This window comes from Rhipicephalus sanguineus, chromosome 2, assembly GCF_013339695.2.
Source record: "Rhipicephalus sanguineus isolate Rsan-2018 chromosome 2, BIME_Rsan_1.4, whole genome shotgun sequence".
NCBI classification, from domain to species: Eukaryota; Metazoa; Arthropoda; class Arachnida; order Ixodida; family Ixodidae; genus Rhipicephalus; species Rhipicephalus sanguineus.
In genome coordinates this window covers 225,283,129-225,355,217 of record NC_051177.1, presented here as the reverse complement: position 1 = coordinate 225,355,217, position 72,089 = coordinate 225,283,129, and the positions used below count along the sequence as shown (strand labels likewise).

General features: G+C 46.2%; 2 protein-coding genes and 1 long non-coding RNA gene across 3 annotated transcripts; 1 reads left to right on the top strand and 2 right to left on the bottom strand.

Annotated features, from left to right (window-relative positions):
- Window positions 1-33,097: 33,097 nt before the first annotated feature.
- On the bottom strand, window positions 33,098-34,875 carry LOC119381486 (uncharacterized). The gene is made up of 3 exons (XR_005181474.2): window positions 34,302-34,875; window positions 34,080-34,221; window positions 33,098-33,724 (listed from the first exon to the last, which is right to left on the bottom strand). It is a non-coding gene; the product is annotated as an uncharacterized LOC119381486 (long non-coding RNA).
- A 236-nt stretch (window positions 34,876-35,111) lies between these two features.
- On the top strand, window positions 35,112-41,628 carry LOC125757456 (uncharacterized). Its single transcript, XM_049413059.1, has 3 exons — window positions 35,112-35,245; window positions 36,986-38,715; window positions 41,586-41,628. Exons 2-3 carry the CDS (start codon window positions 37,796-37,798, stop codon window positions 41,626-41,628), a joined length of 963 nt encoding a protein of 320 aa, XP_049269016.1. The 5' UTR covers window positions 35,112-35,245; window positions 36,986-37,795.
- A 1,429-nt stretch (window positions 41,629-43,057) lies between these two features.
- LOC125757318 (uncharacterized) lies at window positions 43,058-54,303 on the bottom strand. The gene is made up of 3 exons (XM_049412779.1): window positions 54,033-54,303; window positions 53,780-53,964; window positions 43,058-44,017 (listed from the first exon to the last, which is right to left on the bottom strand). Exons 1-3 carry the CDS (start codon window positions 54,046-54,048, stop codon window positions 43,754-43,756), a joined length of 465 nt encoding a protein of 154 aa, XP_049268736.1. The 5' UTR covers window positions 54,049-54,303; the 3' UTR covers window positions 43,058-43,753.
- Between the last annotated feature and the right edge of the window lie 17,786 nt (window positions 54,304-72,089).

Sequence of the window (72,089 nt, the reverse complement as noted above, 5' to 3'; positions counted from 1 at the left end):
GGTGGACCCTTTCCGGGTCAAGAACTCCGAGGAAGTGACACAGTTCTTAATGAGTGCTGCTCCGCGGTCTCTGCCCGGGTTCAGCGTGGATGTGGAAGACCTTTTTTACTCCTTGCCGCGGGATGGGTTGTTGAAGCGAGTTAAGGATTGCATCCAGATACACAATGATGAACTAAAGTTCCAGGAAAAGTGCGGTGTGTCTGTGGGATCTTTTCTCGAGCTTTTATCTGTGTATTTGTCATCAACTATCATCGGGTGGAAGGGAGATGTGTATACCCAGAGGTCGGGGGTTTGTATTGGTTCGAGTGTCGCCCCTATATTAAGTGAAATTTTCTTAAGCTCGGTTGACCGCGACCTTGAATCGGCCCTCGATGGTATTGTTGTGAAAATGTTTCGCTATGTGGACGATTATCTAGTACTGGTAAATTCTAACTGTTGTGTCAACTCGCGCGTCAATGTACTCAAGATTTTCAAGGATGTTGGTGCAGGTCTGCGATTCACCTTTGAGCTCCCTGAAGACAACTGCATTCAGTTTTTGGATCTGAGGCTGTACTTCCAAGGGTGTCATACATGTTGGATGTATGCTCCAAGAAGCGAAAAACCAGTGCTTGATTTTCGGTCTGGGCACTCGAAAGTCGTCAAGAATGCTATCGCGATGTCGTGTTTGAAGGCCGCGCTCAAGAAATCTTGTCAGCACAGTATGGAAAAGAGCCTCGAGAGGCAACTTGACAGACTCAGGTCATCCAAGTTTCCTCAGAATCATTTGGCGAGGCTGGCGGAAAGGGTCCTGCAGGACTTGAAAGTGAAGGCAAGAAGTTCTGAGCACGGTATGGGTTCAAAGAAACTACCTGTCGCCAGCATCCCTTACCTACACGGCGTTTCACATCGTTTAAAGAAAGTGGGAGCAAGGTAGGGATGCAATGTTTTATTTTCGGCTGGCTACCGTTTAGGCAGCATTTGCGCGGCTGTAGACAGGAAGGTCGAGGGCGGGGAGCAAGACAGGGGTGTTTGCAAGGTAAAGCACCGGGCTAAAGAGGTTGAATGCGCCACGGGTGTGGTGTACGACATTCCGCTTTCGTGCGGGAAGCGTTATGTTGGACAGACCGGGCGGTGTATTAATAACAGGCTGATGGATCATAAAGCTTCACTAAAGGGACAGCCATGCTCTAACCTTTCCTTGCATTGCAGAGAATGCGGCTGCGCACCACAGTTCGCTGAGACGACGGTGGAATCGAGGTTCAAAGATAGGGTAGCGCGTGAAATTGAGGAAGCTTATCTGATCAACAAAGCTGGTGATGAATGTGTCGCGAAGCCCTCCGTCACACTACTTGCTGCGGAGATAAATTTTCTGGAAGCGCGTCAGTGAGACAATCGTTGTGTGTACACGTGCCTTTAACACGGGGTCATCTAACCACATATATATATGTTTGGTGTTTCAATAAATTTTCAGTTGATAGTTTGCGCCGTGTTTCGTTTGCCTTCCTTCGTGTTTCGTTCCTTTGCGCACCACAGCATTAAGACAAGTTACAACTGCCCCCATTCTTGCTGTAGAAGCTACCTGAACCGAAAATACGGTAAGAAATTGACAAATAGAAATGTAATATCTGAATCACTTCAGAAAATTGTTCACATGCAGAGATCCCTTATGTACCTAGCCTGAAAAATGCAACATGCGATAGTATATATATATATATATATATATATATGCATTGGATCGCTGAACGTTAGTATAGAACGTTCGCGCGAGATGCATGCGCATGCATCCCACCACCATACGAAATGACAACAGCTCCAAACAACTCATTCTCAACTTCCGATGTTTTCACGGTTCTCGGAGGTTAGCGTTCGCCCGGTTCAGAGACTTTACAAGAAGATGTGGACGAGTAGTTACATAAAATACGATTGTTTCCGCGGCAGTTGAGTGCGCGCCAACAGGGCACCCGACCGCAATTTCCCGCTTTTTCATGATGACCTCAATATAGCGTCCACGACAATTTCGTGCTGAAGCTCCGGAGTACTTAAATAGCGAGTCTGCTCATCTCTTGAATAAATATAAAGAGATGGCCAGACGGATAAAGCAAGCCTTTTTTGTCTCGCAGACGCGTGCAATCAGCTGCTCTGAACTGAGAATCACGTTTGTTTTCGGGCGATCGCTCGTAACATGAAGTGAGGCATACACGATGTTGCACTGTCATCGTTTCATTTTCTTTAGTTTGTCTTTATTTAAGGCCTTAGGTGCCTCATCAAACACGAAAATTGACCGTCGGTATCCCGCGTAGCCAACACGACTGATGCACAAGATCATCACGCGATGACGTCGACAGAACTTGTGATGTCACTATGACGTCATTCAACGTGACGTCATATGATGACGACATCACGTGACATGGTCGCTTTGCATTGCCTCCGTGATCGGGGGCGATCACGGAGGCGATGTAAAAGCAGGTGAGGTGCAGAAAGCTTGCAATGCCTTCGATCCCGTCGGCAGTCCGAAACCACGTTATGTGCAGAAAGCTTTCGGAGAGGGGCGAGGGAGGATCAATGCATCGACTGACAAAAAAGATGGCTTTCGTTTTCGAGCCATCTCAGGCGAATGCATAAGGGACCATGTTTTTTTTTCATGTAATTTTTTCGCATATATTTTACCTATGCGGTCAGTTCTTCAAAATGTATGGGTAAGTCTTACATGTTGACATCGATATCGGTGACCACCACGTTTTTCATAACCTGACGGAAACAAATCATCAGACCACGCATCGTCAGAATTATTTCTGGCAACAGAAAGCGGGTTTGCGCGCCACATACCATATTATTATTGTTAGTCGTTACGCAAACAGCAGGCATGTCAGGTTAGTGATGCCATGACCTATCGGTCGTGTTGGGCATACGTACATTCGTGCCCCTCCGTGCCAATTTTCTTGTATACCAAGTGAACGAGACGCGAGTTACGCGAGTAATTTTTTTACTTTTGGTACCGCGGCCACGCCGACTGACACATTCGGCTTCGCATGAAATGGCTTGAAACAGCAGAGCGCCGGAGGCAGCCTTGTAAAACAAATCGAATGCACGAAATAAAAGATAGGCTTTGAAGGGTGCAAACGCGTTAGCATGCATGAGCTAGTTACTACGTGTATATGTGCTACGTTCTTCTGGTTATCTCCAGTTTATTCTCTCCTGCAGCAAGTTTACGTTCGTCATTCCACAAGAAAGTAACTTAAGCGCCTTTTCTCACGATGAAGTGCGCGCAGGATGCGTTCTTCAAACAGCCAAGGAAGTGTGGACCAATGCGGTGACAAACCAGCTGAAAGGATATATACAAAATCCCCGTTTCACAACACACAAACTAACAAACGCGTTCACTGTGTGATGAGTCGCTGCAGCATTATGTTGCAGTGACGCAGTATTAAATATTGCCCAAATCTCCGCAATTTTAGCTAATAGCGGCCAAAATATCACGCGCGTAGCAGACGCTCGCCGCTTTGACGCGGCTTCCGCCGCGGAGAAAGCCCACGGGTCCGGCACGGCATCGCCGCGGCGCGGAAGTTCACCGCAAAAGGCCCTCGCTCCTCCCATGTATTCGCGCGGCGCTTTGGACACTCCCCCTATTCTAGGTCACTCTAGCTAGGGTGGGAGAGTATTTCGGCCGCGCGTTAAAAAAGTCACGTGGTACACAGAGCTGCTCCGCGCGCGGCGGTCGCGGTTGCCTAGACGACGAAGACGCGGCCGCGGCGGCACTCCGACCGTCGTTGGGTTCTGCGGCAGTGCCATGTTTCCTTTGGTATTACAAAGTATTCAGTGGGCATTGCGATCAAGCAGTGACTGCATGAGCTGCACGTCACAGCGCACAAATGCAACATTCAAGGGTAAAATTTAGCACAGCTTCACTGACTTGGCGTCGCGAAGACTGATGAAACTGCGGAGCTGGTGCCTTTTCCTTGGCTTTGGGGTGCGTTTTTTACTAAGTACTATTTTAGCTGTCGATACAGCGATGATAATATGACGCCGCTAAACGGTCCGTGAGCTCCTGCTTTGGCCACTCGCAAGTCAGGATCGAATTCCCTTCGTTGCTGGGCGGCCGACGTCTCTCTTCCCGACGAGTTTTGTCGTGCAGTTGCGGCGACACGCCTCTCTCACTCGAAACTCGGGGTCGGCCCGTCATCGTTGGGCCCATATGCTCTAGCGAATTCCCATCATATTTCCCGCCGCGCCGCTTCTTCTCCCGAAGACAGAACCTTGTTCGTACTCGCCATACTCGTCGCCGAACGTCGTAATGCTCTGCGCCGACAGTGCACGCTTTTGTACTGCTTTGTTCACTCAGAATTTATACTTGCAGCAACAACGAAATGAAACAATGTTAGTGCTGTTAAATCAAGGTGTGCGGCCTAGAGGTAGGGGACACTCTTGTAAGCTCAGTGCGAGCAGTCCGGCCGCATTAGAATTAACACCACAATTAAAGCACGATATGCAACACGTACGAACTGACGGTCGGATGTCAACAAGCATGCACGCTAGCAATAAACAAAGATAATGATGTGCGTCTATCCTGGCCTCTCCTAACTCCATCGCACAGTAGTCAGGGAACACCAAGCCCAGCTTTTTACTCTGCCGAAATAACATAACACTACCGCAGAAGGGCAGCGCATACTATCGATACGATGGCCGGAGCCACCGCGTCTCCGTCTCGCCCACGGAGGAATGGTCTCGCCGGTCTCGCTCGCCTAAACGGCCAGACCCCCGCCAGAGGGCCGCACCGGCCGCACTTTTTTAACGCGCGGCCGAAATACTCTCCCAGCTAGGGTGGCTAGAATGGGGAGGTGTGAAAAACGAGCCGTGTTTCCCTTGCCCGAAGGTGCCGCGTTGCGCGATCCCTCCGCTAGGTCGAGGTATAGCGCGTCAGTCGGAGGCGCTGCCTGCTCGCACGGGGGATGGGGGAGACGGCAGTGTAAGCCGCTTGCGGCGGAAGCTTGTCAGCTTCGTTGGCGTGCACGTGCTTTTACGAGTTCCTTGTGTTAGCGTTCCTAGAGAGGAATGACGTGTACAAGAAAAGAAGAAACTCAGCGACCATATTAACGGATTCGCGCAAACGCACGGAGACAAAGAAGATATACACAAGGACCGTGTTTTGTGCCAGGCGCTGCAATTTGGTGTACAGAACATGTGCGGAAAGCAGGCCCGTAGCCAGGTTGGGGGAGAGGGGGGAGGCGAGGGGCCCGCCTCCCCTTCCCGAAATTTTTGTGATACATGGTTTTTTATCGAAAATAAATATTGAAAATAGGCGTTTTGCTCAAATAGTCAAAGTTTTCAGCAAGTGGCCCCCCCTCGAAAAAAATTCCTGGCTACGGGCCGGGCGGAAAGTGTCACTTTTCCGTGCGCCGGCATGCAGACAGATTCACAGTTTGGAAGCGGGCAATCCCAAAGGCCGACAGAGCGATACACTGAAAATTCGGCCACCTGTGATAAAACATTTTGACAAAAGGTAAATGTACTGAACCCGTTCAAGTGCTACAAAGGTTTTTGCGTGCGTGTAGGTGACAAGCACGGGCAAGTGATAAATGAATTAATCTGAACGTTCTATTTTCTTCTTCTGTTTTATTTTATTTATTATACTTTCATCATCTATAAAGAGCACCGCAGCGATGCTCACCTTGTGTATTTAATCACGCGCTACGCAGTTACAAAGCGCATTCTGCTATCGGGCTGCACACACTGCAAAAATGCGTGTGTCGTGCCACGGCCGGTCTAGAGGCGCGCGCTCGCTAGGAAAGGAGCGAGCGCGCGCCTCCAGACCGGCCGTGGTCGTGCTAATAGAAAGCAGTGCATGAGAGCTGCAAAGTCAGATAACTAGAAAATGGGATATTTGAGGGCTGCTGTACCAATCAAAGTTACAATACAACTTGACACAGATATATGTAAAGCAGGCTGGCACAGTGCGCTTGCATTCAAAGATAGTAGGCAGCTTGTTGCAGCTCTGTAAGGAGCGTGCTGCAGAAATTGGCTACGTCGAACATGTGAAGAATTGACAAAATAAGTGGTCAAATTCTTTTGCATCACGATCGAGGGTTCATTTTCCTTTGAAGGGGCTCAACAAGGCATAAAGCGAGGACAAATAAAAAAAAATTGAATACATGCGCATAACCTACAAGAATATCCACATGTGTATTGCTCAGAAAATGATGCTAATTAAATTTTGTTAAAGCCATGAAACTAATTGCTGTCTCAATTTCTATTCGACTTTGAGCGTACTGGCTCCGTGACGGCGCGACCTCGAGTGTAATGCAAATTGAGCATTGAGTAAATGACAAGGAACAAATGGACAATGCAAGGCGCACTCTCGAGGTATATTTAGTAGTACGAGTAACTACAATGTATCAATAGTTATCGCGTGATAATGTTAGAAAACGTCGTCAAGGATATAACGCTCCGGCAGGAAGAAGTTTTCTTTTTACTCCGTAAATGTGTAGATAAATCTTATGAAGATTAAGATAGTTTAGCCTTCATCAAACATGTAAACGTTGGTTCATTCGAAATAACACTTCATCGACACACTGACAAAGAACATTACGGAGAAGCAGCTCACGGGATCGAAGATTGGTTTCATTATGGAGGCTCGAATTACGCCTGGCTGTTGGCTGCAGAAAGGTTCGCACTAATGCCGTGATCCTTGAGTGAGACATAAGTGTATTGGCAATTCGTAAAAATGTTTATGTTGATAAATTTTAAGTTCTTTCACTGGCGAAAATCTAGCAACGACCGACGCGAGTGCATGGTCATTGGCAGGGGGCGTAAAAAGGGCACTTCCCCCGCCTCCCTGAAGCCACACCAACGTTCCCCCGCTCCACCATACGCGATGCAGCACGGGTTTGCACCCCTGAAGACAAAATCCTGCCGACGCCCATGCGCGAGTGCATTATTACAGCGCAAGCTGGCAGCGCCTCCGACTACAGCGCCACCGCTGCGGGATCGCGAATGGAGGCCAACTTAGAGCGGCCGGTTTTCACACCTCCCAATTCTAGCCACCCTACCGGCGCACAACGTGTAGGGGTCAACTCCATCGCACATGCTGATCTTGGCTTCATAACGTGCACGCGTCGGACCCACCAGCTCGGCGAAATATGACGGGCAGAATTCCTTCCGCCTGACAGGCGCCATCATTCAAACACTCGATAGCTCGCAAGTAGCAAAATCAATGACTACCACGCCGACAGACTGCAGGAAGACAGCGATGAACACTCGTGCGCACGCTTGGGCATGCTCGCGCGCGTTTGTCGCTGTTCTCCAACATGGCGGACACCGCCAGCAGACGACGGTGTGACGTCACATGAAAACTATGTACATAAAACCAAAAACCAAAAAACAGATGCGTGCACCCGCATGCGGCGTGTCCTATAAGCTTAGGAAGAGTCTGACTTAGCTTGTCTGTAGACCTTCATTGCTGTCCACCTGCCATTCCCTTGAAATCCGTTTGATTTGCCGCGCCCGATTCAGCCCATGTGCTCGCGCCCGCCAGACTCGGGGGTGACAGACCGCACAGCGAAAACGAAAGTGCAGCTGCGATGGCCCCGATAAATGGTTCCAACACAACGGGACGGCCGCTATCTAATTCTTTGTCCGTTCTTGTGTTGTTTTGTGCTACTATTTTCCTACAGAAGTCTAGTCTAAGAAAACGTTTTGCAAAACCTATGTCTATGGGCACAAGTGCGTTATAGCATGGAGTTTCCTACAATACTTACTAGAGGGAACTCTGGCGCTAGTGTCTATGGGAGCTGCAACGCATGACGCTTCAGCCAGCATGGGAATGATGGGTAGTACACAAATTTGTCTAAACTTCGTACTTTCGGCTCCGTTTGGCTCCGCGTCGGCTGCATCCGCTTTGTCGAAAAACGAAGTTCAGCAAAAGTCAGCAGTTTCACTTCACCACTTTAACATCTTTAGGCTCAGCAATTCAAATCTGGTCACGAAGTTCACAACGATCCATTCTTTTATCCGAAAGAAAACCAAAACATAGCATTAAACAAAGCCACAAGTACGTTTGAAGCCGCAAGCACGAAGACTAGGCAAATTTGTGTACTACCCATATGGAGGAAGGAATGGCAGTGTCTCCTTCCACCGGGTGGAAGGAGACGTTAGGTGGGCAAAGCGTTCGGTTATAGTGCCTAGAATATACTAGGCACTATAGTTCGGTTCACCCATATAGCCGCTTAAAACCGGCGTGACTTGGCTTGAAGTGTATAAGTAGGTGGCGGCAGAGTAGCGTTCAGGCCCGTTTGTGTGGCTTGCGTGGTGAGTGTTGGCAGAGGAGGCACACTACTGTACTGGTGTTGATATAGACGTCAGACTCTGGAGTGGATGGATGGATGGATGGATGCTATGAGCGTCCCCTTTAAAACGGGGCGGTGACATGTCTGCCACCAGGCTCGAAAAAACAAAAAAAAACAAAAAAAAAAGCTTCCTTGTTTCATGTTGGCCTAATACCTTATCTACATTGATTAAATCTATGTTATTATACCAAAAAATATAAATTCACGGTCCATCTCTCTGCCTCTTAAGGCAGAATGACCTTATTTTTCCCCCATTATTTATTTTTGTTCTTTATCTCTATTTTTCTGCCACCAATACTCTAACCGTCTCTTACTTATTTCTATCGCGGACGTGTTCAGCTTTCCATTGTTGTCCCTAAAACCCAAGGCTTCATGTAGACTCGTGCCCACACGTATACCTGGGTGAATATCGCCACATTCAATCAGTACATGTTCCATCGTTTCCTTAGTTCCCCCGCAGCATGTACATTGTTCTTCTTCGTTACTAAATCTCGCTTTATAACTACGCGTTCTAAGGCAGCCCGACCTTGCTTCAAACAGTAAAGCGCTTCCCCTTGAATTATCATAAAACCTTTCCCTCCTTATTTCGTTTTTTCCTTTTCGGTAGTTACTCAGAGCCGGCTTCTTTTCCATCGCTGTCATCCAATAAGTCCTCTCCGCCTCTCTGACCTTCCGCTTAATGCTCCTTGTTGCCATATCGCCCGCACTGCCAGCCGTATATTTACTGGTGAGCCTCCTAGTTCTTTTTCTCCACTGCGTGTCAACGCTTTTTCTATACAAATACCTGAAAACCTTCTCTGCCCATCTACTCTCCTTCATTTTCCTCAGCCTCTCTTCGAATCTCATTTTGCTCTGCGCTTCCCTCACTTCAAAGCCTGTCCATCCCATATCACCCTTTACCGCCTCATTTGTCGTCTTCCCGTGAGCGCCCAACGCGAGGCGGCCCACCGTCCTTTGATTTACATCCATTCCTGATTGCACCTCTGACTTCATGCACACCACTGAGTTCCCAAATGTAAGCCCCGGAACCATCACACCCTTCCACAGCCCTCGAAGCACCTCGTACCTATTGTATCCCCATAAAGCTCTGTGCTTCATAATTGCAGCATTCCTCTTTCCCTTTGCTACCGATGCTTTCTCTTGTACCTCCATATATCTATCCCCCTCATTTACCCATACTCCGAGGTACTTGTACTCGCTTACCCTCGGTATTTTTTGGCCCTGTATTAATACCGTATGGTCTCCGTGATCATTGAATACCATCAATCCACATTTTGTTGCACTAAATCCTAGTCCTAGAGCCTCACACTCCCTTCCGCATATATCTGCCAGTCGCTGTATATCATCTTGACTGTCCGCAAATAAGACAATATCATCAGCATAAAATAGACCTGGAAGCTTCTGCTCAACCATCGCTCCGACCTGTTTGTGTGACAAATTAAATCCAATGTTGCTACCTTCTAGCGCTTTTTCCATCCTCGCCATGTACAGCATGAATAAAAGCGGGGACAAAGGGCATCCCTGTCTCAGCCCCTTGCTAATTTCAACGCTGTCCTTGCTACTTATTCCTTCCCATTCTATACAAACTGTATTTCCTCGGTATATTTCCCTCAAAAGCTGTACACAGTCGTCACCTATGCCCACTTCCTTCAATATATCCCACAAAATTTCCTGATTAACGTTGTCATACGCCCCGGTGATATCTAGATAAGCTACGTATAAGGGCCTGTTTTCTATTTTAGATATTTCTATACACTGGGTAAGAACAAACAGATTATCGTCTAACCGCCTGTCGATTCGAAATCCATTCTGAAGTTCTCCCAAAATATCATTTTGTTCTACCCACGCTTCTATTTTTAATTTTACTGCCTGCATCGCCAACCTGTATAGCACCGATGTAATTGTTAGCGGTCTATACGAGCGAATGTTATCCTTTTCTCCCTTGCCTTTATAGATTAAGTTCATTCTACTTTTTCTCCAACTGTCTGGTATTTCCCTCTCCTGTAAGCACTTTTCTACGGCTTTCAGCAGTGCTTCTTTAGTGTTATGTCCGAGTTCGTTAATGAGGCTGACGGGAACCCCATCTAAGCCCGGAGTAGTGCGCTTAGGAATTTTTCCTTCGGCCTTCTTCCAATTGAAATTCTCTAGTACTACATCTTCGTCGGTTGCACTCCTTTGCGTACTTTTACTCACCGGGGGAATCCCCTGGGGGACCTTTTTAAACGAATCGGCTGTTATCTTTCGGATGTAACCTAGCGCTTCATATCCTTCCAATTTATTTCCTCCTTCATCTACCATATGTTGTTGCATTGTGACAGACTTCCTACCCAGCGCTTTTAGGTGGCTCCAAAATATCCTAGGCGCGGCCTTCTTCTTTTCGCGAATCTCTGTCATCCAGCGTTCACTTTCACCTTTAATTTTTGCCTCGACTAATTTCTGCACAATGGATTTTTGCTCTAAATATATTTCCCATATTTGGTTGACTTCGTCCTGTGGCCGCTTCTCCTTTTTTGCCTGTCTGTGCTCCCGTGATGCCTGACGTCGCATCTCGATCGCTTCCCGGATTTCTTTGTTCCACCAACTTTTTGGCTTTTTCTTTCCTTTCCAACAAATAGTTTTCTTCTCTATTTCCATTTCTTTCGTGATTACATGTAGCAGCTCACTATACTTCCAGTCTTTGCCTGGTAGTTCGTCTACTTTTTCCTCGACTCTTGCGGCTATATTTGTTATTTGTTTGTCATTTAGATACGAGCTGCCAAACTTTGATTCTATGTTCTTATTTTCAGTTTTATATCCCATTTGTAATATTATGCGTTTATGATCACTACCCAAGCTGTTAATGCCTTCTTCGTCTATTCTCATCTCTCTAAGTTTGTCATATATTCCTTCTGTCATGAGACAGTAATCAATGCTCGATTGCCTGTTTCTGACTTCCCACGTGATCTGCCCCTCACACTTAGGCCCCACGTTAACTATCTCAAGACTATGTTGCTCGCAGAGATCTAGCAATAACTTGCCATTGGTGTCTGAATATCCGTCAAGGTCATGAATGTGAGCGTTCATGTCCCCTAGAAGGATTATCTCGGCATCATGACCAAATTCTTTAATATCGGTGCTTATGCATTTCACTATCTCCAGATTCTTTTCTCTGCAGTTATTGCCTGTCCACAAGTAAGCTACACCTAGCCACGTTTTCTTTCCACCTACTGTGCCCGAAACCCACATGTGCTCTGAACACGTTTGTTTCACTCTCTCCCATTTTGTTCTGCTATGAATTAGCATTCCAACCCCCCCACCTCTCCTTTCTGATGTGATCCTGTTACATCCTTCCCAAACATAATTTTCAATATGTGGTGGCTCTTCCAAGTCTCTAAGGTGTGTTTCTGTAACCGCATAAACACCTATCTGTTCCTTGTTTAACTGTCCCTCAATCTCTAACCATTTTGCCTTTTTTCTGCCACCCTGCATGTTAATGTAACTAATTGCAACACGCGCCTTCTCCCTTCTTTTACCTTTTCTCTGTTTTTTCGCTATACTACCTGTCAAAGAGTCCCCCTGGTTGTTTTCCTCATTACAAGCTACCATGGGCACCGAAGGGCCCGCGTGCCCCCCAAAAAAGCTACTGCGCGTCCTGCAAGACGCCAACCCACCTCATGGCCAAGCCTCCTATCGAAGTGTATTCCGTCTCTTCGAAAACCACCCCACCTGTGCACCTCTCTGTTTATTTCCACTACCTCGATGCCTTTCTCTCTACTCATCTGCCATATCTCTTTGTTTGCGTCGACAACCGCTCTTTGCAGGTTGCCGTCACGCACCGGTACCTCCGGTATTGTGCATACCACTATCTGCACCTGAGGGGAAATGGCGCGCATGTCATCGACCCCTTTCGCCAATGTGGTCGCTAGTTCGGCTGATTCGTTACTCAAGACGTCGTTTAGACCTCCCGCGATTATCACGAGGTTACGTCCATTAGACTTAGCTGCGAGTTTTGCGTTAGCTTGTCTCATCACTGATCCCAGCCTATGGCCCGGGAACTTTCCTATTAAAACTCGTTTGTCGCCTCTCACCCTTTCCTTGACTGCTTCTGCGCATGTAGCTAAATTCGAGTCCCCGGCGATTATCACGTGATCCGACTTTTCTGGTGGACTCTCCCGCACCTGGCCACTGCACCTGTTACTAGCGCGTGCTACTGCTGTTGTTTTGTCCCCTCCCGTTCCCAAGACTACTTCGCGGAAGTGGGTCCTGTGTCCCTTGCACCTGTCTTTTCCAAACCTGTTTCCCCCTTCGCGTCTACCACTGTGGGGGTCGATGCCCCATTTTTCCCGCTGTCGCCTGCTTCCCTGTTCCCCGTGGCTACATTTGCTGGCATGGCTACCTTTGCTGGCATGGCTACCTTTGCCAATCCCTCCTCGGCTGACTTAAGCCTTTCCGCCATAGCCATCGTTTTTTCCCGCTCTGTCGCTACCGCTTTCTCCAGCTCGGAGATTCTCACCTTGAGCTCATTCTGGGCGGCCATCATTATTTCCATCTTCGCCTCTAACTCGCATTGCTTACACTTGGCGTCAGCTCTCTCTGTCGTCTCATCCTCACAAACCTCTATTTTCCGCCCCATTCCGCATCCTGAACACTTTACGGTCTTTTTGACCATGGCTATAGAGCATTCACGCGGCAGATTAGATTAAAGCCAAATGATATCACAAAACTCCGCAAGTATGTTACACTTCAAAGCACCTGTGCACCTTTCAGCCACGTGGTGGCCAAAAAAACAAATATTAAAAAAAAAACACCCGAAGCGACTGTCACACCACTTTGTACCAACAGCACAAAGTTGTAAGCTCTATTAAGCTGCAATCTAGTGGCTTAACTAAACAAACAAGATCGAATCATGCAAAAAAAAAAAAAAGCACTTATCTGACGCTGTCATTCCGGAGCCCACGAAAAACACGTCCGTCCTCTAGCAGCACCACATCGCACAGGTGGCGCCAAGATGTGTGGCGCCACCTGTCGGAGAAGTATTGAGTAGTGCATAGACCGACTCTCTCGCACAGTTTGCTATGGGACCAGGTGCAACTAGCGAGTGCGAAACAACGATTGAGCTCAATATCGCGTGTGTTTGCGCATTTAGCACTTAGAACGAGAGCTGTGAATTGTTATCCGCTAGTCGGACGCGCCACCGAGCCGTCGTGAAGTGCTTGCTGGATCACTCGCCTGAACGACAGCGAAAACAGCAGCAGACGAGAGCCCTCCGCACGCTACGAAGAAACTCCGCAAAAGACGCACTGTTGCGTTGTGAATTGCCACGGACGTAAAAGAGGGAATAACAACGTTCAGTTTTACCGATTTCCATAGTTGTCGTACGAAGAAGAAAGGCGAGAGCGCTGGATACGGGCCGTTGCGAGCGTGTTGGGTAAGCGAAGTACCCGCGTTCTCCACAGCCGGTGGCATGAATGTGTGGCTCTGCTGTTGTTTTGCGTAGCCCTGATGCAAAACCGTGGTATCCTTGACTATGAAGCTCAGCAGAGGCTCTGACCGCGGTGCTTGTCGTGTAACACGAAGTGAGCAGCTAGAGGCAGACTGGAGACGCGTGATACGCACACCACGACGAGTTGGTCGTCACAACACAGCATCGCGGACGTACTACGTACGTTTTGAAGGCTCAGAGTTCTGGTTCTAACTAACTAACACCACGTGCGTCATACAAGGAAATCGCAGAATGTTGTTCGTGACCCCCTTCAGGTTTGTTTCGCCCGTGTCCTCCGCGGTTGCCGTAGCTATCTCGGAGGCCACGGTTTTGCCTTTGGTTGTACCCCGCGAAAGTGGACACGCACGTATCCCCATTTGCAGTACATACAAACGGAAGACGACCATCAAGAGACCATTTGAGGATGCGTAATAAAACACTCCAATGCACAGGAAGCGAGAGATGAATTAAGGGAGAATGCAACTGAAAAGGCGAAAATCGCCGGAGTTCGCCCCTGATGAACCGAGTTTTGTACCACTGATCGTAAGATGCATAGCTAAGTAAATTGATCGTGTATGTAGGTACTTTATCGCTGTGCCATACGTATATACCCGATTTTAACGCATTTAGGCTCTAGAGAACGGATGTCGGAGGGCTTGCCTCGAACTCGGTGTCGTGTGATGCTCGCTTGTACTTGCGAGTTGCAGCGCGCGGGAATAACTAAAACTTATTTTGCATTGTACTCGCAGTTCGCTTTGATCAGCTTCCTTTGTTTCTGAAGCGTGGATTGGCGGAAGAAGCTTTCCAGGTCCTTGATTTTCAGGAAACCACGCCTCGACACCAACGAAAGAGGAGGGTTATATGCGGCCTATGCACATTCGCTTGCGGGCGGCTCTCTTTGCACTACCCAGTTAGTGCCAGGGCTACGATGAGGGCGCTGGTGGCGGTGTTTTTCGCAGCGCCGCCTGGGCAGAGTCTGACGTCTATTGAGCGTGAACTGCGTGAACTGTGTGCATTAACGAGAACTGTGTGTGTTGTAGAAGTCGTAGCAAGTCGTTGCCGCTTTTGTTGCGATGTCCTCCGGTTCAGTGGACCACTGCCAAATCTATAAGCAATGATAACGAGCTGTACGAGCGTGAGATAAAGGCCATGTGTTACATGATTTGTGAAATGTGTCTGTTTGACGCACAGCTTGTACTGTGCGTACGTGTATGTGTGGCAAGTGCGTGCTCTGCGTGGCCCGTTTGTGTGGCTTGCGTGGTGGGTGCTGGCAGGGGAGGCACGGCACTACGCACTACTGTACTGGTGTTGATATTGAGCGTGAACTGTGCGCACTAACGAGAACCGTCTCTGACCGTAGGGACGTGATCGCGTTGTGTATGTTGTAGAAGTCGTAGCAAGTCGTTGCCACTTTCGTTCCTGCGATGTCCCCCTGTTCAGTGGACCATTGCCAAATCTATCAGATATGATAACGAGCTGTACGAGTATGAGATAAAGGCCATGAGTTACGTGATTTGTGAATGTCTGTCTGACGCACAGCTTGTACTGTGGCGGACATGTATGTGTGGTAAGTGCGTGCTTTGCGTGGATCGATCGCTTACAGTTGGAAAGTCATTTGGGCGAAGTGTACTTGAACCATCACTTTTATTTAACGGTGCGTCTAGGGTTACGTCCAGACGTAACTGTAGCCGTCGCTATCGTTACGCCCAGACGTAACTGTCCACGGTGCAATTCTGCCTCCGTGGTTACGCGTCCTATGCGCAGACTAAAACAACTCCTTGCTGTTTTTAATCTACTGTCCCTGAGAATATTTGACGCAAGTTAGGGGTGGTCACCTTGTGGTCGGTGTGAAAGGTTAGACGTTTACACCTATCCACTGTAACTGTAACGTTCAGCACGGCCGCTCGCTGAATTAAGCGGCCATACATTCAGTATCACTGTCGTATCACCGATTTACCAGCATCACTTATGTATTCCCAGTAAACCACGAATGTCCATGGTACGTAGCGGTATAATCCAAACATCTAGGACGAAAGATGATGTCTTATTTGCGTCTAAAAGATGTCCAATTTTCGCTTTGCGCAATGTGGACGTCTAAAAGATATACAAAGGCTTATTGTAACGGACGTACAATGCACATGTACGCTGTGTGAACGATGGACGCATTTTGGACGTCAGTGACAGACGGTGCACATTTGTGCTTATTTTTCACAAAACGCCGACCTTCAAGGGATTAGAAATAATCAAAGAATGTTTCAACGACACTAGATCGGCGCATCCACTGAAGTCTGGCATTGCTTCCTCGCGTTAGCTCGCAGAAACGGATGCAACAAAAGAGAAAGAAAAAGAACGGAATAAATTGGGCGTTTGCTGATGAAAACAGCGCTGTCGTCTGCTCCTCAACGCTGTCAAAGGCACGCGCTGCGTGTTCCCCCACCTCTAAGCGGCTCGCGGTTTTTTTTTCCCCCGTCCCTTTTTGGTTTTCCTTTCTGCGTGGCCTCCGACATTAACCGGCGGTGCACGCGCCTGCCAATCTCGGAGGCCATGCTCCTTGCACCGTGGCTCTGCGCCGCAAGGCGCCGTGTCTGTCGGTACGGTATGAGTTGTGCACACTGTACCATCGGTGCATTTTATTTGTGTTATTTTTGTGATGTTATCTGGCCATCCACGGACGCCCGTTCTAACGGGAGAGTGATATTTGTTGATCCCGGCCCACATCTTGAAGCCTACATTTTAAGTCTCAAAGGCTATGCTTACTTCCGTTTGCAACGCAAAATACGTCATGGCCGCCATGATTTGTACAAAAAATTATTACTTTTGTAAAAACTTAGTACAGTTACTTTTAAATTAAAATTAGCGGCAATATAAAGCATGAATTTGTACATAATCTTTCACTAAGTTGTGACCATGGTTGTGACACGCGTCGACGTCGTCCCCATCACCGCCATCGCCATCACGTTTTCTTTCGCACATGTACGCACATGGCGCACATGTTTGGACCAGTTGTGGTTTGGTCTTGAGGTTTGGTCCTGCCGGGGCCAACGCTGCCAGCAGCGACGTTAGTCCGCCGCTTTTTATCTGACGTATGTGTACTTACGTTGACCGCTGTTGGGTGTTGTGTGGTAGATGTTCTCTGGCTGTGTCGCGTGCAACAAGAACGGTAGGAGAGTTTCTGAACTCCGGTCGCCTCGGCAGTGGGCCATTGGCCAGCAAAGGTACGTAGTACATACGTTCTCTTATGCTTTCCTTTAGTGAATAAGGCCGTTTTGTAATGCGTGAATGAATGTTTTTGTTTCTTTTCGCAGTCGCGTTTTCCTAAACCCATAGTTCATACCGTGTCGTATGGCGTGGACGTAGACCACTGTTGGGTGCTGTGTCGCGTACAACAAGAACCGTGGAAGAATTTCTGAACCCTGTCCGCACCGGCAGTGGGCCATTGGCCAGCAAAGGTACGTTCTCTTATGGTTTCCTGGCGCAGTGATTTATCCACGTCAAGAATAATGGAAGTAGTCATGACGAAATTTCGTTGCCGCGTTAGCTCCCTCAACTTTTACTTACATAGAGCAGGTTTAGTGATTTCCCCACTGTGCCTCTTCTGCAATCAGGAGGAAACAATCGATCATTTCTTTTTATCCTGTCGACGGTTCACGACATTGAGGAAAAAAATCATAGAACCACCTCTTCGAAAGCTGGGCCTGGAAGTATCGGAGTCGGTTATACTTTCTTTTGGGGCCACCACTCTGGGATACAGCCACAGGGATGTTTTCATCGCCACTGAGGAATTCATTCGACAGCCTCAAAGAATATATATCTAAATTCTGCCTGAGTAAATATTTCATTACCAATAATTGAAACATCAATTCAGTACATTAGTTAATAATAGCTTCTACGAACGACACCCTGAAGATAATTTTAGCAAAATTCACCCTCTACTCGGCCAATCCCCTGCATTGGGTATGAGCCAAGCACAGAGGACAACAACAACAACAACAAGAAGGCCGTTGTGTAATGCGTGAATAAAGGTTTTTGTTTATTTTCGCAGTCGCGTTTTCCTAAACGAACAGGTCTGTATCGCCGTGCATGCCTCGGTGATATCGACATCATTACTTCTGCTTCGTTTCCTTGATGTAATGGTTTGTAGCTGCCAGAGTAGCCATGATAAGCTTAGTTTAGCGTGCCCTTTTGTAGTACTGTGCATTTGTTACCGTTGTTTTTCGTGGTATGTCGCAGCTGTCGTTCTGTTTTTATTTGTTTAGCTGTGTGCGCTTGCTTGTTGTCTCTTTCCCTAGCATGCCAAAGCTTAGTTGGAATAAGCGCCATGCTCAAATCAGCCAATGGCGGAACTGTGCACAAACACGCTATGATTTGTGGACTAACATCATTTGTCGAGAGAAGAGGGAGCAATGTTTAGGTGACTTTGAGAATTTATTGTACAATCCAGGGCTCGTGCTGCGCTATAATATTTGGCTTGTGTTTTCTCGGGAGCCTCGACTACCTATTGGCAGCGCTTTCTGACCTTGCTCAAAAAGTGTTGCGGGGCCCCTGTAAGGTAGTGATACCGGCTAGGTGAACTGATTAGCTCCTACATTGAGAATTAGAAAAGGGGAAAAGTACAGTTTGCCTTCATAGAATGGGGAAATTCTCTTGCAGTTCATTGCAGTCAGTGATCTAGTTCCTTAATTCGCTCCTGAATACTGCTTGATCGCATGCTTATTCAAAGGCTGTTACCTAAACAATCTACACGGACCTCATCGAGGTTGTGTGCAAGCTAGTATTTGGAAATCTGGATATATATATATATATATATATATATTGTCTCGCAGAGAAAACGAGCCCTAAAAGTGATCGTCTGTCCTATATATATATATAATACAGCGTTTGTAGCCGTATTTAGTGCATAACACACCTTTCCTTTCATGTTAGCAGTTTTAATAAAAGCAGCGCTTCATTGTTTGCACCTGATTGGGAACTAATGCATCACACACAAGGCTTAGTCGTGTCCAGTATGAATGTTCTCAAGCTTGCAAGAAATGTTCTCCGTCACCATTTAATGATGATGACACCATACTTGACACCCTTGATGGAAGGCTGTTTGTAGCAGGTTTCAGCTTTGTACTTGACTCTTCACTGCAGTTAATGCCCCGACTAATTTTATCCTGGAGAAAAGACATATTACATTGGGTAATAATGAACTTTCACCTCCTCCAGTTAATTACTTAGCTGTCATGTTTTTTTAAATAATTTAATCTACTTTTCTTGAAGCAGTGCGCCTTCATGTTACATTTTTTTGGGGAAAGACCGACAGTCTCTGCGTATCTTAATGCTTTTTCAATTTACGATAGTTTTGGGTGCCCTCTCAAAGTCATAGAATTTGGGCTCCATTGATGTGTTTTGCAAGAGAGCCACTTTAAGGCATAAAATAGAAAGAGCAATGCGACAAGTTTCTCTGGTTCAAACAGTTTCATGAACTCTCGAGTCCTTTACTGTACCGGCTTTATTTTCCTTACCTTCCTTTCTACTTGAATCCAGGCACACAGCGATCGGACTGAGCATATCAAGTAACCCCTCCTGTGACCCACAAGACCACACTAATTCGGCCGAGGAGCCTGTCTGGACTTATGTTGGGACTGCTGGCAGAGAGTTTGTTTTTTCTGGACTTATATTGGAACTGCTGTTGGACAGTTTCTGTTTTTTATGGACTTATGCTGGGACTGCTGGCAGACAGTTTCGGTTTTAGTCTTCAGCTGGTGCACAGTTCACTTTTATCATACCGCCTCATTTCTTTTGAGTGTATCTGCGTTCTCTAGACATTTAGCCTGTGTTCTTACACGTTGAGAGTACTCTTAAGGTTTACAGCATTGCTTGGCTCATATAAACTTTTGTGATACTGCCTTGTTGCTCTCGACTCACTTCATTCTCTTGTCATTTCGCCATTATTGAAACACTCTTATGATTGTATGTGCAGTAATCTTTCAGGGCAATGCATTGTACTCATTGTGTGTAACAAAACATTGCAATAGCCTGAGAAGAGTATTGCACATTTGATGTGTTATCAGATGTGCTATGTGCTATATACCTAAAAGGAACAATGTGAGGTATGCAGCGTGCTCTCCATAGAAGGCAGTACAATACAACTTCTCTTTTATGCTGAGACACCTACACCTACTTCCAAAATCATAAATACTGAAATTTACAAAATAGTGATTCGCAACAGTTACTTTCAGGTTACAACAGTACATATAGCGAGCACTCAAGCGAGCGAAAGGTATTGTGGCCTACAGTCTGTCGAGCGTTCGTTTTTGAGAGCCATAATTAGTGCACCTCACAAGCCGCGAGACGTCATGTGGATGCGAGTTTAAGGAATGAACATCTTTTAATATGTACTGATGGGCTTGTTAAGTGAGCCATGATTTTCGAATAGGCAGCGCACAAAAGGGCAACAAATACGCACACATAAGACTCAAACACAAGCGCTGTCAGCGCTTGTTTTTGCGTCTTTTATGTGTGCGTATTTGTTGCCCTTTTGTGTGCTGCCTATTCGAAAAACATCTTTTAAATGTACAGAACATCCAGCCTTAATATCCATACAACGTACTGAGAGCGTGATCCGGGTGCATTTTAGATGATCTATAGTACATCCGTGAAATGTCATGTGGAGAATTGTAGATATCCAGAAGATGTACTGAATATCCCGAGACTAGCATTCTATGGATATCTAATGGACATTCATGGTTTACTGGGTTGAGACGTGCGTGGTTTGTTTTGCCGGACTGTTTCGCGTATCAGCAGCTCTGTTGTCGAGACAGACCAGCTGACGCACTTTAGGAAGACGTTAATTTCGGCCTCCGCCGGAGCCACGCTGCATTCAGCCATCGTCTCGGGTGCTGCCTTTTCCTTAGCTTCGTTGAGGCGGTCAACCTCAGTTTGGGGCAATCACGGTTAGTGAAATAAAAGTGAAATAACTGCAGGTCTCCATTGAACTTGATGTAAGTACGGTTTGCGTGCCCGTGTTGATGTATCACACGTCCACTAGGGTTACGTCCATACAATAACAATCGGTACAGCTGCCCCGCGTGTGTACACATAAATGTCGTCTTTAGGAAGCCTCCTTCCGTCCAGTTATGTTGGTGCAGCCTACTTGGCCTACTCGCAACACATTGTTGCGAGATTGGGCTCACCGTCGCGGCGTTAGCAGTGTAGTATGGGCGGTCGGCGGCACATATCCAATTAAGTGTTGCACATATCCAAGAAAGCGCGTTGACTACAGCCCAATGGTGGTATATACGCCCTCCATTGCCAAATTAATGCACGAAGCCGTCCTAACGTTCCTATTACGTGTGTGAGAAGTGCAATCCGCCAATCAATGGGATACTGGCCTTCGGCGACAGTCGTGTTTTCCACTGTGCTCGATGTTTTGCTTAGGTTGTGTTCTGCCCATACTACAATATAAATGGTGTTGTGCGACTGAACCAATATACTTCTTGCTGTAGCGGCTACAAAAAAAAAAAAAGCCTGTATTTCTGTGTAATTATAGTTGAAGTGGAACTCTGTGCACTCTGCTTTTCTGTTTGCATGATTCCGTGTACCTCTCTAGAAGTGCGTGACTTGAGGTCTTTTTTACTGCTAACCGGCCTTTGCAGACTATAGTTCATGCTTGGTATCACAAGGATTTCTAAATCGCCAACACTTCACGAGATTGCGAACACTCATTTACGAAAAGTCCTTAAAACACAGTTCTCTCCCGACTGACTGGAAAATGGCATCGGTTGCTCAATCTGGCCCGCGCAACGTTATCAATAACTACCGCCCCATTTCACTCACTTCTGTGTGCTGCAAAATCCTTGAACACGTTTTATATACCGCCATTGTTAAGCATATAGATAGTAATTCTTTATTGAACTCAAACCAGCACGGATTTAGACATGAACGTGCGTCACACAACTGGTAGAGTTCACACATGTTTTAGCAGCAGCACTGGACGATAACTCTTCGGTTGATTGTATTTTCCTCGACTTTCAGAAGGCGTTCGACACCGTTTCGCACTACTTATTACTGCAAAAACTGTCCAGCTTTGACATTAATCCCCAAGTTATTGCATGGGTTGCTGAATATTTACGTGAGAGGCGACAATGCGCAGTTGTAAACGGCGAACAGTCTGCAATAACTGATGTTACGTCAGGGGTGCCTCAGGAATCAGTACTGGGACCCCTTCTTTTCTTCATCATCATCAGCCCGTCTACGCCCACTGCAGGGCAAAGGCCTCTCCCATGTTCCGCCAATCAACCCGGTCCTGTGCTTTCTGTTGCCACGTTATACCTGCAAACTTCTTAATCTCATCTACCCACCTAATTTTCTGTCTTCCCCTCACGCGTTTGCCCTCTCTTGGAATCCAGTCAGTTACCCTTAATGACCACCGGTTATCCTGCCGACGTGCTACGTGGCCGGCCCACATCCATTTCTTCTTCTTAATTTCAACTATGATATCCTTAACCCCCGTTTGTTCCCTGACCCACTCTGCTCTCTTCCTGTCTCTTAAGGTTACACCTATCATTTTCCTTTCCATCGCTCGCTGCGTCGTCCTCAATTTAAGTTGAACCCTCTTTGTAAGTCTCCAGGTTTCTGCTCCATAGGTAAGTACCGGTAAGATGCAGCTGTTATATACCTTCCTCTTGAGAGATAGTGGTAGACTACCATTCATGATTTGATAATGCTTGCCAAATGAGCCCCATCCCATCCTTATTCTTCTAGTTATTTCACTCTCATGGTTCGGCTCCGCGGTTACTACCTGTCCTAAGTAGACGTACTCCTTTACAACTTCCAGCGTCTCGCCACCTATCGCGAAGCGCTGTTCTCTGCCAAGATTGTTCCACATTACTTTAGTTTTATGCATATTAATTTTCAGACCTACTCTTCTACTTTCCGTATCCAGTTCAGTAATCATGAGCTGTAATTCGTCTCCCGCGTTACTCATCAATGCAATGTCATCAGCGAATCGCAGGTTACTGAGATACTCTCCATTAAAGGGGCCCTGCAACACTTTTCGAGCATGCTCAAAAAGCGCTGCCGATCGGTAGTCGAGGCTCCCGAGAACACGCCAGCCAAATATTATAGCGATGCGCACGGCCTGGAATTTACAATAAATTCTCAAAGTCAGCTGAAAATCGCTCCCTCTTCTCTCGACAAATGATGTATTAGTCCGCAAAATATGACGCGATTGTCCGCAGTTCCACCATTGGCTGATGTTATAATCACGATAACACCCTCATTATTACTTTCGTTGTTAATTTTGAGTTCAATAAGTAGATAATATGTACGTTTATATTATGTTATCGCGTTAAAAACACCGAACAAACATTAATATTAGCACTTCCGGTCTCACCGACAGCTCGCCTGCTCGTAGTTGCGTGGTTCCGTTTTCTTCGCCATGCGCAGTGCCGAAAACGTGAATATTTCTGTGCTTTTGACCATCGCCGGTTGCCGTTGAGAGTGGCAGCCGTTCGAGTGTTGCCTCGTCAGCTGAGAACTGCATCGTCGGCACGTTCTCACGACCGACCGAGGCACGGGCGCAGCGTGTCTCCGATAACAATGCTGGCGTCCGGTAATGGCGGCGCTTCGGGGTCGTCTGCCAGTGCCGTCTTACGAGGCGGTGTATCGGAGTATGGGCCGAAACCGATCTCAGCTGTCATTCGTTCCAAACGAGCGCGCACGTTTGCTTCCATGGTTGGCAGAGCGATGAAAACACTACGGCGTTCGAGGTGCACACCCAACATTACCAAACCGACGCGCAGTTTTCAAGCACGCGCGATACACAGCGCGATCGACTCCGCTCGACGAGAACGACGCAAGCCGACCGGAAGTGGCGGCACAGACCACGTGGTTGCGCCGAGACGCCAGAGAGAAAAAAATGAAAAAAATGCCGCCGGCGCTGACGTCGCCTCCTCGCACCTCCGCCCTCCCTCCCTCCCCTCACGCCGCGCGCAGCTTTCCGCGCGCTCGCTGCGTTGAGTTGAGAGAGAAAGCTGCGGAACGTGATCTCTATAATTTGGTAACACCACTTAGACTTGACGGATTCGAAAAATATTTGCGGCATATGGCTCGTGAAGAGTCATACGTCAATAATGGGACTATTCCAATATAACAAATAAAGGTGTTGCAGGGCCCCTTTAACTCTTATCCCTAATTCTTCCCAATCTAGGGCCCTGAAAACCTCCTGTAAACACGCGGTGAATAGCATTGGAGAGATCGTGTCTCCCTGTCGTACGCCCTTCTTTATTGGGATTCTGTCGCTTTCTTTATGAAGGACTATAGTGGCTGTGGATGCGCTGTAGATTTCTTCCATTATGTTTATATAGGCTTCGTCGATGCCCTGATTCCGCAGTGCTTGCATGACTGCTGATGTCTCCACCGAATTAAATGCCTTCTCGTAATCTATGAAGGCTATGTATAGGGGTTGGTTGTATTCCGCGCATTTCTCTATCACCTGATTGATAGTATGAATATGGTCTATTGTTGAGAAGCCTGTACGAAATCCTGCCTGGTCCCTTGGTTGATTAAACTCTAATGTCGTATTAATCCTGTTAGCAATTACTTTTGTGAATAGCTTGTAGACAACGGACAGTAAGCTGATGGGCCTGTAATTTTTCAGGTCCTTGACGTCCCCTTTCTTATGGATCAAGATGATGTTGGCATTCTTCCAAGATTCTGGTATCCTCCCTGTCGAGAGACACTTCGTATACTTACATTATATCAATGAGATTAACAAAAACGTACAATATCATATTAGGCTATTTGCAGATGACTGCATATTATACCGCAAAATTACCTCTGAAACTGACTGATCTGTGATCCAAAACGACTTATGTGCGATACACGCATGGTGTGAGCGATGGGAAATGAAACTGAAGCTTAAGAAAACGGTGTGCATTAGGTTCACCAGAAAAAAAAAAAGTCCAGGTGAATTCGAATACACAATAAACTGCTCACCGGTAAAAATGGTGTGCGAATACAAATACCTAGGCGTTTACTTTTGCCCCTCTTTATCATGGAGTCGGCATGTGGATTATACCGTAGGTAAAGCTTGTCGGAGTTTGGGATTTTTGCGACGAAATACACGTGCATTTCCACAGCAAACCCGGGAGTTATTATATAAAACATGCGTAAGATCAGTGCTGGAATACGCGTGCTGCGTGTGGGACCCTTCAACAGCATCAAACAAAGAAAGATTAGAAAAAGTTCAGTCCATGGCGGCAAGATATATATGTGCTTAATATGCCCATGTATGACAGACAGTTTAGTTCAACGGAATCTAAGGCGATATTAAAATGGAAGTCTCTGCAGCATGCGAAGAGCGTCATTTCGACTGAAGCTATTGCACAGCATATATCATTTTCATACTCGAATTTCCCGTGACGTATACATTAACCGGCCTCACTACACATCAGCACGCAAAGATCACGAACACAATTAAGATAAGAGAATATAAATGCAATATATCGTCCTTCAGCAACTCTTTTTTTCCCAGAACTATCAGTCAGTGGAATCGACTTCCTTCCACAATTGTAGGAATTTTGTCTAATGACGCATTCTTTTCTGCAATAAAAATGATTGAATCTTTTGACCACTGAGCCTTAAAAGAAATCATGCGTACGCCTGGTAATCACCATGATCTATACTGTATCCCATTTGTAAACTGTGTTGTTTTCTTTTAGTGCTTCCTTTGCATCTTGTGCTGTACTATATATTTACCACTGCCGCGCTTTGTTGTAATTACTGTTCGCATTGCCATTAACTATTATCACTGTGCTTTCTGTTTATTTTAGATTGTTTTCCCAATGTATACGACATTTTTGATGTAGCTGTGTTCGACGCAGCTGTGTACGTTTGTGTCGGCGTAGAATAATCTACATTTTCATTTGCACCTGCAACTTTCATGCTTGTTCTTCTTCTGTACCCCCCCCCCCCCCCACTGTACGTAATGCCTGTATGGGCGCTATGGGTATTAAATAAATAAAATAAAATAATAATTGTGTCTCAAAAATTCTGCATTCACACCTCCATACAGACACGTGCATGCACTCACTTATTAAAAATATAAAACAGCGCTTTTTTAAACACATGACGAAGGAAAGAAGAGACGTATGTGTCCCTCCATTCCTTCGTCTTGTGTTTAAAAAAGCGCTGCTTTATATTGTTACCATGGAACCTCACCAACTCGCCCAATTTGCGTGTCTTGCTCACTTATTAGTCTGCATACAAGCCTTGGAAATTGAAATGCTTGTTTATATCGTGCAGACATACGTACAAGCATTTGATGCTGTGCTAACACAACGGAATAGGCTGCCCTCTGAGGACGCGCGCAGGACGTTCGCACACTAGCGAACACGGTGTGGCTAGCAGACGACGCAGGGAGCCATAATCAGCTGCTAAAGTTACGTCCACCGTGTGATTCACAATGCGCACTTAAGTTTAATAATTATCTTGCCAGTCTCAGTGGTTGGCTCGTGTCACTGGGACGCTGTCGCTTCGCGGTGCGCCGTCGTCGCTCCACTATTTTGCTCGAGTGGCTGGTGTGACTACAGCAAGAGCACGGAGCGCGACGTGGGCTGGGGCGTCCACCGCTGCCACCAAGGCGATTTCCTTAAACAAAAAATATTACGGCGCCCGTGGAGCACTTAATAAAAAAAGAGAGAGAAGGACAACAGCGAGGTTCGAACCAACGTCCTCGCAGATCCGAGCACGACACGTACTAGCCCGCTGCGCCACTAGAGCCGATCGGTTCGGTGCGTCTAATCTCACGCTGGACGTAACTTTAAGACTTTTATTCTTACGTCCAGACGTAACTGCAACGGCTCCTATAGTTACGTCTAGACGTAACGCTAGACACTCCGTTCTTCCTTTCCATCAAGAACCAATTATTACAGACATTCACAAATCGCATAACACATGGCCTTTATCTCACGCTCGTTATCGGCAGCGGTCCACTGAACACGGGGACATCGCAGAAACAAAAGCGGCAACGACTTGCACATGAATAACTTTCTACAACACAACACTCTACACAACGCGACCACGTCCCCACGGTTACACCACGGCCAGAGGCGGTTCTCGCGCACACAGTTCACGCTCAAAACAAACACCAGTAGTGCCTTCTCTGCCAACACCCACCACACCACGCAGAAATAAACGGCGGCCTGAACGCTACTCTGCCGCCACCTACTTATACACTTCAAGCCAAGTCAAGCCGGTTTTAAGCGGCTATATGGGTGAACCGAACTACAGTGGCTAGAATGGGGAAGTGTGACGACCGGCGAGCGATTCCTATGGGAGGCGCTGAAGACTGAGGAGAGGGAACCGCGTGGGGGCGCTCGCTCCCGCATTCACGTCGCTGAAGCTCCGCCGCGCCGAAAAGCCTGCTGTTTCTCTTTGTTGAGTGACATGTGCGTGCGGTTAATTTTACGGATCTGCGCGCAATGTTCGCCCCCCGTCCTTTGTAGCCATGCCGCGGAGGCAGAGTCACTGTTTTGTGCCTGGGTGTACGCCAGGCTTTAAGTCTAATAAGACTAAACTGTCCTTGTTTGTTTGGTGTACCGAAGGACCCAGCCTTGCTCGCACAGTGACAACGCGCTATTCCTCGCGCCCACAAGAACTGGAAGAAAATTGTGCAGTGTGCGGACTCCACTTCCACGACAGGTTCATTTCTAGATACTATGAGCACACTGTGAATGGTGAGCTCGTCCGCATTGACAGAACCAGGCCTGTGCTGCTTCCGGGAGCAGTTGCAACTCAGTTCCCGAACCTCCCTGCCTATTGCTCAAAGAGGCTACCACCGGAGAGAAAGCGTCCTACAAGGACTGAACAGTATGCCCCACCGAGGAAGAAACGTGCTCAAGAAACTGCCTCATCACTAAGTGCTGAGAATGCGACAGTGTTGACATGAACAGCGATTCGCGCATGTCGTTTGACAATCTCGCCTTACCGTCGCCCTCGTGGGGGAAACACACGTTCAGTGCAGGGGCGTATCCAAGGGGGGTTGGGGGGTTGACCCCCCCCCCCCCGAAATTTTTCAATTTTGCTTGGGTATATATACACGCACACATACAGACGCACGCACGAGCATACATAATGTATGGTTGAACCCCCCCCCCCCCCCCCCCCGGAGTGCAGATACTGCACGATGGGCGCGACAACCCTACCTCACTGTTAGGGCAGGTAGACGCTCGAAGTGTGTACCCAGGGGCTGGAACTCTTGAAGAATTTCCGTTTGCCATCGGCAACGAGAGGTACATACGTGGTCACTGGTACCGTAATATGGAGGTCAAAATGTCAGGGAACTACACAAGAGAAAAACAATGCGTTTCGTGCAAGCATCTCAGGAAAGGTCTCATTAATGAAAGATTTGCGCGGAAACAACGCAGCCTGACTCGAGCTGTTCGTATATCATTAAAGAGGAGGGCACAAACACAAGCTATTAAAAGATTAAGGGCCAAGCTTTCGCGGTATGAAGACACTATGCAGAAACTGAAACAGCAAAATGAGGAGCTCGAAGGAAACGTCCTTGAAAGCCGACTAAAAGATCTCACACCCAAGCTTGTCATCATTCAGTGTTTTAAGGGTGCACGACGTAAGTCGGCAAAGGGAATGAAGTACAACCCAGATTGGTTAGTTGAATGCATGATAATGCGAAAGAAGAGCCCTCGATCAGCTGCTTTATCATCTGGTTGGTTAGGCAAGAGCCTAACCAACCAGATGATAAAGATTTTTTTCATAACGCGCCTCCACTTTTACACCAAGTCGCTGAACAAGGAACGTGCATGAGGAAAAAACAAAAACATCTGAAGCTTAGCCGTCTGACATAAACATTCAGGCCACATGACTGCTTTCTAACCTGTGCGACTGCATCTGTGTGTTTTTCTGTTATGTTTGGACACATATACAATAAAGTGTATTACAATAAACAATAATACAATAAAGTGTCCACCCTCTTTTTTTCATTAAGAGTTTAATAAATCTAAGGGCGAACTAAACTATTGCAATCGCAAGAATCCAACATCCTGTTGATCGCGTTTAGCTGAGGGCATTCCGCATCCGTGCAAGCTTCAGCCATCTGTTCACGTCATCGTAGCATTACATATCAATGAGCTACAACATGCAAAGTGTGTAGCCGCACTAGCGAAAAAAAAAAAAAACGCTAAGTGGAATAACGAAACGTGGCGATACACGACCTTGGCAACGCTTCTGCTTCAAGCGCGCGACGTGAATACGGGCCGCAGCGCCATCTACCTTGTTCCCTGCAAAACGGCACGACCGAGCGGGCGCGCTCATCACACTTCCCCATTCTAGCCACTGTAACCGAACGCTTTACCCCACCTACCGTCTCCTGCCACCCGCGCGCAGGAGACGCGGCCGGAAGGAATACTAAGGAGAGGCCCTGACGTCACATTTGTGAAGCCTCCACATCGCAAACACCCGCATCGCCTCCTAGCGAAGGCGCAGCGAAACATTTCGCGACTTCCGCCGCGACGTTCGCAAGCGCATACGCGCAACATGCGTTTCGCCGGAGTCTGGGCTCTCTCGCGAACAATAGATGACGTCACTGCTACGTCACGCACGTGTGACGTCACTTGAAGACTTTCTTTCCCTAAGTTAGTTTTGACTTTTCCCCGTGTCGCCACGGAGTGCCTAGTATGTCACGTGCTTGATGAATTTCGTCCCTATGTGTCCTGCGGCCGTATAATGTACTTTTATTCCGTGTTCCGTATTCCGTTTTCCCTGTTACGTCACGCTTGAGGCACCGCCCACGGCGGAAGCCGCGACGTTTTTCGAATTTGGCCAATAAAAAGCGCTCGTAGCCGCCCATAGCTTGTTGAGCAAGACAAGTGCGGCAGTTGGCGTTTTTTACGTAGGAATTCTGGGGAAATCCCTAGTATTTTGTAGGTATTTTCGGGGAGAAAATTTAGGGGCTTTAGTGACTTTTTGGTTGAGGGCCGCAAAGGGGCCGTATAACTCGTTTATTTCGTCCGCGAGCGTGTGACAAAAGAACAATTGTACGTAAATGAAAATAAATTTGTTTTATGAGCTTCTGGTGCTAAGGTTAATGAAGCGTATTGCAAAGTAAACGCAAAACAAACGTATTTTGAGAGTCGTAGCCACATGGGTGTTGCTTTTGCATCCAATCCAAGTCGCTTAAGGCGGCCGTTGCGAGAAAAACAGCTGATCGTCTCTGCGAGCCGTGTTTCCTGTTCTGTCACCTATAATGCTGCGAAAAGAATGTGATCGCGACTACCGGGGAGTATTTTCGTCGCAGAGGAATATCGGAAGCTGCGAAGAGCAAGGAAAACATGGAATTCTAGCCGCAAGGTGAGTAAACAATGCTGTTACCGCGTTATGTTTACTTTGCTTTGGTTCTTACAGGTAGCGAAAAAAAAATCGTTATAAACTGGGGAAGCCTGTACTTCTATCGTCTGATATCTAGTAAGCTTCACCTTTTAATTTCGTGAACGATAGTGCGTGAGCGAGCGTAGTTACAGCGTACATGGACGTGCACATTCAGTTTTTTCCCATGTGCATTTTACGTACATTTCTGATGAATCGAACTTGCACAGAAGAAACTTGTTGCGTAAAACATTTGTGTTAACATGCACACCACGGTGTTTCATTTGTGATGATATAACGAATAGATTTGATAAGTATAATTGTTGTAGCCTGCAAAGAACTGTATGATATATGCTGCATTGGTTTACCGCGTTGCGGCGAGAACTCTGAAAAAAAAAGGGGGAAAATTTACGGAGCCACCTCTCAGGCTGTTCCAGCAGCGGCGGGCCTGTTTTTGGTGTGTGTGTGGCTAGAAGTGCTACGAGTGTTTCGCCAAGTTCCGAGGTTTTTTTGCCACGTAAAGGAGGCTCAAGTGTGAAGACTTAACGATGCTACATTGAAGTGCTTGTACCGAGGTTAAGAAGAAGCGGAGTCAATTCAGGGTCACATTTTCATGGAACAAAAATAAGTGGAACCAACACTTCAAATATATTTGAGGTCTTGTGGTTAGGCCCTGGTTTAAACGTATAACAAAAAAACGGTTGGATTTTTTCTCCAGCTCAATGACAAATGCCTTGTCATCGCTGACTATCCGAATCAAACCGATGGAGCATTAGTTTGGTATCCTGTGTGTTCTTGCATTAAGTGGCCTGTAATACATTGTGAATTTCTCTAGCTGCAGCATCCCGAGCTGGTCGATGGAGTGAGGGGCATGCGTTCAGTACCCAATGCATCGCAGGCACCCTCTAACATCTCCTGGCTGCCATTGGGCCTGGAGTTCCCCAGTCTTCACTGTTGCTGTAGCCATCTTGTCGGCCATGAACATTAAGACTTTATTTCCGTTTTAACATGTCTTCATTTTTGTGTTCTTTGTTTCATGTTTCTTTACTTGCGTGTCATCTTTTTGGTGTGACAAGTGTAGTGCATAAGTGTTTTTAAATCGATACTCCACTTTCTTGTGGTAGTGTGAGCACGTCTTCACAAGTTGCTTTGACATGTGATCGTCAGCCTTCTGAAATGATGCACACAACGCATATCATGTGGCGTCATTTCATGCGGTAAGCCTGTAAGCATAGCCTTTCCCTCCAGTGAAACTCACAGTGCAAGATTTTGTGGCAGTGCTTGCTCTTCATAAGTTTTTTGACATGTGCTAGTGAGCTATCTGAAATGAATTGAAGGCCATGCTTGACTGTACACCAAAAGACTGTAGTTTCATGATGTCACTTGAAGTTGAAATGTACATGACACAAGTGTTTTTACAAGTTGCACTAAAGGATGATATGCCTGTTTGCCACTCACAGGAGGTGCTTTTACACTGAGCAAAATAATCACACAGGCTACTATCTGTGTCCTTTTTGAAACTGCAGCTGACTTTTGCGTGAATCACAGCTATCAATCCTTTTGCAAAGTTATGTCCTCGAAAACCAAACATATACCTTTTTTGCAAACAAATTAGGCCAGTTACATTGCAATGTTGACGCTATATCTGTAAGAAAAAACTTTGCTATTGCCTATTCAGGAAAGCATCCCGTCAATTGCACAGGCGTGTTTTGCACACTGTATACATTGGTTTGTCTTGCTGCTTCATGTAATACCATTGTTATGCAACTGTCCTTTCTTATAAACATTGACAAACCACCATCTTGTGAGGGGTACTATACTACTCTGTAATATATCTGAAATGCATAGCTGTGCACACAATTGCCCACGTACCTTGTGATTCGTATACTGTGCACATTTCATGTGTCCCTCTTTTTTTTTCATGCGGTATGATGGGACGCAGCAATAAGCAGAGACAACATGTGCCGAACTTAAACCAAAATTTGAGGTGCGCAGACATTGGTTACAGTATTGGTCCCTGCCACACGCGACGACAAAGGTGCTCCTTGAAACGCATATAACGCTTTTAGCAACGTGATATGTCATTAGTAGAAAGGCATGCTGATGTTATCTATATTGCATTATAGTAGTCATTAATTACCCATGCAGTACGATGTCACACTGTGCTTCCTTCAGCACGATGTTTCTTGTAACTTGTGCATGTAATAAATGTGAGTAATGCTTTAAAAACATGACACTACAGTTTCACAATGTACGTTTATTCACAGAAAGTATGTGCCGTCTTTGCATTGGTGTGAACACGAATAAATTCTTTTTTTTTTTACAAGGTTCTGTCTTGAAGAGACTGCTTACATATTCTTTCACATTACTTCTTCATTCACGAATGAGCACACTTCTGAATGAGAAAAAGGTACTTGAAATGCCAGACGATCTGTTTCAGCATCAGTTGGCCCTTTCAAAAGGAACAGTGGATGTGCAACAAAAGAGCCCGCAAGTTGTGCGTGAAGTAAAAGGCAAGCCCTGTGTTGTTATACACGAAGTGAGGAGACAAAGACTTGGTGTGCACTCCCAGTCATAGAGCAGATAACGGTAACAGTGTTCGTGATTAGAAGACTGTCAGCAGTAACAAAAACAATAACAAACCCTTGCTTTCCAGAGAATTGGCTATAGCACTCAGCTGCCAGTGCGTTATATTGACAGTTGCTAAATGAAAAGTTCCTATCTACGGCCACATAAAAATGACCCAGTCACGTGTAGTCAAGTTCTGCGAAAGACCTGGTCATACAGCATATGATGAAACCCAGCAGCAATTTATTATTACCAGGAAATTTAACTTCGAAACGTTTTCTTCTACTTGTTAGGTAACATCTTAGCAGGTAAGAAGTCGTGCTGCTGAAGCTTCATTCAGCGCATGGGTCGGTTCCTGCTGACAGCGAACACATCTCCATGAGGGTAACGTGCAGGATCCTGCTGTACTTGCATTGAGATTCACGTTAAAGAGCCACAGGTGGTCAAGATAAATTCAGTCCTCCACTGCAGTGTGGCTCACACTTGTATCATGGTTTTGGCACGGAAAACCACATATATTATTGTTACTTCTTAGGCACATGTTTCTCACTGAAATGACACTTGCCTAGTGCTGTTGTCAGTGGTGCAGTTAGCCAAATAGCGGATTACCACTGCGGACAGCTTGTCCAGGAATACATGAGGAGCGTGATGACCTTCCTTGTCTAAGCAGTGGTTCGGGGTCATCCCTGACAACACTGCCATGCTCACTATTGGAATCATCGCTCGCTGAAATCATGAACATTTCTGTCACCTTCTGCAATGTAAAGGCAAGTGCAACACTGCACATGCTGCAGCAATGTGAGATGCACATTCTGATTCTTAATGGAGGGTACAACTGCACTGCTGAACGCAGCGGAAGCAGCTTTTCAAACGCCCAGCACAACGCTTCATTACAGACTGCATTGCAGCATGTGCGGTGTAGCACTTGCCTTTTTAACACCGTTTCTGAGAGGACAGCCTCGGAGAGGTGTCAGGAGCCATGGTCCTGGTTTGTAGCCTCTGTCACCTGCACAAATACAAGTGGTGTGTTGTAAATACTGCTTCCATGTAAGAGATCCACAAGGCTGAGCCACACAAAGAGAGCAATGATAGCATCATCTACATGATCTAATGCTATACACCTCACCAGTCTGACTTACCCGTACTACGCGAAGCATGACTACTACAAATGGGCTGTCATGACAATGTGAGTCATTTGTCGATATTATGGAGCGGATAACCGATAGCTGCAAGATGACACACGTGCAGTGAGTGACATCCTGTAAGTTGTCACAGTTAAATCAAACAGGGCATTAACCATGGCGCGAGAAAATATTCTGTTAGCTCAAACTGTGAATATCCCAACTTTTTGTTCTGCTCACCTAGAAGCCAGAAGGTACGGCCGCGGCAATCCGGGCCCCTTCGATGCGCTCACGCAGCCGCGTCGTCCGCCAGACGTGGGCGTCATAGTCTGATCCTAGTCTCAGTGGTTCACGGCAGGATTCCGATGTCTGCGTCGCAGATCTGACGAAAGCATGAACCACTGTGAGCCACATTTCGCTACGCGGACATGCGCTCGAAAGGATGGGAAGACCGATAGTTACTAGCATGACGATGTGGGCATAATGTCCTTTGCGGGGATAAAATGCCGCCTTGTGATGGTCACCCTTCGGTGCAATGATGACGGCAACGCTGCGTCGCTGCCGTCCACGCATCCTATGACGCCGGCAGCCGTAGGAAACATTCAAGGCCGCCTTTTCATCCGGCGTCCACGGGAAGTGAACCCACTTGTTACGGATCCCGGCGTGCACGATTACCTCCGCCACAACATCGCACACAGTCTGCTCACCGCAGCTTGCATGTATCCTCGCTTCCAAACGAGGCTTGAAAGCTGCCACTCGCGAAAAACCGAAGGCCGCACAACACCCACAGGCTGCACCGACAGCGAAGTCGGTCGCGCCGTCGCGCGCCTTCCTCGGCCACTTCGTCGCACAACCGCCGCACCTTCCTTTCTTCGGGCGAAAGTGACGGCGAACTCTTTCATCGACTGGCATGTCGAACGCGTCGTCGGGCGCTCACGGTGCTGCCGAGCCGCCGAGCGATCGCCGCCAACAACACGAAAAAGCTCGCCGGCACCGCCATGTTTGCTATTCCGTCGAAACGGGGCCACTCGCAGATTGTTCCGCGCTTGGACGGAACCGATTCCGTATATTTTAGCATAATGAGCGCGTATTCGTCATTTTGACGTCACCAAAATTTGGGCTTCCGACACGTCACTTGAGTGACAGCTGAAACGACCAATCACGGGGCGCTAATGGCGGCCAAAACGGAATACGGAACACGGAACAGCGGTTCATTATACGGCCGCTAGTGTCATCTTCACCTCCGCCGGCGCTGTCTCCGCGCGCGTGTCACGAAGTGTCGTCGGTGATGAAATGCGACGTTTGTGGCGTTGGCCTGTCTTCACTGGAAAAATATGTGGAGCACCACATCGCAGCGCACAAATTCGCCGCCGACTACGTGCAGCAGGCGTTCCACAAAGATAAAGGTGAGTACCCATCCTGTTTTCAGTTTATAGTTGTTGGAAAAGCATTTTTATCATCTTTTGTGGTGAGGCTGTACAGCACATGACCGCTTCCACGTGCATTCACTGTGCCAGCTAGTTATAATTCGCATGTGCTTGTCGCGTAGAAAAAAAAAGAAAAGAAGTATGCACAGAGGCACTAATTTTCACAATTTTGCTCGATCACACTGAAAGTACTGCCGCTTGCGTCGCTTTTTTGTTTTCCCTCTAAAAACAAAGCAGAGCAAATATGTCCGGTGGATACATGATGTGTTGAAACAGGTGAGCGCACAAGACAGGGACAGTGAAAACGACATATAGAGCGCTACTTCAAACTAACATTTAATGCACTACACTCATCACGTGGTAACATCGAGTGCTTCAGAACAAGACTATCAAAAAAAAAAAATTAATTTTTTTCTTCCTTACGCTTTTTTTTTTCTCGCTAAAGATTACAGGCGGTAACGTGCCCATGGAAACAGGGCGACAAAGCGAAAAAACCCTTGATACCATACAGAAGTTTTTGACCGAGCTCATGATCGAATGCGTTATCAACGGCAAAAACGGCTGTGTGATAAATGCGACATGAGATGAACATGGGTTTTAACAAAAAGCGGGTCATCCAAATGAAGAAACAATGATGCAGCTGAACAAAGGAGGCTGTAAAAAGGTATTAAAAATGGCCTTGAAAAGGTTAACACTTAAAAAGTGAGAACAACAATAAAAGTTTTGCAAAAACGCAGACTCTTTCTTCGAGAGTGACACAGAGGGCATGCTGACACAGCTGGGTCCGAGCTGTTCTGCACATGATGCATCATATATTTCTCGAGCTATGACAGCCTGGTCAAGAAAGGGGGTACAACCGCAAGCCGCACAGTGTAAGGCCATGTTGCCGTCAGACTTTTAAATTGTTGGCGTGTTCACGCAAGCGATCGTTAATACATTGGCCAGTTTGGCCGATGTAAACACATCCACAAGAGAGCGGAATCTTATACACGATGCCGCATTTGCAAGACAAAAACCGCGTGGTGTGCTTCTTTCAGCATGTCAGGCCTTTCACTGTTCACGTTTACACGCTTGCACAGGCCTCCAAAGTTTGTTGTGGGCGGTAAACACTACACTGACTCCTGCGCACCCTGCAGCCTTCTTAATCCTATGTGACACTTGGTGCACGTATGGGATAACAGCAGTTTTTGTCCCATCTATGTTTTTTGGAGGCACATCACTGGTTTTCTTGAGTCTGTGCAACAAGGTCTCCGCAAGGTCACACAAAACTCTGGAAAACGTGTGCTCTCGAAGAAAGATTTTGTGTTTTTGCAAAACCTGTTGACTTTTATTGTTCTTACTTTTTAAGTTTTAACCTTTTAAAGGCCTTTTTTAATACCTTTTGATGACCTCCGCTGTTAAGCCGTATACTTTGTTTCTTCATTTGTATGACCCATTTTTGTTAAAACCCATGTTCATCTCATGTCACATTTATCACCCAGTCGTTTTTGCCGTTGATAGCACATTCGTAAGCTCGGTCAAAAACTTATGCTTCAGAAGTTTTTCAGAAGGAATGTCAGTGCACTGAATGAGATGAAGGTTAGCTGAAGGACTTAATTTATTTTGTGAAGCAGAGAGAGTGAGGGAGCAAAATAAAACATTTGACATTAATCTATGTCTAAGGCCTATTTTTGTTGGTTTAATGTCTCTCTCTGATACTATGTTGTATTTGTATTACAGAATTCAGTGAATGGAAAGCTCAGGAAGAGGCGAATGAGAACTGTTGGTTTATTCTTCACACGGCTCCTAAAAAGCTGGCCAGTGGGGAAACGAGGAGCCACTACTATAATAGATCAGGAGTGGCTAGGCCAAAGGAAGGTCATGGTAATCGTCGAGAGAAAAGTCAGGGTACCTGCAAGTCCGCTAAGATATGTCTTTCATTTATTACTGTGACGAAGAAGGAGAACACTCAGAGCCCGGCACCTGAAGATATCACCATAAATGTAAGGTACCAAAGAAAGCATTATGGCCATAAAGCAGAAATTCAGCACTTGAGGATGAGTGACAAAGAAAAGGCCAACGTTAACCAACGTAGCAGAGGACCTGGAGCGTGGTGTGCCCATGAAAACCATATTGAATAATATAAGAACATCTGTTGCATGTAAGGTGAGGCCAGCACATTTGGCAGAACGCATAACTCTGCATAACATCAAACGGCAGTTTCACATCGCTGCTCCTGAACAGTGTCACACCAATGATGCTGTCAGTGTAGATATGTGGGTGAAAGCAATGTAAGACAAAAGTGAAACACTTGTCTGTCTGTATAAGGCACAAGGTGCAGTGGACCCAACTGGTACTTTTGGTGCAACAGATTTTGCCCTTGCTTTGATGACAGAGCCACAAAAAGAGCTGTTAGAAGAATTGGGCACGGGCACTGTGTGTCTTGACTCAACACATGGAACTACAGGGTACCAGTTTGAGCTGATCACTCTTCTAGTGCTAGATGAAGTGGGATAAGGTATACCTATAGCCTATTTCATCTGCAACAGGATGAATGAGGAAAACTTGGCAGCTTTTTTCAGGTCTCTTGAGTGTGCCATCAACAAAAAAGTGGCTGCTAAGACATTTATGTCTGATGACGCCTCACAATTTTACAAGGCATGGTCGTCAGTTATGGGTGTCCCTCAGCAGAAACTTCTCTGCACCTGGCATGTGGATAGGAATTGGCAGAAGAAGATACATGAGTGTGTAGAAAAACAACTGAGGCCAGACGTGTACCACAACGTGCGACTCCTTTTAGAGTTCCTTGACCAGCAAGAATTTGAAAAGTATCTTCAATCATTCCTTGACACTGAGGAAGAAAAACTGAGGGATTTTCTGAAGTACTTCAAGGACAACTATGCAGTTAGACCTCAAGAGCGGGCCTACTGCTTTAGGACGAGGGCAGGTATCAACACCAACATGCACCTTGAGAGCATGCACAGGACGTTGAAGCACAGCATGCTGGAGGGAAAGAAGAATAAGCGTGTTGATAAACTAATTTCTGCCCTCATGGACTTGACATATCATTTTTTGATGAAGAGGGCAATCCAGATGATCAAAGAAGCAAAGGGCAAGAAGTTGAGTGCAGTTGAAAGGTACCACAGATCTGGCACTGAAATGGCAGGTTGTGCCAAATTAAACGAAGACGGCACGTGGAATGTGCCATCTCAGTCTACTAAAGGGCACTCTTATACAGTGACAAAAGTCGGGGATGCTGCTTGCTGTCCCTTGAGGTGCAATGAATGTGCAGTGTGTGCGCACCTGATACACTTCAAAGTGTGCAAGCACATTCACTGTGTCGTCATTGCTAACACATTGTCAAGCAGTGACAATAACGACTATGAGAGCCCACCTGAAACAGTAACTGAAATGAGTCGGGCATTGCTCATAGTGCAAAGCATTGCAAAGCTGGAGGCGGCCACAACAGTGCCGAGCCAAAAGTCATGGATCGATGTCGGCCGCGGCGGTCACATTTCGATGGAGGCGAAATGGTAGAAGCCCGTGTACGTACGATGGCAATGCACGTTAAAGAACACCAGATGGTCAAAATTTCCGGAGCCCTCGACTACAGCGTGCCTCATCATATCGTGGTTTTGGCACGTAAAACCCCAGAAATTATTATTATTATTGCCAATGATGACCACATGCCTCAACAAATATGAAATGTACTATGCGTTGATGTTGGCACTGGACCGATGTTTCCACTAAATATAAAATTTAAGTCACTCATATGTCTCACCTGCTCTATCTGACACAACTGCTGCTGTAATTAATAATTGACTGGAATGGAAAGTGTTCGATGGTGAATGTGCTGACCTGCCCATTTCTCACTTATGATTTCTCATTTCAGATACTGTATTACTGATTGTAGAGGTGTTAAATGACATTGATTTCCCAAAGCTATGGAGGAACCAAACCAGCATTTTAATAAAGCCTTATTGTCAAAGCTTAACCTGGTTGTGTCTTCCTGTGTTGATAATGCATACTTGTGCATGCGGTTTCTGCACTACATTCATTACAGTAATGCAATGCAGTTTCATTTCAAGCCACGAGGACAGAGTCAGAATCGATTTAGATCTGTTTCTTTCTTTATGAATGCTTAGATTATTATTATTGTTATTATTATTACTATTATTATTATTATTATTATTATTATTATTATTATTATTATTGCAGCGGTATCTGCACACGTTTTCAGGCTACGGCGCGAATCCTTTATTACAGAGGAGAGCTCGATCAACATCGACATCGTCTGCAATGGCGGATTGTTTATTTGCAATTTGCAGCGTTTGCGCGATGTAAATTGTTCTTTCGCTAGTTTCTTGTACGCGGTAATGTTAACATTAACGCTCGCTATCGAGTTTAGGGTATGTCTTCTCACACGTGAAGGTGTGGTGCCTTTTTCACCCGTGGATATTCGTACTCCACCACAGCAGGTGAGGTCATTGGTAAGATACACGTTCCGATGCAACTTCCAATTCAATATTGTGCTTTGTATGAGTGTCATGCTCTGCGCTTTCGATAGGTATCGAGCTCTTTGATCGTTCACTTGCGCTAGATGTGGTATCGAGCCAGTCGAGCTCTGAAAATTCATTTCCGATGATCGGGACACGATAAATGTACTAGGTATTGCCGCGAACAAATATTGCTTTGCTAACGGGCGTCGATGACTGCCCAGCCGCCCCCCCCCCCCTTTTTTTTTGTACATGTAAACCGTGATTTCAATTTGACAGCTTTGCTTTGAAGGCGCTTTTAGTGCTATAATGGAAGCGATAGCTTGCTTTTGATGACCTCTGCGCTGTCAGTGCATCAGGACATTGCATTATTGATAAGACAGAATTGTTCACGTCCAACACCCCTCGCAACGTAAAGCTTTTGAAAATTCTTGCGCTACACTTGCTCGTTTTCACGGAAGGGGGTGTTTTTGGAAGAGTTCAAGCACCCTTGACCTAAAGACGCTGATTTCTTCTTATCAGTGCTAGAGTTACTGACTACGCTACCTAAAGGTAGCATATGCAGTAACTAATCAGTGCCTGCCAGCAGCTCACCAATTGAGGGTGTGTTCTGTACAACTTCGTGCAAAAAAAAGAAAAAAATCAGAACTAAATGCACAGTAGAACTTGCTACAAACGAGCTGCAAGTCGGGTTGAACTTTCAATTCAAGTGCGAAATTTCATTTGACTACATTAACCCTTTCAGACACGATCTGTGAAGAACTGCCTGTAGTTCGTCAGTGTTGCACATTATCTCAAGGGACTCGACGTTGCAACAAAAATATTGTCATGTATGTGCTTTATAGTAACTAATCTTGATTAAACTGCAATTGCGTTGAACCTGAAGTCATTCATGTTCTGCTTTTTGCAAAAATAGAATGAAATCTCAGGCTAGAAATATAGTACTAATTTTTCTTTTTTTTTGGTTATGATCATTTCAAGCAAAGATAAATTGTACTTTTTAGGTGACTTGGAGAAAGCGGAACATCGAACATGGTAGTGCCTTCTGCTAATTGACTATATTTAACAGTACACTGCAAAATGAAGTTGAAAACAGATCTATTACACAGGAGGTTCAATTTATCCACTCTTAAATGTATCTTGTTCTTTCTTAGCCACTAGTCAACACGACTAGCAAAAACATGTGATGTAGACAGTTGTATACAAAGCGTCTCAAACAGTTATAGAAAGAATGGCGTGCTAAAAGCTGCAGCAAGACAGAGTACGACTTTGCGAAGCTGCAGTCGTAAGTGCCGCCGCTTTAGGTTTACAGGTTGATCCATCCACGGCTTGGATGTAGACCATACCTAGAAACTAACTCGGATGATACCGTTGTCACATGGTGCACTACTGATCGCAATTAAGCCCAATCAGGGTCAGATTTCTCAACAGTGATTGACTCGTTTCTGCAACTTGCATACAGTAAATAATCACAGTAGAGAAATTCTACCCAGTCAGGTCCCATCGTGATCAAAATTGACAGTATGACACCCATAATACATATTTGTCTGGGAGGCCAACTTTTGGATATACAGGTCTTACTAGAAAAGAAAAACTAGATACATTGTTCGATGGCAGCCTATTAACATGTTGGCTCACGCACTTTTTCAAGCACATTCAAGACGTGGCATGAAACTCTTGCTAAACTCTTCTCACTCAGTTTGTACCAATCAGCTTATTTGCCATGTTATATACAAACAGATGCGGTCACCTACAGTGCACACTATGGGCTCACTTTCTTGAGCTAAATTTTCGTGACGTACAGCTTGACACTTAGAAACACCATGTGGCTCTCTTGTTTGCAGTTCATCTGCCTTGGCGCAGTTGGCCTGCCTTACAAACTCATAAACAGCATTGTGTGTTGCTGCCATGTCTTCCGTTGCTTTCTCTCAGTAGCATGAACTATCCGCACTCGTTTTGTCTGCACTACAACGGAGATGCCTCAACTTCAGCCTATGTTAACCCCCACTGTCTTTCAAGGAACTATGTCAACAATGCCAGCACTATGTGCTACTGGGACTCATAACATAAGCTTGCTCAGTGGCACAAACTGTCCATATACTTTTGCCCCACAATGCAACTGTGCCATTCTCAGTGGTCCGTATTGGGAAGCACTCCAGATCTACAAACACCATGATGTGCTGTTGGCTGCTAGAAAATGACTCGTTTATAACAGCAGAGTTTTGCACAACGTAGAAGGGGTTATGAATGTAAAAATGGCCATTCACTCCCATTTGTCCATCCGCTCCCATTTGTTGCACAAAGCTACGATAAAATTCATATGGATTTCTCATAATGAACAGCATTTTAGTTGGCAAAAAATTTGACATGGTCCACAGTTTGAACTCGAGAACGACTTTTTTTTCGGGGTGGTCGCTCTACCATTTAAGCTAACCAGTATGCTAGTAATCAAAGTGCGAGGGCGAATTCAATTTGAAGTGCATGGACACTGAATATGACAAATGAGTTCTGTGGAAAGCACAGTAGGTATAAGTAGCTTATAACCAGCTGCAAGTAATGTTTTTTCTTTCAAGTTTGATTTTCACAAATACATATTAAAGCAGAATCTTCTGCTAAAAGCTGCTGCACGTTTCCACGGGACCCATTTGCCACATTCTGTGTGCTTTGACTTTTCAACTAATTGGCCCTTAACACTGCCCATTGCTAGCCTACTGGCTATCTCAGTTGTAGAGAAACAGCCCTGGAAAGGTGTTGGTTCCAGGCTTGAGCCCAGGAACAGTACAAATTTTTTGTCTGCCTTTCTGAGAAATCAGTATGGATTTCCTGGTAGCCTTGTGCAAAACAGGTGGATGGCCATTTTTCAATTCAAAATAACTTGTTCTCTACACAGATGATGTATGCGAACACAACTTGATGCCTTGAATCATGTCTGGATGAGCTGGGCTTGGAGCATGTAGCCAAATGTGATGGTAGGAGCTCCAAGTGAATGTTCTCAAATGTTCATTGTTTCAGTGCTCCCAGAACGAGGAAAAAGCTGGGACACAGCACTGTGTGCCTTGGCTTCTTTCCTCGCATTGTAACATAATGAAGTAGTACCAACTAGCCCAGTTCATTGCGCTCTAAAATGTGTTTAGCTACTTGTGATGCCGTTCAGACCAATCTGCTTGGCACATTCACAGGTAGCAATAGAACAGAGGGCTGCCGAGATAGCAAAGCCATAAATGCAAGGCCTGCGCGTGCACATCTGAGCTTGCAGAGATAGTGTCCTGATGTGCAATAAATGCAATTTTTTGGGCAATAAAGGTGTGATGACATATGCAATTTCTACATTTATTTGCTGCAATACAGAAACGTTCTCGATTTGTTCGAGTAGTGATCAGCATTTATGAAAGATTATTAATGCAAGGTCATGCTATATGTATTACTTTCAATTGAAAGACCCTGCGGCACAATCTTAATTATACAAAAGTAATATACAGCCAGCAGAGTCAACATGCGGCGCACAACTCCTCTCAAGTTTCAAGGAGGCTATCAGTGCTATCTTGGTAACAGTTGGGAGCATTCGCAACCAGCCGGACAACACATGGGTGGCCCTGAAAAGGGCAGTTTCATGGCAGGCAGCATTTGGCAAGGTTCAGTAAGGTTGAAAGTCGGGTGAATTGGTGACAGAGCATCTGAACACGTAAAGCAGCGCACAGAAAAAAGACACAAGAGGATTAATATGATTCAACAGGACAACTGTTGCACTTGCCACTAGTTTATTCTTTTAAAAAATATGTATATACATACCCACAAGTGCACCACATGCAACAATGACTTTTGCTCATAACGGTGCTTAAAAAAAATTTGAATGTTGTGCACTTGTGCATATGTGTATTACCCCCTCCTTTTTTTCCCTTCAAAATAAGCTAATTGCAAGTGCAGTGGTTGGCCTGTTGAATTGTATTCCTCCTTTCATGTCTTGTTTTTGTGCGCTGCTTCACACATTAAGATGAGCTAAAGCAGTCTTGGTTCATGTTGGGAAGGTAGGTGAAGGAATTTGCTGCACTCGCAGGACTTCGTGGCCTTTTGTGTTGCAGTGGCTGCACTTCAGCACCCTGTAGCAGATACCCAGCTCGCTGTGTCCATGTGACTTCACTCCAGGTCCGAAGTCACGGGCAAGAGAACTGACGATGATTTTGGCCAGCTGATCGATCCCTTGGCCTCTGTGCACATGGTACCCATCAATTGCTAAGAGCGCACGTCGTGGCTCTTTCGAGGAATTGAGAAACCGATGCTGTGGGAACAAAAAAAAAAATTAGTGCAATTAGGAAAAATGTGATGCATTGAGACAAGAAGGAACTTGCAGATCAACTGAAGTCACTAAACAAAAAGAAAGGGAAGTGAACAACATGGGACCACAGCCTACAGTTTCATAAGATAATGGAAAAATTTGGCAACATAACGTGTTGCTAGTATGCTGCAATGTGAAAATTTTTCACTGCTAGATGGGGCTCAGCCGGAACTTTTGAAATCAATACACGCTCCTTTGAAAGTTTGCATTGCCCCTGTATATGTGGCTTGCACCAGTATCACAGCTTGAAATTACATAGCCATCCACCCCGTGTGTCGAAAACGAAACTAAAACGGAACTAAAACCAAAAAACAACAACAAAAAAAGATATTTTTGGCCGGAACGAAAATAACAAACGTTATCTATTATTTCGTTCCAGAGTGAAACCGAAATATTTTTTATCAGTTTTCAGTTCCTGGGAAAACTTGGTGATCTGGAACAACCGAGGTCATGCAATGTGAGCAATAATACATATGTCAGGGTATAGTGTTAGCGCTTATCTCATGCAAGAATTCTCATGCAAGACAACCAATTGGTCAGGCTGGCTTCAGCTGGGTTCCCTGGCTCGCTCGTCACCGGAGTCGCTGAAAGCCTCTTGCAAAAAATGAAGGGCTCCTAGGGCCGCTGCTGAGGTCCCTCGTGAAGAGGGCAGACCGGTGGCCGTGCCGTATGTGCACAAGTTGGCCCATAACCTGGAAAAGGTTGCGAGCAGACATGGTGTTCCGCTCGTTTTTTCTGCGCCCAGGAAGCTCGGAGGGCTTTGCTCTCAAATAGGAAAAGAAAAAGAAAAAGACCTTCAGAATGTAAGAGGCTGTGGAACTCGACATGGGCTATTCTACACGAAATGTGCTGAAGGGGTAGTGTACGAGATTCCTCTTGCGTGCGGCTGCTCCTATATTGGACAAACCGGCAGATGCCTAAATGAGCGAATCAGGGAGCACGAACGAAATGTAGAGCAAAATAAACAGGGCCCCAATTTACCTAAGCACATTAGGCAGTGCCCGTTAAGCTCTTGTGGACCGCGATTTACTGACGTGCGGGTTATCGCTAAAAGCTCAGACCAAAGTGCCAGAGAATTAATGGAAGCATTTTTTATCGATAAAAAAGGTGACATGTGCGTCAGCGACACGTCTATAGTATTGTACAAATCAGAGAAAAAGTTCATTGAACATGCTTTATCCCGCCCCCATTGATGGCAATACAACTTTCTGCGCACGCGCTGAGGACGACATATATTTATATGTGAATTTCTGCGAATAAACTTCAGTTGTTAGTGGCGCTCCGTCCCGTGTCCTTTCTTGTGTTTGTCCTGCTTTGCGCCTTAAAAATCATTATGAAGAATTCCAAAGTTAAGATGTTCAAATTTTATGAAAAATGAAAAGAGTGGCAACCAGAGCTGTTTATATTAATGCAAGTGGACTTTCATGTGCCAGTCACACTAGTGTGGAGAGGGCATTCTCGGTGCTGAAGTTTGTTTTATCAGAACAGCGGTCTTGCACCCTCGATGACGGGCTGCTTCTGAGAAAATGCTCACTCCCTTGACACAAAACATAGAACCTGCTCAGAAAATTCGTAATTCACTTTTGAGAAATTTAAATACAGTAACTTGGAAGGGTGCTAGTTTTGGGGTTTTGTGTGGCTGGCCCAGAAGCCCCTCAGGGACGAGACCAAGACAGACCAGCAACCATCTTTACTCTGCCGAGCCTCGGCCGCAACTGCCCGCTGCCAGTGGCTGCTGAGTGCGAGCTGCGAGCGCACCATCGCTCATCATTCTCTTCTTCTACGGCCAGCACGCTCGCAACCACCGCTTCTATACTGCCCCCTCCCCTCCGGTGAAACTGGGGAGGAGGGCGCAGTAGCCACTATCCTTGGCCACAGCGGACAGCATGTGGCGTGCACGACCACACGTCGGCACGGTTCGTCCACCACGTAATCAAGGTCCCGGTGTTGTCCGTGGCAACTGGGGGCTCCGGGGCTCCGCATCCATTTTCGGGTTAGCAGTCGTCGTGGCAGCCGCCTTGCTGCCACCATTTGTGGTTGCCTGCTCTTTCCTGTTGCTGACCTCTGGTTCTTCCTTCCTATAAGTGTATAGAAGCGTATAGACAAGTATAAAAGCGGCGGCTGCAAGCGCGTCGTCCGTAGAAGAAGAAAACGAACGATAGCACGCTCGCAGCTCGCAGTTGTGGCCGAGACTCGGCGGAGTAAAGATGGTTGCTGGTTTGTCTTGGTCTCCTCCCTGACGGGTTTCTGGGCCAGCCACAGCCACAACACCCCACATAGCTCGCGCTAGCCTGTAGAAATTCGTCGTACAGTTACTTGCGCTCCTCTGAAGAATGCGGGAAGAACGTGTTTTACCCATCCCACGTTCTTAAGAGGAGCGCAAGTTTACCACAAATCTTATGTTTTTATCGTTACTTTACCTTCAAATTTTCGCATAAAAATAAGAACCGTTACAAAACATTTTTTTTTAGTTCCGGAACAGAAACGGAACTTTTTTCGGTGGAACGAAACTAAAACCGAAACGAAAAACATTTCGTTCCGACACCCTGCATCCACCATTGCGATGAATCACTACTGAAAGCTGACCAACCACCACTGAAGCTATAGTGACAGTACTAGAATATGTACCGTACTTACTCGAATCTAGGCCGCTCTCGATTGTAGGCCGACACTCGAAATTCGCAAGGCCAGAAAAAAAAATCTTAATCATGGTACTTGAATCTAAGCCAACCCCCCACTTTCGCACATTGTTTTTGATAAAAAAACATCAGCTTAGATTCGATTAAATAAGGCACATGCATTTCAGATTCAATTAATGGTTGCCTGCACATTTGTATAATGCCCCAACTGCTTTGACACTAACGCAAGGAAGCAGCAGCCAACGAAAATAAATATGAATATTTCAGCCTGCCATACATGGAGAACACGTGCAAGCATCCAATGTTCATATGTGAAAGACAACAGTGTTAAAGGAGAGAGCCTGGTGCGGATAATAGAAGAATTTTGACAAAGCAAGCCTGTGATGTACACTTCACTACATAGTCAAAAGTCTGATAAAAACTTGTCAGACGGGGAAGGTACCAGATTAACATATTAGAACGCGCCTCAAATTTTTTAAAAGTACATAAAATTGATGCTTCGGGACCACTATGGCCCCATTGCTCACACTAAAAAAAGCATCAGTGGGGCGCCTATGTATAGCCTATGTGCCACAGCGTGCAGGTAGGGCAAATTACCAAATGTACAGCTAGTTCCACATTTTTCCGATTTCATAAAGATTCCATGAGCAAACATGAAGATTACTACTTTGTAGCAGATAGAGTGTATTCAGATAACATCGGTGCATGTCTGTGGACCCCTTTAATTTCGCTGAAAAAAAAAAATATTTTGCTGTATGAGTCCCTAGGGCCACGAAACCAATGTTAGTTTTGCGAAAAAAAAAATTTGCCTAAGTCAAAAAAATTTGGACGGAAGTCTTCACTCAGCAGAACTGCTTTTCGCGAATTTCCCGAAAATACGATTTTGACGAGATCCTACAAAGAAGTTATTGCAGCTGCGAGTCAATTTTTCTTGGCTTACTGTAACGTGCATTTATAAGATGTTATGTTGCAGTTCTGTTGCCCATAACTTATGCAAAAGAAGTTGCAAATATGGCACCCATTGCTCAATAATGCTCTAATTTCAGACTTTTTCACTCCGCGTCTATAATACTCGAAATTTCCCAAATTTTCCAGAGATTTGCCACGCATTAGGTTAACCATTGTGCTAAGTATGATTGCCGAGGATGATGTCAGACGCAAACCATAAATGCATATGGTAAGAAACGTCTCTAAAAATAAAATACTTCGAAATTCAGTTTAAAAAAAAGGCCATCTTCAATTTTCTTTAAACTCCCCAGAATTAAAGCCAAGCACGTGCTCTAACTTAATCTCTAAAAACATGTTGCATTATTTTTGTTAGATAGGAGTTACAAAGCCACCAAAGTGTCCAAATTGACGTCAAGTTCACACACAACCACTTAAAGGGGTGGTGCCATCAAATTTGTGGCTTGTGCATTCTTTGTTGCAAACATTTCTTATTGATCTAGGAAGCATGAGACACACTCCCAAATTCATGTATTCTCTCGAAACTATTTCACATCGCCTTATTTGTATGAACGACTTTCGGTTTCGGTTTCTGGGCGACAAGTTGGACACCGACATCACCGTGTAGGAAGCTAGAACAAGTGCACCCACAAAGTTGTGACACATGCAGTGCTGCATTGTCTGCTCTCGCACACAGATGCAAGCAACCGTCCGGACGCCTTCAAAACTTGCTAAAATCCTCCATCATCCGTAGATGGTCGGCGAGCTTTCAACAATGACTGGTAAAACCCGTTTTGTCTATGTAACCCAACAGCAGCACCACATTAGTGAAAAGATGTTGCGTGGAGTTTTGCACAAAACTCTCCACAGAATGGTACTGCACTGTTAAACGGAACGTCTCAAACAAAGGTGAAAACCACCTAACGTTATGGAAATTGCAAGCAGTATTGAATCCATTGCAAGAGACTCTTGTCTGCTGAGACAGTCATTTCATAACTGACCTACCTTCATTTTAGAGACTAAAAACATGAATTCACTTCACAAGTGCAACCAGTACTTGCTGGAAGCAATCCACACTAACCAGCTGCTGAACTCACTGAATATTGGCATGATTCTGCTGCTCACTACCCGAGGCCAGCAAATGCTGCAATGACATTGCTGTGCCTATAGTCGGGTACAACTTTAGAAGACAGGAGAGGCCCCGCCCAGATGACCGAAGCGCAGCAGCCAATTGCCTCCGCGACTAAAGAAATAGTCCCGCTAGGCATGTTAGGCATGTTCTCCGTCACCGGCCGTCCGGCTCATGACGTCACCTGAAGTGCGCGCCTATTGGTGGAGGCTCGTATGCATCCACCTTTGAGGGGAAAATGCCGCTGCCTTCTAAAGTTGTACCCGACTATAGCTAATGAAAGCTGTGATGTTGAGAGGGTTCTTTCAGCTGAGGTACAGAGTCGTCCACTTCCACCTTGAACACCGCACCGTGCGGCCAGCACTCCGCGGAGCGCCTCTCTTGGTTGCTTGGGTAACTAGCGCGTATGCGCAGTGACAGCTCTAGGCGGAGCCTTCGCCGCGTCGTCTGCTAAAGCGCGGCAGCTCTGCCAAATTGTACTTGCTTTGCGGTGAAGCTAACTTCGCTCTTGCTATGCGCATGCAAATCCAGCATCCGGCACGGTTCAGAAGAAGCGAAGCGACTGCACCTTGTTCCGTCTAGCTTTTGCTGCTAGTGTTTTCTTTCATTTCTGGATGCGATCTCACAACCAATAAACCTCGGTCCGTGCATGAGTAAACTTTCACAGCCGCGCTTGAACTCCTACAACTAAGCAACTCAGCTCCTTTGAGCCCAGTAGCCAGAATGTTCCCGCTGCTCACGCAAATGTTTTTGATCAGCTTCAAAGCTAGGCGCCGCAAAATTGGCGATAAATGCATGGTAAGGTCTGACATAACAGCTTTAAATGTGCGAAAGTTTGGATTGTTACTCGCCTGAAAACAAAAGGATGTGAGCAATTTGCCAATTTCAGAGAAGTTACATTACATTCAGGTGTTATCAGCACTGCTGCCTTCATGCGCTAGCGAATTTAACTCGCCAATACGCCGCCCTAATTTGCTACTCATTTGCAACCATGCTTATTCGTACCATTCATGCAGAAAAATGAAGAAGCATTCTAATAGAGTTTTCAGCTGAACTCATATCACGCAATCAGTTCACCAAAGAAGCGCCGCTGACAAATGATTACTTCTGTAAGCAGGCACTGAATAAAGCTTGACTCCCCTTTTATCGCTAGGTGACCTAAAGCACCGCGTATCGCTTTATATATTTCTTGGCTCAAAACTTTAGCACGAAGCAGAAAGTTTTCCGTGAGCCTTCAATTCACAGCGCAAACTTATGTTTTTTTATTGTCGACTTTGTGTCGCCAAACTTTCAGCTGATGAAAACAACCGTGTGAGTAGCGGGAATATTCTAACTGTACGGCACAAAGCATCTGAGTAGCTTAGTTGCGGGAGTGCCAGCCCGGCTTGGCGATCTTACTCATGCACGGGCCAAGGTTTATTACTGTTAAGATCGCATGCAGAAAAAGAAAACAGTAGGTAAAAAAGCAGTGCGGAACGAGGCGCAGTCGCTGCGCTTCTCGATTTCCATGAGATTAAGTTACGTTCATCGAAGAGCAAGCGCGATTGGGCGGAGCCGCTGCGCTTTAGCAGATGGCGCGTCGAAGGCACCACCTACAGTTGTCACTGCGCTTGCGTGCCCCAGCCGCCCGCGAGAGACGCTCCGCGGAGCGTTGGCTGCACGGTGCGGTGCTCAAGGTGGAAGTGGATGCCTCTGTACATCCAAAGGTGAGACAGCTCTTGAATGAAGACCAACATGCTGCACATGCAAATGGCAATGTACGTTAACAAGGGCGCGTAAAAAATCGGTGATCAGCTTTTTGTGAATTAAATGTGTCTTTTCCTAGATGTTATCAAGGCTCTTTACTGTCCTTTTGACTTATCAATTTGTGTAAATGTATTTCATGTAGCATTTCTAAACTAAACCCCCCCAAAAACATGCAGTTCAATGATGGTTCCACGAAAAATGTGATTTCTCTCAAATTACCAGCTTGAAAAATAGCACCCAATTTTTACCCACTAATTTGAAAAAATATAAAACACAAAAACAAACCACCGTAGTTATGCAATTTGTGTTAGAATGCTTTGGCTTCCTGTGCGACACAATTTGTACAAACCTCACCACCAGACAGGCATAGATGAGTCTCTGGCTAAGAACATGTGCAAGGTTGTAACCAAGCTGATCATTGCGCATCATAGCAACAATAAGGCCATCGTCATCACCATGACCAAAAAATAATGAGCCACCGATCAAGACAACAAATGTGTGTGTGTGTGTACACATTTGAACAAATGTATGAACATTACCACCATCACATTTACCACCAATCATAACAAGAAACGAGTTCATACATTTGTTCATATTTGTGTGTTATGTGCTAGACAGCTTCACTGGTAACCTGCCTTCACAAAATGGAATGGCTTGAAATTTTTATCACAATTTTACGCACCAATTCAGTCATACACACAACACATTGTAAACAGTGGTAGTTTAGCACAATAGCAATAATACGCCAGCAAACGAGCAAGGCCTTATCTATAAGAAAGCGACATTGTGCTTATAAAGCCCCTGTTGCTGTGGTTCGTGTTTGTGCACTCAGCATGTATACGCACCGCGCATAAGCACCACGGCTTGACACAGGTTGCCAGTTCCCTTAGTCACAGTGATGGCAAAGCCGCCTCTCAGCAATCACTCCTTTTGCCTTATAAAAAGCATAGAATAAAGTGGGGATGCCTAATAATATAGATTGTAATATCAAGCACGAATTATGGTGCATGTAAAGAACAGAAGACTGTACAGCAATCCGAATGGCTCCTTTGCACAGTATGAAGGCCTGTCCACCAGGCTGCACAACAAACCGGTTTTTGCAACATTGAAACACATTTTAAAAATGCAAATCCTGTTGAAACTGCAAAAAGTGTGCTAGATTCTATCACTATAACTTACGGTCCTTCCATTTCCACTAGGATATGATAGCACGTTCTAGCCAGTTAGTTGTCTGTGTTTCTAACTTAGAATTATTATGTTTAAGCTGTTGCATTAACGTAGACAGAACTTTCAATGGCAAACTTGTAAGGCATATTGGGAAACACCCAATGGCTCTCTATTGATGAATAAAAGGCTTTTACAGGGCTCTAAAATTGCCAAAGCTACGAACGAGTGTGACTATTGGTGTTGAATCCTTCGTCTGAGGCAAGCTTTGAGATTGGGCTAGTTGCTAATCCATCTTCAACAAAAAGGGTAGGAGTGGACAACAGACAAAGAAGGGAACAAAGACAACCATTCCCTTCTTTGTCTATTGTACACTGCTGCACTGTTTGTTGACGATGAACTTCGTTTGAGGTTTCTAATCTCACTGATATAAGTCGTATCAAAGTTCATGCGTGGAATTTTGTAGATTACCCCTGGCAACTTTTATTGCTCCAAGAGGTCTTTAACATGTGTGAGCTGTCATGTTACCTAGTTTTTTGGCATCTGGGAAATTCTCACACAATTAGTGTAAAAAAATTTTGCAAGTGACTCGCTTATTCCCTGCACCATGGGATGCCCACATACTTTTGCTGTTCCTGTTTGTCCTCCCAAAGAATCAAAGTGCTCCTTAGACAAATAGTTTCCAGGAGGTTACCCACAAAATGCGTGAACTGTGACACATCCTACATTAGTGGAACGAAAAGTTCAAACAAACAACAAAACACCATAAAAAGTGCCTTGAGAAAGGCAAGACATGCTCAAACACTGGTGGATAATTATTCATTACTAACCAAGCGATTAATTTGGACACCACTGCTCTAATCACAATGAAGAAAATCTTTATACATCTGATCTCAAATGTGGTATGTGTGCAACTTACTTTAGCTGTACATGTGTTGACCTACCCAGGATATACACCAGCACCCACTGGCACCTAGGCCATAAATAATCACCCTCTTCGCATTCTTTATTGTGAACAAGGGGCCCATAGTGGTTCTGAAACGTTAATTTTAATTGTTGCCTTTTCAAAAGGTACCTCACATACATGAACCCATTTCGTCGACAGGTTTTCATTCGTCCACTGAAACAGATCGAGATAGCAGTGACTTGTGGGCTTTCATTTATTCAAGGGTAACAAAAGTTACCTAACAACGTCATAGTGAGTTGGTTGTCACTGAGATGATGCGGACACTGGCGGTTTTCTGAATTTGGTATCACCACATACTGATGTTTCAGTCAAACATTTCTTTTCCCATGCCTTGAAAACACTGTCTTACTCTACTAGTGGCCTTCGGTGAGAAAGGCTAGGATGCTTGTGTCACTACCACTGCCATTGTTGATGAACCATTCCACAGACATTGGAATGGTTTATCAAAACTGTCTCTAACATACGAGCCAGCTCATGTGACGGCACATGCAAGCCATGTATTCTCAAATGCCTCTACTAAAAATGGCACCACGTTGCCTCACTCCGCTAAATCTAAATACTGAAAAGCATCCTCACTGTCCATGTATGTCACAGTCTTAAAGAAAGGGCATTAAATTTCAAGGCCTTGTTTTCCACTGTGTATAATGGCCACATGCAAGATCACTAAAAGGTGTGCACGTTTTCACTGTATTTGCTTAACGTGCATTGTCACCTTCATTTCGGTATTTTCCCTGTATCTCAACATCGTGTGAACACCTTGTCAATAACAACAGTCAGGTATTTCAGATGAACGCATATACACGGGAGAAAATTGCTAGGAGCACTTACAACTAAGTTTTAAAATTCGTGAGAATGCGGTGCGGACGGTACGCATCTACATACCGCTTTAATCGGGTCTGTTGGCAGTGCAGGTTTACCGTGCAGCAATACGGATATGCCATACCGTCGTGGTCGGCATGTCAGTACTTTAACCCGCAAGACCTCTACCGCATCACTTTACCGCAAGCAATGAGCAACTAGCGCGGCTAAAAAGTTCTTAAAAAAAGCTGCGTGCCGACCACGACGGTACGGCATTTCCCTCAGCGGCGCGCACCAGTATGTCAGCGTAAACTTACCTCGGCGTTCAAGATTCGAACACACGGCAGGCGTTTCAGCGTAGCCGTCAGCTTCCGGTTCAGCAAGCGCGTTTTCTTGATCTGGCGCTCTGCATCGGCGTCTTCAGAGCTGGAGCAACGTGGCAGCACTTTGAAGACGTATACACCACGGGGGCCACATCGTGCTGCAGTTGCAGAACTAACTTCTAAAATGTAAAGAAAATACAACCTTCAGTGACTGATGCCAAGCATCTCACAATTTCAGAATACGTACCCCTATATTGTCGCATATATCTTGAGGGTCCGCGTTGGCACTGCAAACGTCGTTACCACCAACGTACAAAACGACAGTCTACGCGCTGAAAGTGCATCGCAGAGACGGCCCCAGCCATTCGCACAGCGTCAAAACTACCAAAACTAAATGTGCAGGTCTCGACGGGTGTTTTCAAGTGAAGGCGACTCCTGCACATGAATTTAACCTGGCTGTCGCCTATCACCACACCGCGCAAAGAAGGCATAACGGGCATAACTCAAACAAGGCCGGCGACTGCGGTGAGGGGTGAGGGTACCGAGTAGAACATAGGCAAGTAAAGGCTGGGGACAAGGCCGAGGAATCGTCGGATCTTTCCCTAGCTACAACAGTACCTGTCTAGGGGCAGGGAGTACCTCCCTATGGTAACGTCAGATCCGGTTTCGCGCCAAACCGGGAGAGCCCCGACTCCGGGGATACGCTTTCTACGCGCATCGCGAAACTTTGCAGTCTTTTTTTTAGTTTGCTTTTCGCCGTGCAAGCGGTGTAGTCGATTCACGCGTGCTGCTCTTTCTGTGTGTTCGTTAGAAAAGCTACGCAATGCCCAGCTGTCGCGTATACCCTGTGCAAATCGCGTGCACTGCGGGCAGTACCGGTTGTCACTTTTCATGTGTACGTATACGTTCGCTTCAGTACTGATCACTAAGGCTTGGTATTTGCATGCGGAGCTCTCGGATGTGCGCTCTGTTGCTTCTTACTCGTTGTGTCAACTCGGAACACACGTGAAGTTTTGTTTTTGGCGTCTGACGCGCCGTACATACCATGCGCTGAAGGCATCGTACGTTTTAGAGGCTGTGTCGTTCAAGCGAAATGGCAATAAACTTTTGTTGTTGTTATCGGACTGTGCGGTGACTCGGACTGTGCGGTGTGCGCTCGTTGCGTGCGCACTGGAATTACAAACTTTACGTGCACGATCGCGTATACAATACAGCGGTGTCTTCTTTTCGACGTGACGTTACGTCAACTATAGGTTGGCGTTGCGCCGAATAGCTACTGCGCTCACTCCATATACACGAGCAAATAACCGCTAATCGGGCAATAGATCTGGAAATCGGGCTACGAGAAAGGAAAAGAAAGGCCTAACGCCCAGCAGAACGCGTAAGTCACTGCGAGGTGAGTTCGAATACGATGAGGCAAAGGCTGAATGTTTTTGATTACGGCGCGTACCGGTACTTTCTGTACTGTTGCACAAAAGCGCTCCGCGAAGAATTTCAGCACGCAGCGCTCGGGCCTGCCACGCACGAACAGCCTGGTAAACGTCTGCTTGCAACATTTTACTGCGTGCGAACCGCACAATACGCGCTAAGTTTACGCCGGGACTACAAATCCGAGCAGAAGCGAACCACCGCGGAGAGCACGCCGCGGGGCGTCTGCTGTTTTGTTTGCCCCATACCGGTTTGTTTGCCCCATAAATCTGACGTCACTTCCGCCACACTTTTCGCAATGCATTGGGATACGATAGTACAGTGTACTAGAAAGGGCAGTGAAGCGGGCGGAGGCACCGACACATAGGGGCAGCTGACGCCGCCGCTGGCGAACGGAGCGGCGGCGCTGCAGTCGCTCAATCTTGAAGGCGGGTGCCTCGTGTTGCCCGTTCCTTGGCTGGAACGCGCTTGTCTGGAAGTGATTCTCCCGCTTTTCTCTCAATGTGTGATGCTATAACGTGCGAATGGCTCCTAAAAAACAACGCTTGAACCATTGCTTCGCTCCTGGATGCAGCACAGGGTACTCTCGAAGCAAACAAACGGCGAAGCTTTCGTTATTTAAAGCGCCCGTAGACCCAGAGCGAAGAAGCGTTTGGGAACGTTATTTGCTATTGAACGTTATTCAGCGGACGCAAAGTTCATAGCGAGAGTGTTATGGATGTGTTGCACATGATTCATCATGCTTCCCCATTGCAGGTCGGCTGCGAAATTCACGCTAAGAGCACGAAGTTTTGGGTTTTACGATATGCGACTGCACTTTTTTGTGAAAGGAGAGAGTAAGTCCAATCTGCTGAGGAAACGTAATTCTGCCAAGTACCTCAAGCTAAGCAGGCAAACTAGGTGCATGGCAACTCTCTCAACATGCATTATGCCTTTGCCTTCCTCACCTGCTGTTATTTATTTTCGCTTTACCTTGCCAGCTGTGAGGATTTGCTGAATCAAAGCAAGCGGCTTCCCTTTTGTACAATAATTCAGTTGTTTTTCTACCCATTACTAGGGTAATGCTCTATTGCATTAGTGTGAAAAACAATGTCATATATCAATGTTCTGTGCCCTACTGCCTCATGTGTGTGTTCTCATATTCTGTGACGCATTGTCACATATTATTTCACAGATTACAGAGACCGTGACATTGTGTCCTTTTTTGTGAAATGCTGTAGCTCGTTTAATTGCTCGCCGAAGCCTGCACAGTCACTATAAATAAAATCGGCTGCTTTGCCAGTTCCCACTTGGCTTTCTGCATCAGTGCTGTGCTATCCTCTTTTTCAGCTTGCTTGCCTTGCGTTTGGGGCATGATTTCTATAGGTGAATTTCAGTGTCCTTTTTAAAATAAATTGTTGCTGTGGGCGTATATGACTGTTCAAATTCGTGCACGAATGTTTTATTATAGCTGTTTCAGCAACGAGTCCAACTGATTCTGCGTGACGTTGTTCATTTGCGCGCGATCATTAAAAAATTCTTTTTTCTGGCCTTGCATGTTGTGTTGTTGACAGGGATTTCAAAGAGAACGAGCGCACCATGTAACTGTTTAGTTTAAACTTACTTTCATAGTTGTGGCGACTAGCTACGTTTAATTAACCTCTCACACGGCTTCCCTATTGCGGTTACCCAAGATCCGAATGTACTCGCTCTCTATCAGAGATTCGTCGGCGCTTTCAAGTTCTGTAAGCTAAACAAACTCGATCCTGATTGCTGAAACGGTTGAAAATGTTCTAATGGGACTCAACTGCGATGGAAAGTGTCCGTGTTTTCAAGAGCGTGGCTCTATTGAAGCGGCGAGTACTTTCCCAAAATGCGTTTGCATCTGTGGGAAAACCAATCTGCCTTGCAGTTTCTTGTCCTTAGCAGATGATACAGACTAAATAAGCGAAGTGCTTACGCGCAAACATCGGAACCACAGACACACCGCGCGCCAAGCACATGCGAGCGTCGCAGTGGATGCTACGTTTCGCGTGCTCCTCTTCAAGATTGGTCGATCGCAGCGCCGCCGCTGCTGGCAACGCCGCCGGAGTCACGCGGAGGCTGCCGCCCGCTTCACTGCCCCTTCTAGTACACTGTAACGATAGGGCTTCTCCTTAGTTTTTCCTTCCTCCATGACTACCCATCATTCCCATGGTAGCTGAACGATCGCAGCGCCAGAGTCCCCTCTAGTTAATTTTAGGAAACTCTAACGTCTTCTGTTAACATGGTGTGGTCCACAAAATAAAGCTTAAATTTATTTTGCTGTCTGGTCCGCAGCATAAAGCGGGGGTTTATTTTGTGGTCCCGTCCGCAGGCGTATATTCTAGCACCGTGCTCCGGACATTAGAAAGCGGTGCCTTTTGCTTGCTCTGTGATGACTCGTCACGCACGGAACTGCACTGCAGGAGCGGTGTACACCTATCACGAGAAACAGAAGGACACGCAGACTTGCGGCTATGGCACGCAGCGAATGCGCCTCGGCAAGGACGCCGTCAAAGATTTCGACTGCTGCTGCCTGTCGTTACAGCCGTGCCGAAACCCCGTCATCACGTAAGCTCTTCAAATACGAAATTGTTGTTTCTTCTAGCATTGGCGAGCACTGCGTAGACACATGCGCATACTTGTCATTCATTAGATACGTTTGCCTTCCCTTGGAATCCAGTCTCTTAGTGACCAGCGGTTATCTTGCCTACGCGCTACATGCCTTGCCCATGCCCATTTCCTTTCCATGCTTGCTGCGTTGTCCTTAATTTAAGATGAACCCTCTTTGGAAGCCTCCAGGTTTCTGCTCCGTAAGTCTGAGCAGTGCCTCCTTTACTAGATGCCTGTGACGTCGCTCGCTTTGCCATTGTGGCGGGCATCTAGAGGGAATTCTGGCGCTAGTGTCCCTAGTGTCTATGGGAGCTGCAAGGCATGGCTCTTCAGCCAGCATGGGAATGATGGGTAGTCACGGTAGAGTACACTCTAGTCACGGAATCGGATAGATCGCACCACGAGCGTTTCTTTTCTCACAGACTCCATCCGGGTAACTTGAGATCTGGAGACTTTTCGTCCGCTTGCTCCTTGAAAATCCCTCTACGTCTGGGTACTACCTAGGCAACTGTTTATCCCTAAGAGACCCAGCCACTCGGCTGCTTGTTGATGGCGCGTGTTAAACTTGTCTACGAATACGAAGTTTGTGTGCGCGCGGATGGTGGTCTGCGGCCGAGGTGTGTTTACTTTCCGTCCGTTCCAGTTTTTACACCCATCGAACGCTTCGAGATTGCCCCCTGCTTTAGTTAAAGGGCCTCGCAATTTCTGAAGATGTCGGTCTTGTAGACGACGAACTTTTTGCATGTGGGTACGCATTTGTACTTATAGTAGCGTAGCTGAAAGAGGCGGAGCGCACGTGTTGCGTCCGGGACGCGTGTTCACAGTGAATGCGCTGCGGGCTCAGCGATACTGTCTCCCCGAGTGACAATCCACGTATGCTGGCAAAGTGAGAGTTAAGTGCGCTCCGTGAGCGACACCCTGGACGGTACTTTAGCAACTGTTAATCGTTACGTCTGGGCGTAACGCTAGACACCGCCTTTACATCGATCGCGTTTGAGCCCTATGGGTATTAAATTTACGAACAGCGATGGCCGCCTTCTTCAGCCTGAGTAAAAGACCCAATCATGATCAAGAAATTCGATGTGGATCAGGCCCGATTGTGATCGAAAGGGGTTGTGTGACACCGGTATTATGTTTTTCACCGCTTGTCTGAAAAGGCTGAGTGAGGAAATCGGTGTCATATTCTCAAAACGCTGCCTAATGCATCCAGCAAAGCTGCTATTGCCGTGGCAGTGAAGTCATGCCAGCTAGACATGTATTCAAATGTGCATGGTCATTCTTTTAGAACTGACCTGTTTCATTGGGCTGTAGTTTTCCTGCAAATTGTTCGATTTTAATGCAGCTTACGGTCAAAGATTCAGGAAGGATGAAAATTTACTGGCTCGTCCCATTTTTTTTATGTGCAATGCAAAAGAAAAAGAATAAGTAAGAAATAAGGAAAAGTGCGAAAAAACTCTGAATGTCATGCTGCATGCCACACACGACTCGTAAAGGTTTGTAAAAGTTATAAATCACTTGCCCTACCGCAGGTGTTGAAATGACCACCCTGCATGATCACACACTTTTTGATGCATTTATTAGCATGCACAAATTTTAATGGACAAGTGGCATCGGTATTGCAAATTATTTGACACCATGATGCTGTCACCACATGCTCTAACTAGGACTTTTATATTTTTCATATTAGTGTAACGTAAAAGTTGCCCATGCAGACTTGCAGGGAGTACTGAAAAACCCAAACGACATTACAGACAAGCACAAGCAAGGTTTGGGGCTTTGCGTAGGCAGAGTTGCTTTGGGGAACGCAACATATAAATCTGCAAGAATTGGGCACACACCCAACAGCCAGTATCAAGCATGCTCTTTACCTTTCCAGTGATTCCTAAAAACTTGCTTCGCAATAGGTAAGCAGATATAAACACATCACAAAATGGAGTAGAAGTTTTGTTTTATCTGTTACTGCAGGCCTTGAGCCCAGAACAGCAGGGCAAATGAACAGAAGTAGTTATATATGATACTTAAGTTCCTGTGTAGTAACGCCCTATTTCAAGTATCATGAATTGCCAACTCACCCAATCAGCCATTCTGTTAGGTATATGTGGATGTGTGTGCATGTGTGTTGTGTGTGTGTAAATAAGTAATGAACATAGAAAAAAAATAGTTGGTTTAATAAACACATGAAGCACAAGGCTAACGAATACACAATAAGAATAAACAATGATCAATAAAAACATATCATTCACATGCACCAACATCATAAACAAATGTACGACATGGAACCATACAGGTGTATTACTGTTCAAGGTTCATAGTTCTCATTCTCTTTGTGGACTGGTGGTAGTTCGTCCCAGTCATTTGATCGTTGAAAAAAAAAAAGTGTTTAAATGTCTTAGTGATCTCATTCATCTGATAGCTACAGGGTATAGATATGTAAAATGCAGCGATCATAGGCTGTAGAAGGGTACGAATTTGGGCTGGTTGGTTCATGATTACGGGTGAGAAACAGCGCTAAAAAGACGGGACAAGAAAGGACACGAGACGACGGCGCCGTCGTCTCGTGTCCTTTCTTGTCCCGTCTTTTTAGCGCTGTTTCTCACCCGTAATCATAGGCTAGTGAGTGCAATCCTTGCCCCCAGTTTGAAGAACACACACAAAAAAATAACCACTAATGCACAGGCCAACCCAGGTATAGCCAGGAAAAAAACAGAATACTTTAGAATTCCCCTAGAAAACAAATACGACACCTTAGAACAAGAAGAAACAAAAGACATAGAGGAAACCACAACTAGACCGATTTCTGAATCTGTAGTCGAAGTTGGAGGTAAAGCATCAATGCAAGAAGTAAGCAACATCTCTTGAACCACAAAAGACTGGATAAAGAAACAACAACAGATAAGTGGGTGGGCATAGATAAATAGAATTTGCTTAGCTATTAAAGCTATCAATAAATATAAGCCCAGTGACATATGGAATTATGATATCAAAGAGCAGTGAAAAAGGTGATGGCATCGAAACAGCTACCAGGCAACTCTAGGAAAGACCGAAATGCATGCAGTGAAAGATAAGCATGGCAATATTAATGGTAAACTGAATGAGTGCATCACGTGTTACACCACTAAAACAAGATAATTTATGAGCTCGTGGCAATTTCTATTCAGGCCACATGGTTTTGAGAACACTGAAGAACTTATAGTTTTTGGTGCAAAGTTAAAAAAAAGCAATTCGTACCATTCTTTTCCCTCTTAATAACATACTGCCATGAAACCAAGGCGAGTAAAAGTCCTTGATTACTTTATCAATAAAAACTGATTCAGTGTTTCAGATTAGCAAGCCTTTAATGTTGAAGTAAGGCCCGTATTCTGAAATGCTCCTTGCCTCAGCGAGGAGGCCATAACTGCTTCAGGACGCCTTGCCATGTATTCTATAACGCTTCTTACCAAGGTTCCCTCACTGAGGCCTTCCTTGGTGCTCTCTTGAGTTAAGGTAGCACTAGGGCAACCTTCGTGCCTCCTTACCTCGCACTAAAAGGGTGCTTCTCTGAAGTACTTTGTCAGTGACACTGTGTCCGATCTTTTTTTTTTTTTCGATCGATTCCTTGTACTTCTGCACGAGCTCTGTAATTATATCCTTCCCATTGCCGATCAAAAATTGCTTGTCGGGCATGTTTTTAATGTGCGGCTGAACAGCGGCCAAAATTTTTCATTAAGGTGGTGCAGCACGAAGAGGACAGGGTACACAGAGACGACGAAGATGGAATGCTTACTGCCAACTCATGCTTCGCACCTCAAAGGGTTAAACATTCTTTAGCGAGACCCGTATTACACCTTTGAATGCGTACCACCCTGTGTTTGTGACATCATATACTACGTCCTACCTTCCCGTGCAGGCAGTCAAAAACAAATGGTGATCCTCCTGCACACAAATCGTTATTGCAGTCACCGCTGTCGGGTTCCCAAAAGCTGTAGAAGCTCACCGCAGTGTCAAATGAAAAAGAACCACATGTCCTGCATGGTTTCCTACTTCTCATTCGGGCTGGCTATCACAGGAAAATATTAGCAACTGTCTTAAAACGGGTAAAATTCAGTGAAAACAGCTCTCAATGGCACAAAATAAACTTCATACCAGTAAGCACACATAAAGTGAGAACAGCTAAGATGCAAGCATTTATGACAAGAGAAATCAACAAGAAAGGAGACATGGTGAGAAAAAAATTTCCACACTCCATTAACATTGGTCCTTGCCTTATTAACTGAAACGTCATGCTTCCTTGTTTAGAGGGTACAGGTATATGTGGCTTTGTTGGTAGGTGGGCAGCTGCAATTTGAAAACAACTACATTTTCCCACTTGTGTGAATGTAAAAAAAATGCTGAAAGTACACGGTAAACCATTCATGTGTGTCACTTTGTCAACCATTAAAGCAGCATATGCGGAATCGGCAACAGACAGGCAGGTACACTCTTGCGACAGAGCATCGCAAAAGCAAAGGTCAAGGGATGAAGCAACACAATAGTCAAAGGTCACAGGTTCTCAGTCAGGAAACAAACCAAACAACACAAGTGACATTCCCATTTCTGTTGTTTTGATGTCAAGTACAAGAGCAACACACGAAAAAAAAACTAATTTCAGTATAACAAAGGAGCAAGCATTTGCAGCTGCAAATGTTGGTTGTGTGCATCTGCTCTAGTCTGCAAAAGACAGTTGTAGGTAGAAGAAACTGCAGTAGCAATTGAAGGGGTGCATTCGTGGAATGGTGAAAGTTCCAGTGCTGGGCTGAACTGAACCAAATGAAGTATCCCATGCCTATAGAAGTGTGTCACCCATCTAGAAGTTAAATGTACCATCTAATCTAATAATGGTGCATTTAACTTCACATTTTGCATTGAGCCAGTTAGCCAGTTATAAAGTCTCATGACCAACGGAAAACTTGTCTTAAAAAGGTGCACCTTTACCAACCACCAACTGTAGAAACAAAGTTGCAGGTGCATTCACACCACTGATACACCCGTGCGACAACATGAATGAAAGCAGTCATGCTGCTTCTCAAAACATTTCGCTTCTCTTTATTTACTCACCATGTAGACGTATCCTTGTCATTGTATGTCCAAATATTGAACACTAGCCATGTGATGTAACCAGCAGTTGCAATTATTTCTTATTACCACCTGACGTCTAAGGATCCTGCTCGGCTCTTTTTTTATAGAAGCATGGACACTTTCATTACTTTGAGTGCACGTGCCCTAGATTTTTAGCATCAACTATATTAAAACTCAATCACATGCGCGGGCAGAATAGCTATTGCAAGTAATACCGGTGACACGCAGGCACTTTTGATCGCAGTCAAGGTTGACCCGGACCGGATTTCTTGATCGCGATCATCAATCATTGCTGCTGCTCGGTCCCGACTAATCCGGATCGAGTTTGACGCAGACATCAGTCAAATCGCGATCTAGGAGCCAGATATCGATGCGCAGATCGCAATTAAACAATTAAAAATGACCGTGTAGGTACACCTGATCCGGATCGAGCCCAATCCCGATCGGTCGTGATCGCGATCAATTGCCCGTGTGAAACCGGTATAACGATCAGCGAAGTGCTTTCGTTCATGCCAATTTCCAAATCTCGAGGCGTTCGACGGGATTAAAGACAAGGACGGACGGCAAGTGACAGCGCGACTATGGTGGCTACAATAGCGCGACAGGGCTACATGGGATCATACTAGAACACTGTAGATCATGCACACCCGGCGAGCACGGACGCGCCGTCCGCCACCAACGTCAACAACAAAAACCTCGCGCGCCAGCCCGCAAACAAACGACGAGCAGGGATAAAAAGAGCATTGCACGTGTTCCTAGGTAGTACCCAGACATAGGGAGATCTTCAAGAAGCAAACGGGGAAAATATCCCCAGATGCAAGTTACCCGGATGGAGTCTGTGAGAAAAGAAAAGCTCGTGATCGCACCATCTTGGTGCGATCTTGTACGCATTCCAAATAAGCCCGGAGGCGTGGCGTTACATCCAGCCGCACGCGAATGGCCAATCTGAACCGCGACAGACGTGACGCCCTGCATTGACCAATCGCGTGCGGCTGGATGTAACGCCACGCCTCCATGCTTATTTGGAATGCGTACAAAATCGCACCAAGAGTGACCTAGAATAGGGGGAGTGTCCAAAGCGCCGCGCGAATACATGGGAGGAGCGAGGGCCTTTTGCGGTGAACTGTCGCGCCGCGGCGCTGCCGTGCCAGACCCGTACACTCTAGTCATGGATAGATGGTGCGATCTTGTACGCATTCCAAATAAGCACGGAGGCGTGGCGTTACATCCAGCCGCACGCGAATGGCAGCAGAAAGGGGGGTGGTATCGGGGCATTTATTCATAAAAGTACAGACTGGCAAAGGGTCAAGCAGGAGTGCAGGGAACATTTATGGCTAAAAGGGAAAGTGGCAGGGCAGATGATACTCCTGGGTTTTGTATACTTGTGGACAGGAGCAAAAGCCAGAGAGGAAAACCAAGAAATGGTGCAGTGCATAGAAAAGGACATTGATGAACTAGGAGAAGAGTGTGAGGTAATTATATTAGGAGATATTGTGGTATCCGCCGCCATGCTCTGCCGAACTACGTCGGAGAGCCGCAGGGTCGCGAAGTAACTACACCGACCCAGTACCTTAAACAACTCTGTTTATTCTTAGTCCGTGATGGTTAATATACCCAGATGTTAGCTGACATGATAAGGCGCGTGCGCGTGCATCTGCGCATGCCTAGGGCTATCAGATGATAACGCACATGCTGAATACAACATTCTCCCTCCCCTCAAAAACTTGAACAATCACTTAGAAAGAGTAACAATAAGTAGACACTACATAGCACTCAATGTCGTTCATAGTCTTTTAACCACGACGGTGGTCTTCTTAGCCTCGTCGACCGCCTCAGTTCTGGAAGGTCCCTTGAAACTGGGCTCCAAGGTTTGACGGCTGCATCATCGGAATCGTTTGGCGAGTCACAACAGGAAGATTCTACAGGAGTAGCAGGCCGAGGGCAGGGTACTAGCCGATTCCGATTCCAGGTGCGACGATCACTTAGTTTGTAAGTGTCTTGGCCACATTGGTCAATGATTGTGAACGGGCTTGAGTAACTCGCAGCACCCTTAGGTACATGATCTGGCAGCCTGATTCGTACCGGTTGACCTGTTGTTAACGGAGACTGCTTTGCAGCTCGTCGACGGTCGGTGTAGGTCTTACTTGCTTGTTGCTTTTGCTTTACCCTGCTGCGGACGGCCTCCATTGCTGCATGTGGGTCTTGAAAGAACTGTTTACCTGGCGCTCCTACTAGATCCAGTTTAGTTCTGGGATGGCGGCCGTGCAGGAGAACGGAAGGCTTCACTCCTGTAGTGGCATGCGGCGTGAAACGGTAAACTCCTAGATATTTGGTGATGGCTTCCTTGAGAGACCGACGTTCACAGCGTGCAGACCTGAACATACTCTTTGAGCACCCGGTTAAATCTTTCCACTTGGCTGTTCGCTTGCGGGTGGTAGACTGCCGAATACGTATGGGTGATGCCCCGTTCCTTGAGAAAACTGTCGAACTCGCAGGCTGTAAACTGAGGACCATGGTCACTCACAATCTCGTCTGGGTATCCTTCCCTGCTAAAAATACTTCGTAGAAAGGAAATAACTGTTGTAGCAGTCACTCTCGCAGCGAAGCAAACCTCTGGCCACTTGCTGAAGTAGTCAATGGCCGTAATCGCGAAACGACAATCTGCAGACACGTTCGCAAAAGGACCCACAATATCAATTCCTAGCTTCTGCCATGGTGCCGACGGGAATGCAACTGGCTGCAATGGTGGTGTCACTGGTTTTGCAGACTTGTCAACTGATTGGCATACACCACAAGATGCAATCAACTGTTCTACTTGTTTGCACATAGCAGGCCACCAGTATTGCTCACGTAGTCGCTGTTTTGTCCTTGTTATTCCTGGGTGAGACTCGTGGGCTGCGTCAAGTAGCCGTCCTACGAGAGATGAAGGTGCGACGAACTTGTCTCCACGAAGTAGGAGGTCTCCGACTGAGAGCTCAGTCCGCACCCTGTAGAATGGAACTGCATCGGCAGGCAACGTCTTCACTGCAGGCCATGTCGAAGTCACCCACTTCATGATCTGTTGCAGCAGCTGGTCTTGCATTGTTTCAGCGACAAACTCCCCATGGGTAACGCATGGTGAGACCACACAAACGGTCTCCCCAGTCTCTTCCTCCTCCACTTGAACTGGGAGAGGCATCCTTGAAAGAGCGTCAGCAACCGTATTCTTGTCACCCTTTTGGAATTCAATTGTGAAGTTGTATGCCACTAGTCTTGTGTGCCACTTGCTATTCGGAACGGACGGCGACCTACTCCCTTTGTACTTAGGAGTGTAGTCAGAGCCTGGTGGTCGGTGCGCAGAGTGAATGGACGGCCCCAAAGGTAGACTCTCCAGTGTTCGCAGGCCCACAAGCATGCAAGGGCTTCCAGTTCCCCAACGGAGTACTTCTGTTCCTGTGGAGTAAGCCTGCGAGAAGCAAATGAAATCGTTACTAGCTCATCATTTCTTGTCTGTTGCAACACTGCTCCTAGCCCGATGGATGAGGCGTCTGTGTAACGATAATGTCACCCACAGGGTCAAAAAGCTGTAAACATCTTGTGGACAAGGTACTTTTCAGCTGCTCGAAACAAGCTTGTCTGGCAGGATTCCAAGTGAACGTGGAATTCTTGCGTAAGAGCTCACGAAGAGGCTCAACAAGCACTGCATAGTCGGGTACGAACTTTGCGTAATAGCCAACCATTCCTAAGAATGAGTGCAGGGTACTGATATCCGTTGGTGCTGGTGCAGCCTTGATGGCGTCAATGTTGCTTTGTAGCGGCCGTATACCCTGGTGACTTATCATGTGCCCAAGGAATTCTATTTCTTGAACATTGAAAATGCATTTGTCATTCAGCTTCAATCCCGACTTTGCAATCAGGTGCAACACTGCTTCAGGTTCTTGAAATGCTCCTCAGGCGTGCTACCAAACACAATCACGTCATCTATGTAGCACAAAGTATTTTTGCACTTCTGCAGGATAGTGACCATCATGTTCTGAAAAGCAGACGGTGCCGATGCAAGGCCGAAGCAGACGTGTTTAAATCGGTACAATCCACTATCGGTTATGAGGTAGTCAATTCTCTACTTTCAGGACTTAGCAGGACTTGGTGGTATGCGGCTGCTAAATCAATCTTGGAAAAATACTTTGCACCGGGAAGTTTGTGCAGCAGTTCTTCCGTGTGAGGCAACGGAATTTGTCAATGACAACCGCTTTGTTCGGTTCGCGTAGGTCGACACAAATTCTTATCTTGCCATTTTCTTTGCCACTACTACGATTGGTGATACCCATTCTGAGGCATCCACCTTTCTATCACATCATTCTGCTCAAGGCGCTGCAGCTCTTCACGCACCGCGTCTCGCACTGAAAATGGCAAACGGCGTAACTTAGCAGCGACAGGCGTGACCCCTTGTCTTATCTTGACCTTGTGAATGAAATTTGCGGCTAGCCCTAACTTTCCATCGAACAAGGTTGAAAATTCGGAGAAAAGCTCAGGATCAAGGCCTTGTGGCGCTTGCGTAATGTTAGTGCATTGAGTGACATACCATTGATGTGCAGCCGCAGGGCTTCGATAGCGTCGATACCGAAGATGTCCGTACCGCCTTTGACGACGTAGAAAAGTATGTCGGCGTGCCGACCTTGGAAGAAGACTGGCGCTGTAAGACACCCCTCAGTGCTTATTCTGCGGCGAGAAAAATCGTACAGTGCCGCTGAGGTCGGCTGCACCGGAGGGCATTTCAACCTCGAATACGTGACGGCCGACAGAATCGAGACAGCAGAGCCTGTGTCTACCAGGAGACGTACGGGCACGTCCTGCACGAGGGTGTCCACATGTATTGCTGCTTTTTTCTGCCGGGCGAGAAGCAACACGTTGAGGTCTTCGGATATATTGCAGGTATCGACCTCTCGGACAGCTAGTGCCCGCTCGTCTGGCATGCCGCTCCGACATACACGCTGGAAATGTCCCCGTTTGCCGCATTTACTGCATGTTTTATCCGCGCCTTGCATGTTTGGAATCTGCGAGAAGCCGAGAAGACCCGCAACGAAAACGCGCTTTGTGCTGCGAAGACGGCATTCGTGCTTCTGTACGGGCTGGCATCTGATGTTTATCCACCTTTTGGATGCTCGCGGCTGATGACTGTAGCTCAAGTGAGTATTTCGTGGCTTCTTCAATGTTGTTCGAGATAGTCAGTGCACGTTCAAGCGTAAGCGAAGTTCCTTCCAGAAGTAGGCGTTCCCGAAGAACATGGTTGCTCGTTTTCGCTACAAGCTGGTCACGAATGAAGTCGTCAGTTTGCTCCCCAAAGTTGCAGGACAATGCCAACTCGCGCAGTGCCGTGACGAATGCTGCTGCGGTCTCCCCAGGCAGTTGGTGCGCTGTCCGAACCAGTGCCGTTCCACGACGATGTTCGTTTTAGCAGTAAAGTAGGCGTCCAACGTAGCCACCGCTGCATCGTACTCGTCTCCGGGCCGCTTTCTTCTTTTCCCGCTGTATGCGGTAATGCGTAGTACAATCGCTGGCCTTCCACCCCCAAGCAGTGCAACAGCAAAGCTTTACGGCGAGCAGATGAGTGGACGTCGCTCCCCGATGCCAGGAGATAATTCTTGAAAAGGCGGTGCCACTGCGTCCACGGAAGGGTAGGCTTCCCCGGGCGTCGGCAGGAACTCGGGCGGTTCGTGCAGGCTCATTGCTTCAGCTTTCGGTCACTTCACCACTCGTCGCCAACTGTGGTATCCGCCGCCATGCTCTGCCGAACTACGTCGGAGAGCCGCAGGGTCGCGAAGTAACTACACCGACCCAGTACCTCAAACTCTGTTTATTCTTAGTCCGTGATGGTTAATATACCAGATGTTTAGCTGACATGATAAGGCGCGTGCGCGTGCATCTGCGCATGCCTAGGGCTATCAGATGATAACGCACATGCTGAATACAACAGATATGAATGCGCACATAGAAGACATGGATGGAAATACTGACCCAACAGGCAGAATGCTGATGGATATGTGTGAAAGGCATGATTTAATCATTTGCAACAGTCCCGAGAAGTGCAAAGGGCAGATAACATGGGAGGTGGGGAAGGCTGCAGTTGATGATAGATTACGCACTGATGTCACATAGGATGTAAGGGTGATGAACATAGATGAATATGGCTCCAGAAGCTTGGGTAGAAAGTAATCACCGAGGGTACTAAAACAGTGTGGACGTGCACAAATCTAACTGGACTGTTTGAGTTGGAGCTTGCTAAGGTACGAGTCAAGTCAACCGGGAAAAGGAGACACAAACCCAAGAGCTGGTGCGATGAGGAAGTTAAGAGAGCCATAGTAAGACGTCAGGAAGCCTCCAGAGAACACAGGCATGCTAAACAGAGGGGTGAACCGGAAGATGATGTCGAAAGAAAATGGGGTAACTTTTTGAGCTGCAGAAGGGAAGCTTCCAATCTGATCAATGAAAAGATTAGAAGAAAGGGGGCCCAATGGATGGCGGAAGTAAACAAAAAAGATAGAAAGGTGGCTGCAAAGTTTTGGAACCATCACAATTCTCTGAGTAATAAGACAAGCATGGAACAGAGGTTTATAACTGCAGTGTAAGGGGTTAGGCTAGAAGGGGATGAGGCAATGGAATTTATAAGAACAATGATGACAGAAAAATTTAAACAACAAGGAAGCGATGCATGCACCAGGAAGCAAGCCGCGACTGTGCGGCTTTTTTTCCCTCCTCCTCAGCCATGTATATATATATTTTTTTGTATGCATGTCTGGAATAAAGACTCAGACTCAGACTCAGACTCAGACCCTAACGGATGAGGATAGACCAATTAGCGCAGTGGCTCCACTGGGACAACGAGAGTGGGAAAAGGGCAGAGAAGAGGGTTCCTAATAGCACATCAACAGGCCCTGATGGCATCCCAATTATGCTAATAAAGAAATTAGGTCCAAACTCTAAGCAAACATTAAGAGAAGCAGCGAGCAAAGCAATAGTGGATGGTGAAGCCCCCCATGGGTAGAAACTAAGCCGGATGAGCATGATCTATAAAGGAAACGGGGACAAAGCTGATATAAACAATTACCACCCTATAACAGTGACATCAGTAGTTTACAGGCTGGTAATGCAGATAGTAAAGGAAAGACTACAGACATGGGTGGAGAATGAGGGGGTGCTGGGGGAACTACAGAAAAAAGGGTTCCATAAACGAAGGAGGTTGGAGGATAATCTGTTCTCATTGACGCAGTGTATTGAAATAGTGGAAAAAGAACACAGGCCCCTGTGGCTGGCATTTCTAGATATCAGGGAGCTTACGATAGTGTGATTCAAGAAGACTTGTGGGGAATACTGGACACACTAGATGTGGAAGATGGAATACTAATCTTTTAAAGGACATCTATACAAGCAACAGGGTAGTTATAAAATGGGAAAAACAGGTATCCGATCCTATAGAGATACAACGCAGGCTTCGACAGGGGTGTCCCTTGTCACCTCTGTTATTTATGCTGTATCTACAAGGATTAGAAGCTAAATTAGAGGGGAGTAGACTCGGCTTCGGCCTCTCTTTTGCCAAGCAAGGAAAACACTTGAACAGTCATTACCGGCATTGATGTATGTAGATGATATAGTATTAATGGCCGACAAAGGAAGATCTGCAGGGATTGATAGACATCTGCGGTATGAAGTAGATAGGTTAATTTGAATCATTAGGAAAAATCGGCAATAATGATTCTTATGATAAATGAAGGCAGTGAGCATACGATACGAGGAAGTCACGCTGGAGATAGTGGATAAATACAAATATCTGGGCGTATGGATAAACAACGGGGCTGAGTACCTAAGGGAGCACGAAAGATACGTAATTACTAAGGGCAACAGGAATGCAGCTGTAATGAAAAATAGGGCACTGTGGAACTACAATAGGTATGACGTTGTGAGAGGGATTTGGAAAGGGGTAATGGTTCCAGGTTTGACGTTCGGCAATGCGGTCTTGTGCATGAGGTCAGAAGTTCAAGCAAGATTGGAAATTAAACAACGTGGCATAGGTAGGCTTGCTTTGGGAGCACACGGGAATACCCCAATCAAGGGGTACAGGGTGACATGGGATGGACATCGTTCGCGGGCAGGAAAGCTAGCAGCAAGATAGAATTTGAGGAGCGATTGAGAAAAATGGGAGAGGAGCGTTGGGCTAGCAAAGTTTTCAGCTACTTGTACATGAAGAATGTTGATACTAAATGGAGGAAGCGAACTCGAAAATTGTCAAGCAAGTATTTAGACAACAGCAGAATACCAAGCCAAAAGGAAACATCGTTTAAGAAGAAGGTGAAGGAAACAGAGAGGGACATGTGGAAAATGGGGATGCTTACGAAATCATCACTGGAGACCTACCGAACTTTCAAGCAGGAAATTGCAAAAGAAAAGGTCTACGATAATTCTCGGGGTAGTTCTCTGCTGTTTGAGGCCAGGACGGGAGTATTGCGGACCAAGACGTACCGAGCCAAATACGAAGGCACAGACACGTTACGTAGTGCGTGTGGAGAGGAGGAGGAAATGGCTGAACATTTGATAATGTTCTGTAAAGGGCTTCACCCTACAGTCCAAGATAATGGCGCAGAATTTTTCAAAGCATTGGGGTTTAGGGACAATGAAGGCAAAATAGGCTTTAAACAAGTAGAAATAGCCAGGAGGAGGCTAACCAATTGGTGGCTACAATCAAGGCACGAGTGAAATGCAATCCCTCAATACATAGTGATAGTACTTAACTTTATGGCAAGGTGGCGTGAGTCGCCACCCGATCTAAAGGGCACAGCCGTATACATCCATCCATCCATCCGTGGACTTTCTCCGCAGTGGAAGCCGCGCCAAAGCGGGGAGCGTCTGCTACGCGCCTGATACTTTGGCCGCAATTAACCAAAATTGCGAGAATTTGGGCACTATTTAATACTGCGTCACTGCAACATAATACTGCAGCGACTAATCGCACAGATAACGCGTTTGTGCGTTGTGAAACGGGGCTTTTGTATGTTTCCTTTCAGCTGGTTTGTCACCGCAGTGGTCTGCACTTACGCGGAACGCGGCTGTTTGAGGAACACATTTTGCGCGCACTTCATCATGAGAGAAGGCGCTTAACTTACTTTCGTGTGGAATGACGAAAGTAAACTTGCTGCAG

Coding starts and splice junctions, on each gene's coding strand:
- LOC125757456 (XM_049413059.1), top strand. CDS start 37,796: ATGAATGAGGAAAACTTGGCAGCTTTTTTCAGGTCTCTTGAGTGTGCC. Junction 38,716..41,585: donor CTGGAGGCGGCCACAACAGT/GCCGAGCCAAAA, acceptor TCTTGTTTGCAG/TTCATCTGCCTTGGCGCAGT.
- LOC125757318 (XM_049412779.1), bottom strand. Junction 44,018..53,779: donor TTCGAATCTTGAACGCCGAG/GTAAGTTTACGC, acceptor TTGTTCCCACAG/CATCGGTTTCTCAATTCCTC.